Raw genomic sequence first — 62,797 nt, 5'->3', positions numbered from 1 at the left:
TTTTATGTAGCTGTCATCTTTAATTATAATTCTTATAATTAATAACTATAAAAGGTGAATACCTTAGATCGTTCTTTTATTGTTTCTCAATTGTTTATGGTATAAACAAAAACAAATGTTTAGTATTTTGAAATATAAATGGTAAGCTTGATAGTTTCTTGTTTTCTCATATTAATATAAGGAAGAAAGCGAAGGTTTGTGTAGCTGTGTTATGTCATTGTGGAGTAGAGCCAATTCTTAGTCCAATTCTATGAACCGTAAAAGGTTGTCGTACTCGCATCACATGAAAACTTTACAAAGATTATCCAATCCCTTTTCTTTTATGGAATCAAGAAAATCTTTTCCAATTTACCAAAAAGATAAAGACCTTTTCATCTTCTAGAAAATTAAGATCAAATATGAGAGTGACCAACAAAACTTACTTTTTTTTCATCCATAGTTTCAAAACATTGCATTATTAATCATTCCAATAAAATATATTAAATATTTTTCAATAAAAAATGAATTTGAGAAGAATTGAAGGTAAATTTTTGTTATTTATTTGAGTGCATTTCGAGGTAAGTGAGAGTAAATTTGGAAGTAAAGTTTGTGACAATTAGTGTAAGATTTAATTAATATGACAGATTAAAAAATTTACTTCCAAATTCACTAATGATGTTTTGATCCTAAACTCAGTTAAAAAACAATTGATGAAAACGTGAACATCGCTTAAAGTATTTATATCAATTTTTTAACTTTATCTTAGGATTAATTATACATTTACATAAGTTTAATGATTTTATAATAAAATAGTAAACAAAAAATACCAACAAGCTATGACTTATACTAAATTGATTATTAATCAATATATTTGTTTTGGGATACAGTATCAAGGTCAATATTTGATGTCCAAAAAGTAGTCCAAGTAATATTAAAGATGTTAAAATCAATCTAATATTTAACAGTTTAGATATATTAATGATATATTAAATACAATCATTTATCTTTTTACTTTAAACTTATATTTATAAATTTCAAAATATATATTTAATTAGAAATAATCTAATTTGTGATAATAAAAATTTCTCTTTATGTATTTGAGCATTAGAGTTAATCCTAATAATTTGACTAGTAGGTCAAACTCCATTTATTTGTGACTCATCAGATAGTTATGTGGTACAGTATTAATAATAATTAATTTAGAAAATATTCAAAATTCAAAGTACACGAACTGATCGAACCTCTGAAACCATCGCTTTCTTGAAGCAATCGAAATGTTTTGAATTTTAGAATCTGTCTGCAAGTAAGATATTTAATATGAATGCTACGTACATATCTTTACTTGAATTTCATCTTGTGGAGGTTGAAAGGAAATCTTAAAAATGGAAAAAGACCTCACATAAAATACCATTTATTGTATTTTTTTTTTTTTGCTTAAAGAAGAATAGAAGGAATCATGAAAAACTATTTGGGAATTAACAAGTGGAGTGGTCACACCCACTTGCAGTGACAGATACATTTGAATTAGGACATCGTAAATCATAAATACAATGCAAGTTGAACTTCATAACTGTGAAGTGGTGTGTTACGATAAGAATAAGATAATCAAAACTCCAACAGAAGCAACTCTTCAAAGATCTAAGAGAAAACTTTAGAGGGCTCCATACTTAACTTTCTCAGTCAACTCAGACCTTCTTTTTCATCTTTATTTTGTCTTCCATGCAATCATTATTAATAATTTAATTATAAATTTTTATTGATTAAAAATAAAAAAGTTAAACAGATTTATAAATTTATTATTTTAAAATTTTAAATTAAAAATAGTATCAATCTTTTTTTTATATGAAAGTTGAATTGGTGTTTGATTCATATTCTGTTTTTAATATAATATTCGAATTCATCACTGATTTCACATCATAATTTTTAATTAGAATTAAATTGTAAAAAGATGATGGTAGTGCAACATTGAATGATTGACTGAATCTTAAATTGCACTTGATTAGTGTTATGAATGGGACGTGATGCTTTATTTTGGCATGGGTCATCACTTGCTAGTGGTGTTTGCCGTTTGGTTTAATGTGATTATAATAATTATAATAATAATATATAAAGAAAATGTTGATGATGAGCATGGAAAGCAAATTAAGTAGCCCCATTGATGTGTGTAGAAGAAAGGCATATCTGAAAAAGAGGAATGGCAGCGAAAGAGAGGTTGGTGATGCCTTGTCAAATGATAAGTGATCTTTGGATTTGATTACCTCATAAACCTTTGCGAGGACAAGTAGGCCACAAATATCTCAACTCGAAAGTCTTTCTGGAGCATTCTTAACTTCTCAATCAGAATATTTTCGAACAAAACACACGAGTGAAAAGTCCAGGTTTTAAATAGTGAATTGGGGTGTCAATAGCTGGGCCCAAATACGAAATACGGACATTCCGCCCAAATGCCCCAAAGGAAACTCAAGCCAGTGGAAGAAGTAACATGTCACCCCAAAATATAAGATAAAGAGATGGTAAAAACGAACAGGTTAAATTATTCACGATGTCTCTATTTGGGTGATAATATGAAATTCATCATTTTTTTCGTCTTAATTGAATTTTTATTTTGTAAAAATTACAACAATTACACCATTGTCGTTAAATTGGTTCAAACAGTGTTATAATTAAGTTGACGTGGTATGGTTATCTGGCATAAGGAATTATTTTTTATGAATCTCTAATTGCTTCAATCTCTAACAAAAGAGAAAAATTTAGTTATGTCTCTTCCTAGAGAGTGTTCGTTATTCTTAAAGTAAGAGAGGATTGAAGATGACCTATATTCGTCTTACTCATATATTGGTGATTGAATTTGTTCGTCTTGCGCGAAGAAGATGAACTGATGCTAGCTACGATTTTGGACTTTCTTTATTTTATGGGTTTGTGATTAGGTTCTCTACAGGTTCCCATGGCTGCGATTTGGTTGACGTTGTGGTGGAGAATGGAGGACGAAAAAATTTCTTGTGGTGACTCTTGTAGCGTTTAGGACTCGCGAAGACTGCTGGCTTTATTTTCGTATAGGTTGCCATGGAGATGATCGAGGAGGAATGAACTTAGTTCTACATTAAGGTTTCATGGTGGACTTGTGATTGTAGTTGATGCTCGCACAAATTTGTGACTTGAACGAATTGGGTTTTGAGTGGATCTATTTCTGGATTTTTCTCTTTCTTTCCTCAGTAAGTTGATGAAGATAGAGAATAAACAGTAACATGAAAATGAACCGAACAAGGTGGTGGTTGGCAATCCCTAATTGCTCACTACTTACCTATAAATTGTTGGTATTATATTACCCGATTCACATATATTTATTACTTATAACAAATTAAAATTAAAATTTAATTTATATTTTATTAAGTTAAATTTAATTAAAATTAAATTTTAACTTATAGTTAATTTAATTTATATTATATTTTGTATTTTTTGTGATTTTATTTTTAAAAATTATAAAATATCATTTTCTAAATATTTACATATATTCTAGTATTTTTTATATAGTATATGAAGAAAGACGAGTAACACGAATACATGTTTGTTGTTGTTTTGAATTGGATAATCAAGCAAATCTAGAGTTAAAACATAAGTACTTCATGTGTGTGTATATATATATATATATATATATATATATATATATATATATATATATATATATATATATATATATATATATATTTAAAATAAATAGAAATAAAGGCAGTTTATGCATTCATATTTTTAAAACTTAACTTATATAAATCACGGAAACAAATAAATAAGACAAAGTTCATGGAATCAAATGCGAAAGTATAATAGTTCATATTTAAACTGAAACTACAAATTCAGTTGAAATAATAGAGTCTATGCATGTAAGAATAAGGTTTAGTCCATAATTAGGCAACCGGGTTGGAAAAAATTAAGGCTTTCTTAAATGTGATTTAATTTCACTTAATAAATACATTCCAATTCACTAACAACACTTTTTATTAATTTATTTATTATAATTATTCATCAGGTTAACAATTTAAATTTTCAAATAATATAATATTTAAATAATTCAGATGCTTATTTGTTAAGTTATATAAATTAACACAATATTTATAATAATATTTTGTAAAATAGATGAATATTTTGAATATGTTGATATGTAAATAAAAATTGAACCAATTAATTTTGTGCTTTAATAAATATATAAAATAAACATAAATAAGAAAATATTTTTAATGAGTCAACTAAGAATATAATGCTTAAAATAAGAAGAAAAAAATGAGAAAAGTGAAGGATACGTAAAGTAGTAGGAAGTAGAGTGTGGTAGTTGCAGTGCAGGTTCGAAGTAGCTTCATTCTGTGTCGTGGGAAAATAATGGCTTAAACTTTACTCTGATGTCTGATTGGATCCCATACAACGACCCCTCAGTCACGGACAAACCCTCTCACTTCACCAAAATATTCACTCTTTTATATTATTATTATCATCGTTAGTCAGATAACCAGTCACTTTTCCTCCAAACCAAACAACAAAAACGTATATTTCCATACATCACACGTTCAAAGTCAAATAATAAAAAACTCATTTAAAATTCATAATGGAATAAAATGAATATAAATTAATTGCTTTGAATATATTTTTTCTTCTAAAATTAAGTGCTTCAAACTAAACTAAAGTAAACAAACATTAAATATATAAATGTTATTAAGGTATTTATTATTTTATAAAAATCTTAATTATTTAAATATGAGACTTACTAACTTATGTAATCGTATACCAGATTTTAGTTGACTTCGCTCGATAACACATAAAGACTCTGGTAGAAAGAGATGGAATGACATGCACCTTACCAAACTTATATGCATAACCAAACAAATCATTTTTCTAAAAAATAATAAAAGAAGAATTTACTCTAATGGATATTTCAATCGTATGAACGCATATAATTATCTGTTATGAGCTCAGATGTGTTCTCTGATTGAAAATATATGAAAAATGAGTAATAAAACTTAAAAGAAGAAAAGAAAATATAGAAAAAACCACGTCATAATTAATTTGTTCTTATAGAATATAAATTTAAAATCCAAAGCTCTTAATTTCTATCAATTAGACATTTTAATATTCTATTTCTTACACTGTTTAAATTTTGTAATGCACATTTTACACTGTCTGCATGACTTAAAAAAAAAGTAATCTCTTAATGACATCAAATAAGCCGTTTTCGAATTCTGTTTATAAACTAAATTGTAATAATTTAGTTTTTTTTTTAAGTAATACAATGTCACAATTCAAATGATTCATTATTAATTTAAAGTATAATTGCAAATTTATGCATTCAAATTCTAATTACATAAAAAATCAATAATTTATTATGTATAATTTCCAAATTAAAATTATAGTCTAATTCAGGTTGAGTATCTTTATACACACATGACCAATTTTATTCGTAAAGGTAAAATGTTTTGATGCTATGGGTTACATTAAGTTGCGTCATCAATTTGTTTTAAAAAATAAAAAATAAAAAATATAAAAAAATGTCTCACAATTTTATTATATATATAAATTAATTGATGAAAAAAGTATGCAAAGTAATACCAGAAAATAGTTAATTTAATTGGACCGAAGAGAGAAAATGTGATGATAATCTGGAACAGAAAAAAAAAGTGTTTTATCCCACACCTTCAACATTTCATGTGTAGCTTCAAAAATTCATTTTTAACCTTCTAACATCTCAACCTGTTCTCCAACTTTTAAAAAAAATTACTTTTTAACTTTAATAAAAATATTTTTATTTTGTTCTCTTTCTTATTAAAGGAATTTTAATAAATATCTTTTTATCTCCTTCTCTTTCTTACTCAAATCACTTTGCACCACCTTAATAATAATTTAATTTAATTTAAAAATTAAATATTATTAAATATAATTTTATATTTTAATAATTATTAAAATATGATTTATATTATAATAATAGTTATATTAAAAAATAAAAATAAAATAATTAAAATAAAAATAAGGATTAAATATGTTTTTGATCCCCTAACTTTTAGCGAAAATTGGAATTAGTTTATCTTCAAAACTTTGGCCTAATTTAGTCCTCAAACTTTAGAAATGTGTCAATTTAGTCCTTTTAACTAAATTTTGTTATCAGTGAACATTAAAGCAAAAATGTGTCAAATGGTGTAAACAACTCAAATGCTATCATGAAACGCACTTGAAACCTCAAATAAACCTAACAAAATTTGGTTAAAAGAACTAAATTTACACATTTCTAAAGTTTGAGGACTAAATTAGTCCAAAGTTTTGAAGAGGGACTAATTCCAATTTTTGCTGAAAGTTAAGGACCAAAAACATATTTAAACCCTAAAAATAATAATAAAAATAAAAAATAAAAAAAATGAAATAATAATAATACAAAATTTTATTTGATATGTTAAAATATATTAAAATATTAAAATAAATTAAAAAATTATTAAATTTTAAATAGAAACAAAAAATTTAAATATGCTAACGGTTTTGTTTCTTATTTAAAATTTAATAAATATTTAATTTAATTAAAAATAATAATATTATTTATTATATTTTTATAATTTAATAATTATTAAAATATAATTTATATTTTTATAATAATTTTATTAAAAAATAAAAAATAACTAAAATAAAAGTAATAATAATGAAAATAAAAATAGTGTTTAAAATTAATGTATTTAAATATATTATATTACATTAAAATATTAAATTAAATTAAATAATTATTAAAATTTAAATAAAAAACAAAATTAAAATTTGTTAATTGTCAGAACCTGAAAATGAATTAGAAAGTTAATAGGGTATTAAGTTAATGAAACTAGAAATTGTTCCTTTAAAAGCACATTTCAGACACATCCTCGTTCATTAACCCAACCTCATTCTCTCTCTAAAACTCAGTTCTTCCCCTTCTCTCTACCACACCTCTATCTTCTCTCTTCCATTTCTCCTTTTTGAGCCATTTGATTTCCGATCAGGTGGTGCTCAAGCGTCCACGGAGCAAAGGACTCTGTTTTGACTGATCAGTTTCTTCATTATGACGGGTAAGTTGTTTTTACGTTTTTCCGCTGTTTTAGCCCTAGCACATGAAAACTTTTCTGGTTGCATGTGTCTTGTGCTTTCATCTTTTTCATCTTTCCACTCCATTCTAGCTCTAAGAGCTGTTCCTATCACCAATGTGGTGTTCTGTAGGGTTTTGTTGAGTTCTCACAACTCAAGGTATTGTTGAGGCAAGTCTTTGAGCTGAGCTGTGAAATCTTGAGGTAAGGGGAGCTAGAAATACTTCTTTATAATTAGTTGCATGTATGTGTATATACTGAGTTATGTATTATTTCTGCTGCTTGGTTTGCATGTTAAGTTTTGAGTAGATGGAATGATATGTATTGCATGTGCTGAAGTGTTGAATCTGTGAATCTGTGAGGTGACGTTAATAAACTGTATTGGATGCATTTGACTACTGGAATGGCTCATGTTAGAAGTATTTCGAGTAGAAGGTTGTTGTAACCTGGTTTTGGCAGAAGCATAGTGAAATATTAGTGTTTTGAAACTGTTGAAAGGAAGTGAGATAGTGATTTTGAGCTTTGGATGTCTATAGTGTATTTGGGCTATTGGGGCAGTTTCAGCAAGTGTATTGTGACTTGTTTGAGTCACTCAAGTGGTCCAAATAGGTGCAAAATGTTCAAATTGGGTTTGGGATCCTCAAGTGGTGATAATTGATGTTGAGGAGTAAAAGTTGAGTTGTAATCACCTTAAAATTGTATTAGGAGGGTTTAGGAACATCTAGACAAGTTTAATTAGGTGTAAAACACGAATTAGGGGTGTTAGAAATTGGGGAAAAGGCCTGGAAATGGTAAGGGGGTGTGTGAGTGCATAATTCTGTAGAATTTGCGTTCTGCAGATGATGCAGAGTCGCTATGCGAATTGTCTCACATAGCGAGTCCCTGTAGAGGGTGCTCTCTGTTTGAGTGATTCGTTGTGCGATCTGGTGCGTTGTGCGAATGACTGGAAGGTTCTGCTCTCTGTCTTGAGATTCGCCTTGTGAATCCTGTCGCTGTGCGACTGATGGTTGCCTGGGAAAATGTTAGTTTAATTCAAATAGCGAATTTGGGGCGCTATGCGAGGGTTTAAGGTCTGATAATGTGTAATAGAATTTTCAGTTTAGCATAGCGCAAAGACTTGGTGCGCTATGCGAATGGAGTTTAGCACAGCGCATAGGCTTAGTGCGCTGAGCGAATGTGAGTGAGTAAAACCCACTGTTTTTGTTATTCGCACAGCGAGTTTGGTGCGCTGAGCGACTTGCCCATAACTTGTTTTTATTTTTTTTATTCCTGTTTTATGATAACCTTGAACTATGTTTTGATTATTATAATGGTTTAAAAGTATCTATGATATTTCATGATCAGTGAGGTTATATGTTTGGATTCACTATAATAATATTATGGTATTGGTTGTTCATGTCTTGAGTTAAGTTTCAAAGTGACAGGATGGTTGATGGACATAATTCCATGGATCTCAAAGGGAGGTTACATGGTGTTGCCATATGTTATTGGACGTAATTCCATGATCTTCAAGGAGAAGATTCATGGTGGTGCCCTTAGTGTTTAGAATGATTTGCATGGTAGCTCAGTCTTGGGGGTTTTCCTGACGCTTCAATGGTCTTTCATTCTCAAGTAGAGAGGATTGATCCATGTGGTGAGGAGTAGCAGGAGGTCCTAGTCTTGGGTGCTTCCAGTATGGCCCAAGGTGAGTGATAATAGACTAACCTCGTGAGTGTGGTAGGGTGAAACCCATTGGCAATGGCTTTGCAAAGCAGTAAAGGCCACCATAAGTGCATAACTCGCCATAGCTCAACAATCATTCTAAGTTCGGACGAGTCAAGTTCAAGTGCAACAAGTTATGTTTGTGTAGTCTAGTATATCTGTCTTTAATTGCGTATTGTGTGTGATTGTTATAACATGATTTTTGTATACCTAGCTCACCCTTGCTTTTGTGTTTGTGTTTTGCTTAGGTATACTTTTCTTTTGCAATGATCATCCACTTGGGTGTGAGCAGAAGTGGATGAGGTGCCTCTAGAGGAGGCTTTGGAGGGAGATGATGCTGAAGCTTAGTTGTTTAGGAGTTTTTTAATTAAGTACTATCATTTTGAAATACTCTAAGGTGTTTAGTTTTAAATCATGGCTTATTTTGGATGACTGTAATCTTAATAACTTGTCTTCAAGTCTACTCTGACTGTTCTCTTATATTAAAATGTGGACCTACTATGTTACATATTTATATATAATCTGGGATGTTACATTAATTGGATATAAATCCGATAATATATTATATTGAAATGATATTCGATTAAAAATGTACTTAAAATTTTGATTTTGATTTAATTTTAATAATTATTTAATTTAATTTAATATTTTGATATATTTTAATATATTCAAATATATTAAATGTGATTTAAATATTATTTTTATTTTCATTATTATTATTATATTTTAAAATATAAAAGTATAATAAATAATATTATAATTTTCATTTAAATTAAATATTTATTAAATTTTAAATAAAAAATAAAACCGTTAGCATATTTTTTTTTCAATTTAAAATTTAATAATTATTTAATTTATTTTAATATTTTAATATATCAAATAGAATTTTATATTATTATTATTTTATTTTATATTTTTATTTTAATTATTTTATTTTTTTAATTTTTTAAATATAATTATTATTATAATATAAATTATATTTTAATAATTATTAAAATATAAAATTATATTAAATAATATTTAAATTTTAAATTAAGTTAAATTATTATTAAGATGGTCTAGAAAAAAAATCAAAATACATTTATTAATGTTGAAAAGTAAAATTTTAAAAAAAATTAAGGTTTAATGTCTCAATAGGTTCCTATTTTTGTTCAGAATTTGAAATAGGTCCCTTTATTTTTTGGCGTCTCAATTGGGTCCTTATTTTTGTTAATTTGATGCAAATAAATCATTTCTGTCAATTTCATCAAACGGTGTTAATGAATATGTGACGTGGCTTGATAAAACCGTGTAAGGCCACGTCACACATTCATTAACGCCGTTTGATAAAATTGACGGAAATGATTTATTTGCATCAAATTAACAAAAATAAGGACCCAATTGAGACGTCAAAAAATAAAGGGACTTATTCCAAATTCTGAACAGAAATAGGAACCTATTAAGATATTAAACCAAAAATTAAAATATTAAAATGTTAGAAAGGTAAAAATGGAATTTTTAAATACGCTACAGACGAAACACTCCAGAAAAAATGAAGGAGTATAAGAACTTCCTTAATTTTACTTGGTGGCCGTACGGTGGAATCAGTTGAAGCGGTGGATTTTGACGTATCTACTGCACTTATTCATCTCAAAACAGTTTCCTCAGTTGGGATATGCAACGTGTTAAATGGGTTCTCGCGACAGCTTCGGTGAAAGATTCCCAGCACTAAATAATTTAGAACAGAGCTTAATTTGTTTTATTAAAGCACAGTACAATTGTTTGTGTCTGTATTGTGAGGAAATCAAATAACACAAGTTATGAGTGACTTTCCCTTTTCATCCTATATATAGCAGCATTCCACCACTTTCAACTCATTTCCTATCTCCTTCTCTCCATAAACTTTCTTCAATCCCTTCAACCTCTCCCTTTTCCCTCTACACAGGTTTGTTCCTCAATTCCCCCATCATTTATGTTTATCTTTCCAAATTTACCATCCACGCTTAGGGTTTAAACTTTCAATACAACTTTTGCCTTTTGCCTTTTGCCGTGACTTCTCTATGCACCAGTTCTCTCATTCTCTTCCTATCATTCCTTTTTCTTTTACTGTCACCCATTATATGTAAACCTATTTTATGCTTTGCCTCAATTTGATACTCTTCAACTCAACACGAAACCTATTTTACTGTCACCCATTCTAATTTATTTTTTCCCCTTTTCTTTTTGGGAAAGCTGGGTATCAGATCTTTTTTAAACCTAAATACTCCTATTTTTTTTTTAAGTTTTATCTTTCAGTAGTGCCAACTATAATGAGTTAAGTGTTTTCATTATGCTTCTATTAATTAATCGCATTCTAGTACCCTTCATGTGCTAGCATGTGTTGTATCTCGTTCTTTTCCCCCGACTCTCCGCCGTGTTTTTCAGCCTGGTTTGTTATTTCTTGAAAAGAGGAAATTTCGTCAATTTCACTTTTCTTCTTCCTTCTTTCTCACATTACCCTTGCTTCACATGAACTGTTTTTTGTTTATAGACTGGTTTGTTATTCCTTGAAAAGAGGAAATTTCGTAAATTTCATTTTTCTCTTCTTTCTTGGTTCTCACATTACCTTTGCTTCACATGAACTCTTTTTTGTTTATAAAGTGGTTGCTGATGTTTTGGACTTATTTTTCGTAACCGTTTTCCTTTTGCCCTCCGAATCCACGTTGTGTGCAGAATGGGAAGTGCTGGAAAAACTGACTATGGTGAGTACACTTATGAGAGTCTTGAGAGAGAGCCTTACTGGCCCTCAGAGAAGCTTAAGATTTCCATCACTGGGGCTGGGGGTTTTATTGCATCACACATAGCTCGGCGCCTCAAGACGGAGGGGCATTATGTTATTGCTTCTGACTGGAAGAAAAATGAGCACATGACTGAGGACATGTTCTGTGATGAATTCCATCTTGTTGATCTCAGGGTCATGGATAACTGCCTGAAGGTTACTGAGGGGGTTGATCATGTTTTCAATCTTGCTGCAGATATGGGTGGGATGGGATTTATTCAGTCTAATCACTCTGTCATTATGTACAACAACACCATGATTAGTTTCAACATGATTGAGGCTGCCAGGATTAACGGCATTAAGAGGTCAGTCATCATGCTTATCATTTCAGTTATACGTTTTCGGACTAAACATTTATGATGTGGTGTTTGTTTTAATTATATGACGATGTGCTTTACGCTATTCAAAAAATATTTTCCAGGTTTTTTTATGCCTCTAGTGCTTGTATCTACCCAGAGTTTAAACAGTTGGAAACCAATGTGAGCTTGAAGGAGTCTGATGCATGGCCAGCTGAGGTTTGTTGGTGATTTTGCAGTTGCTCAATTTATGTTGGTTCTTGATTTTCACACTGGGATTGGGAGTAATGTGTTTACTTTTATGACTGTTTTAGCCACAAGATGCGTATGGACTGGAGAAGCTTGCAACTGAAGAGTTATGCAAGCACTATAACAAGGATTTTGGAATTGAGTGCCGTATTGGGAGGTTCCATAACATCTATGGCCCTTTTGGAACTTGGAAAGGCATGCTTTTTCTCTGAATTTAAGGCCTTTATATTTTTTGTCTTTACCAAATGGGTAATTTGGTAGAAAATTTTATATTTTGGTATCCTTTTGGATTTACTAAGTTTGTGTTGTGGTCTGTTCCTGTGTCTTATGATAGGTGGAAGGGAGAAGGCTCCTGCTGCTTTTTGTCGGAAGGTAATTACTTCCACTGATAGATTTGAGATGTGGGGAGATGGATTGCAAACACGATCATTTACCTTCATTGATGAGTGTGTTGAAGGTGTGCTAAGGTATGTCTTGGCTGATTTTTTTGACTTATAGCTAAATTATCGTGTTCTTTTTGTTGTCTGTCTGTTTAATATTAAAATTCTGAATTTTTTGTTTTCTGATAATGAAAACAGAGTCAGTAGAGTAACTTTTTGTGAAGTTATTTTGAGGACTTGTCAATTTGTTGCTGCATGTTTTGTGCTCCGTGATGTGTGTCCACTTAGCACCATGCGAGCTTGCTAGTGCTTAATTTTTCATGTTTTGACATGGATTTGAAAGGCAACATGGATCACAGACATTGATCCAAACACACAATTAGTAGTTTTCTTTGCAAAATCTATTTATTTAAAATTGGGTTTTTCTGGAAGAAAACTAATCATTAGCTCATTCAAAACTTTTGGATTAAATGGCCACAATATCGATTTCCGCATTTACATGATTTAGAAATTGTCTTATTCGGTTGAACAGGGGAAGGTCAATATGGTATTTATGAGTATATCAAGAAATTATGGAGATGTTTCACCTTTTTCTTCATAATCTTTGATAAAAATTGTCATTGGGATTTATTCTTGTGTTTAGATTGACAAAATCTGACTTCCGTGAGCCGGTAAATATTGGAAGTGATGAGATGGTTAGCATGAATGAGATGGCCGAGATTATTCTTGGCTTTGAGAACAAGAATATTCCTATTCATCACATTCCTGGTCCCGAGGGTGTTCGAGGTCGTAATTCAGACAACACACTGATAAAAGAAAAGCTTGGCTGGGCTCCAACTATGAAGTTGAAGGTATTAATATCATTAATTAATAGGAAATTATCTTCTCATTTCCATTCTATAATTCAATGCATGTTCATATTAAGTTATATGCAACAATAGTAGATTCAGTCAATTGCACCGTGCTTAGTTTATTCTTCTAATTGATGGAATCTTTAGCTTTTCTCAATGAAAACCTTTGTATTTTACACCATCCTTTCCTACTTTTTGATAATTTTAAACAACCAAATGATTCTATGATACTTACAGTATCTGAATTCTGATATTGTAGGATGGGCTGAGGATCACATACTTCTGGATTAAGGAGCAGATTGAGAAGGAGAAGGCTCAAGGTACTGATATATCAGTGTATGGGTCGTCCAAAGTGGTGCAGACTCAGGCCCCAGTTCAACTAGGTTCACTTCGGGCTGCAGATGGCAAAGAATGAAGTGGTCAACACAAGGCTGTAGTGACCACCTAAATGTTTCAAGTGAAGAGCTGCATTATATATATATATAGTATGTGTTTATGTTTAATTAGGGCTAAGGATTTCTTATGTCTCTGCAGGTTGTTTTACGTGTATTTTATGTAGTTCTCATAAGGCACTTCCTGGTTGCTTAAGGTGGTTTACTACACTGGAAGCTCTAAATTATTTGTTTGATGTCTGAATGATTGATTTATAAGCAAATAAAATTTTGTTGTGTAAATGGTAGATTTTACTAAGAGTGGAGCATTCTTTTAGCAAAAGAGTTGCTAAGTTTTATTGTGGTAAACTCACATCAGATGTGAGTGGAGCCCATTCATAAAAAAAAACAAAAACAAAAGATCTAAATGGAGCCCTTAAACAATCGTTTCAATTGTCTTTTGAAGAGAACGATAGAACGAGGCTCTGTTTGTGGTCATATCCTGATAGACATGACAGCGTGTTTCCGCTTTTAACCTGCTACGCAATTTCACGTGTGTATTTTTAATACATGTGTGTCCAAGAAGGATAAAGCAACTATTTATAACTTTTTCGTAACGACCCTCGTACGAAAATTAAAAAAAAAAATCCTTTTCTCTTTCTACCAACTAAATATGAAAATCCTTTCTCTTCTTCCATCAAGATTGAATTCAAGTGGTTCAACATTCTTTAAAATTGATGTTTAATTTCAAAGTAGATTTTAACTTTCTTTGTTAAGGTTCAACATTATGAACTTACGTATTTGAAAGAGACGATGAAGTAAAGGTGCTAAGCTAGTTATTGATTAGTTCAAACCTAAATACCTAATCATCCATTGCCTCAGCAATCTTAAATATGCATCGGATAAAAAAAATAAAATAAAACAGAAAATACTCAAAGGATTCACCATCAAATGATGTTGAATTCTTGGAATGGACTGAATTCAATGAGTCTGAAATCATATACCATCATATATTTATACAAAAACATCAATTTCAATAAAAAAATTCAAAAGCAATGAATTTGTGGGTATTTTTCAGTTCATCTTACTTATCTCTTGACTCGACCGACATAAGTGTTATCTTTTTGCTCTTTGCTTAAAAACATCAAAACCTTCAAAATAATGGAGAAATTGAAGATGGTGTAAGAAAATGGAAGAAAAAGAAGAAAAGAACTTCGTTCTCTTTAGTTCGGCTTTTCGGATAAAACTATAATGGTTTTTTATTATATCTACTTCTTTAGTCACATCTAAACCCACAAGTCAAACTAAACATCACTCTAAACTATTTAAACCTTTTAGTGTCTACCCTTCTCTTTTAATCCATATATCATTATACACTAAATAACAAATTAAACATAAAATTTAGTTTACGAATACATTAATCACCCACACACAAAAACTCTCAGTCCTTACAATTAATGCAATACTTTTGTAAACTATAGATTAGTATTATTTATTGTATTCATTAAATATAATTTATGAATAAATTTAAGAATATGACTAAATATCAATCAGGCAAAGTTTTAACCTTTTGTTTTTGTTTTTCTTTTTCCAAGCATATAGCGATAATTGTCTTCCGAAACAAATTCAGGGATTTTTTTTAATAATTGCAGAGGTTTGAATTATATAATCAGGGACATGATTTAGTGGTGATGTATTCAGAAATTTGTTTCTTCTGTTGTGTGATTTCTTATATATTGAAAGAAGTAGTTAAACGTACCTAAGAGAAATATTGTATTGTATGTGGAAAATGGTCCTACTCAATTATGTGGTTTGGTAAAATAATGTTTTTTTTAAAGTACAAAATAATTCAAACACTGTATTTTCAAAGTAAATACATGAAAATTAAAAATAATATGTTGAAAATATTCCATTTTTTTTCCAAAGTATGTTTAAAATATTGCATTAACCAAAACTTGATACTCTCCATTTTCAACAAGAGACAGACCATATGCACTTGGAACATGAACATGTCCATTTACCCCAAAAAGAAACACACACAATCTAAATATAGCTTGAGATGGAATGTGAAAGATCATGTCACTAACTTTCAACTAAACAAAGATCATAAATTAATACCACCAACGTGTTGGGCCGGCTGAAATTCACTAAATAAAATCATTCGAATAAATTTCTCAATTTTTTAAGAAATCATATTTAAATTCTATTTTATAGACTATAATTGAATTGATTTATTTATTTTATTTCAAATTATGAATCTGAAAATTTTTCATTAAAACACAAAATTTCTTTCGGTAGATCATGGTTGTTTGTGGTGAGTATTTTGAGAGAGAATCATCTGGACGCATGAAACATAAACCTAATCAACATACATAAAAAAAATTGAAATAACTTTTTGAACCAAAATCTTAAAATAACGAATTTAAAAACTTTAGTGAATATTGCCTCGGTTGTTTTAGCTTTATGACAGTGGTTACAGAACCGAGATATATTCAATCGAGATAAAAAGTTGAGATTTTTTGTCTCGGTTCAAAAAATCCGAAGCTGTAAAGCAAAAAAAAAGGTCTGTTGCCTCGGTTGGATCTAGAACCGAGGTAATAGACTCTTTTTTGCCTCGGTTTTTACCAGAACCATTGTCTAAAATATTTTTTTTTAAAAGAATGATCGTTTCTGTAACCATTTCAGATTCGCACACAAACATTGTCCAGAAACATTGCATACAAACACATACATAAATAGATCTGCACACAAAACACTGTCCAGAAAATGTTGTTTTCTATTTATCGAGAAAACAAAAAACGTGAAACGTCCAGAAAACACTACACACAAAACGTTGTCCTACAAACAACCAAACAAAAACATGAAAACCTTAAAACGGATCTAACCTTGAAGGTGAGTTTGGGGTTGAAACGAAACGAAATGAACATCCCAAAGCTTTTATTCGAAGAATACCTGTGCACAAAATCAATCGGTCAAATTGAAATAAAATCATTTATAAGCACTTAATCAACAAAAAATGAAAGAAAAATTAGAAGAAATGTTGAAGATTGTGGTCGCGAAATCGAAGACGAGACAGAGAACGACGCAAAAGATGACTTATGTCTAAAAATGCTTATGTTCACAAAATTTAAACATAAACGCATGCTATTACCTTTGTTTGTTTTTTTAACCGAGCCTCTATCGCTTCGGTTCTATAAAGAATCGCTGCCTAAAGTATATCAAAAAAGACAAAAAAAATTCAGTTATTTTATGCCTCTGTTCTCTAAACAACCGAGGTCGTAGACCCCTTTAGTCATTAGTTCTTTTTGAACTGAGACATATACGTTTGCGATAATTAGCAAAATGCCACCGCATCATTTTATGCTTCGGTTGCGATAAAACCGATTTCAAATGGATGAGTTCAAATCCTTGTTTTTTACTAGTGATCATCTTCATGATGTTTTTTCTTCGTTTACTTTAGGTTGAATTTGAATTATCCAATAGTTACATTTTGGGCTTAATACCTCTTTTGGTCCTTCGAAAGAGAGTTCGTGTTCAAAATGGTCCTACATTTTTTAAAAAGTAACAAATGATCCCAACTTTTGAAAAAACGGGTCAAGTTAATCCTTTTTTCTAAGGGCGTAAAAAATTAAACGGTGCAGCTGCCTCTCTGGACAAAACTTAATGACATGTCCAATTTATCTTATTGCGTGGCAGTGAGGTTAAAATTGTGACAAAAAAAATAGATTGGATGTTGTTAAGGCTTCCATTCAAAGGAGTTTTGAGACGATTCAGATTCAGGAGTAAACATCTCTCCACTCAATCTACTTCTTTGTCAAGTCAGATTCTCTGTTCTACATTCCAAATAAAAATCCCTCATGCATTTCTGAGCTATTCATTTCTGTAATATTAATTTCATTTCTTTAAAAGATTATTAATTATTAATCTATGTCTGGAGTTACTTTTCACAAGATCTTCAATCATCCTCCAAATTTTATACCACAAATCTGTCAAAAAATTTCATTTATTTGAGAAGTGGAGGAGTTCAATTTTCGTGTGAGAAAAAAAGTGGTCAAGAAACAACCCGTCTCTACGAAGAAACAACCCACCTCTGTCGTGACCACTATGCCGCGAAGAGGTCGTGTCTGCGCTTCCTTGCGAAACAACCCAAAACAGAGAAGAAGAAGAAGAAGAGGGTTTTCCTTGCGCCATGAAGGGCTTCGCGATTCCGCCACAGTACTTGCCAAATCGTGCCACCGCAAGCCACCACGACCTTCTTCGACACGATCTCCTCACGCAGTCCCTCGCAAACACACTGCCAGCCACCACAGAAGACAAAAACGCCGCCTGTGTCGTGCTCTTGCATATCTGTTGTCTTCGCCGCCACATGGCTTCTGCCTTTGGTCGAGACAAGGATAACTCTCAGAGTAGAGTTGTCCGCAAGAAAGAAGAACTCAAGGTTGGGTTGTTAGCGTGAAAGAAACAAAAGAAAATTGGGAAGAAGAAGACAAGTTCTTGATTAGGTTTCTGATAGGGAACAACTTTTAGAAATTTAATTAGAGTTAAAGTGATTTTAATTAAATTACCTATTAAGATTAGATGTAATTAGAAATTTCTATTTACAGTGGTTAATGAAACCCTAGCTCTTCATAAATTTTTTAATTATAAATTAAAAGGAATCTTCGCCCAATTCAACATTTTTTAGTAATTATTTAATTTTTTAATAATTATTTATTTTCCTTTAAAGGATTATTTAATTTTTTATATTTCACCTCATTACCCTGACAATGCCACGCAATCATTAAAAATGGACACCTCATCATATTTTGTTCAGGGGGACACCTGCAACGTTAAAATTTTGACGCCATTAGCAAAAAGGAATAACTTGACCCGTTTTTTCAAAAGTTGGGATCGTTTTTACTTTTTTAAAAGGGTATGACCATTTTGAACACAATCCGTGGAGCAAAATAGGTCTTAAGCCTTAATTTTGCGTATTGTAATTTGCTTTGGTTTTTTTTAGCATACACTGTGAATCTTTGGAGCTTCAGGAATCTAGTTTCCCCAAAACATCCTTTATAGAATTAGTTGTTCTACTTTATATCTCTTTTTTAAAACCCTATCTTTCCTACATGCTCGATATTTCACGTAATTGTAATAGAACCGTTGAGATTTCCATTCTATTTCCATTTATGTGCAATTTCTATGCCTGAACAGACAGACTGATGAGTGACGGCAGCTACACGCTAGACAGCTAGAATAGGAAGTGTGAACCAAAACCATACAATTTTTCATGAACACAACCCCTTCTCAAAAAAGTCATAAAGAAAGACTTTTTTGAGATTCTGAGACAAAGACAATTCCCACACCGTGCTGAACTCCTACAACAGTTTCAATCTTAAGGGTCATCTGTTTCTGTGAGTTTTTCAGACAATTTCTGCATACTTGAATAGTTTTAATTACTTTGAAATATATGGATTTTTCTGGCAGAAATTTTCTGTCTGCTTAAAACATTTTCTTTATTTTTCAATAACTGTGTCAGCAATTATAAGAGTTTAATGTAATTATTGGGATCATATTTTGTGCAGTACACCTAAGTCCTCCAACGGGCCACTTTTGCTAACCCTATTTCCTTCTTCCGTACAATATAATTTTATTTTCATAAATTAGTTGGTGTGGGGCTTTTCCTTGGGCGGTTGGTGCATTCATATCTAAAGTTCACTTTTAAATTTTGTACTTGGGCTTATATACTTGGACGGTTGATAAATATGAATATGAATGAGGATTTTGGTATTCCATTACTCTATCTTTGTTCTTCGTCTCCTTTCTCTATCTAAATTTTGTGCTTGGGTGGATCTGCTGCAGCTCATCAACATGAAGGAAGTGCTGAGTGAAAATCTGATTGGCGATTTTCTAGAAGCCTTCTGTCTTTTTGACAGAGATGGAGATGGTGTGTATCCTTCTTCTGAATTGAACTAATTCATCTGGTGTTTCATAATTTTCTGTCTGATGTTTGCATGCTTTGTCCTTCAATTTGTTATCTTTTTTACGTCTTTTTTCTATACTGATTTTTAATGTAACGTGTATTTCATTTATAATATATATTGGAAAAAAAGGGTGCATAACCATGGAAGAACTAGGTAGTGCAATTAGGGCACTGAATCAAAATAATCCCAGGAAGGAGGAGCTGGAAATGATGGTGAATGAAGTGGACATGGATGGGAACGGAATGATAGAATTTGAGCAGTTCTTGAATGTCATGGCCAGGAAAATGAAGGTGCGTGTAGTCGAAGAACTTGAATTTAATTTGTTCATAAATGAGAGTAATGGTGAAACCGGACGCTAATTATGCATGTGTTGGATGGATGGATGGATCGAGAAGCAAAGTGAATCAGAAGATGAATTGAAAGAAGCTTTCAGACTGTTTGACCAGGATCAAGATGGTTACATATCACCCACAGAGGTTCACTTAACTCCTTAAGGAAGCATGCATCTTAATTATAATTAATTTGTTTGACCACATACGATCCAGTAATTAATAACCATGTATAAATATGATTAATGTTTATGTACAGTTGTTGTCTGTGATGAGAAATATTGGAGAGAAGATCACAGAAAAAGAGCTGGTGGAGATGATCAGAGTGGCTGATTTGGATGGTGATGGTCGAGTTAACTATGAAGAATTCGTGAGGATGATGGCTTTTTAATTGTTATTTTTCGTACTACATAACAAATGATCAATAAATGCAACATTTTGTTTTTCATGAAACAATGCAAATGACATTCTTGTTTGTTATTTGTAAATTCATAGGAAATAAGTGAAATGAAAATTGGTAATAAAAGTCAGATGCTATGATACATTTTTTGTGAAATTTTCCTGTGGTCCCTTATCTTATTTTTGCATTTTAACTTGTACATTGTGAAATCATTCAGTGAAAAAAAAGTTATGAAATCATTATATTGGTCAAGATATTAGCAATATGTATAACGTATAAATAGCATCGGTATTCTACAACTAAAACTTAAGTACACTATAATAAAAGTTATTCATTTTAATTAAAAAAATCATATACGATGTTAAAAAATCTTTAATACGTCACCGGTATAAATTTGGTCAATTACTTCTCCACATTAAGGTCTCATACTATCATAAATACTATGTAAAATATACATAATGATATTTTATAAATATTTTAAACTCCTTTATGTTAGACACAAGGACATAATGATAATTTCTAAGTATTTTAAACTCATTTATGTTAGACATAAGGACAATGATATTTTTATAAATATTTTAAACTCATTTATATTGGACATTAGGACTTTTTGAAGTTCACATCAAACGTGTAAAAAATTGATGTAAAAGTCGATTTTTTCTTCCTAGAATTTGGGCGCATGTTTCTCTTTCTTTTCTCGTATTCTTATTCGGTTGCGGCACAACTGGGGTTTGTGGTGCTTTTGGTGGACATCTTTGTAATCTGAATTCATTCTTGTATCCGGTTTATGATGGTGAACATTTATCCCTAATTCCATTTAGAATATTTGTAAGTCAAATGTTGAAGTAGATACTTTATATCTCAACTTTATTAATATTGTATAATACTGTAATGTTTTTACTAAATTTGCTTCATCTTCTAATTATTCTTTAATTTCAATCATGAAAAAGAGTCTATAACGTTATTATGTTCATGTTACAAGTAATAAATTTTAACCTTAACAATATACGGTAATATTTTTGTAAATATTTTATTTAAATTGATATCAGTGGTAAATATTAATATTTAATTTAACATAATTTAACAATTATAAAAAAAACTCACTTTAAGATTTGAATATTTATTTATATTAAAACAAAATAATAAATATATATATATATATAAGTGCATATCTCTCTTAAAAAGAGACAATGTCTATGTCAAAATAACAGAGTTAAAAGATTCTATTTGTTGTTCAGAATATCCATCCACTCTTATGATATGTTTACTTTGGATTTGAGGAAAAAAGAGTGACTAGATTTGATATTTAAAAATAAAATTTATAAAAGTTAGTGTATATTTTGATCGATATAACACATAAATTTTTTAAAATTATTTTGAAATATTAAAATTAAAAAAATTAAAAAATTAAAACAAAATATTATTTAGAAGTATCATTATTATTTATAGAAGACACTAATATTTTTGAACTAATACTTTTATTTTTCAGTTGAACATTGGAAATGATTAAACAAGGATAATTTTGTAAAATGTTATTTCTTCCCTCGCAAATTTCCTCCCATATAAGTTCGATGAGATATTGAACTTATCCCGCAAATCAATCTTTTATTCAATCTGAAATCCTTACAAGTGAACACAATAAATTCCTGAAAATCCATCTTTTAACATCTCTTTGAACAGTAAATGGTGTGAAACGAAGACAGCATTAAAGCTTCGATAATCTTGGGAGAATTCCCGTCAATGGTATATTTGTTCCTCTACTCCACAATATACATTGTACTTGTCAGTTATAATTGTGTGCCTCCACCCACGTGAGTATAAGCTACCAGAAGACGAAACAGATATTGTATGCCGCCAACCACAAGCAACCATGACCATGTTGTAGTAAAGCTACCAATTTTATTATGATTCAGATTTAAAGCAAGATCGAAGTGCATTGCCTCCAATCCTTCAATGGCTTCCACCGTCTTAAATGATATTGTTAAATTTATTTCAATGGTTAAACAATGACTTCTACAAACAAATTCCTTATAATTCTTTTGCTCTAATTAAAAGATAACTTACCTTTAAGAACTTTAAGAAATCAACAGTAATTGAATTCAACATGCTATAACTGAAAAAAAAAAATTCTCTTACATTTGAGACATGGGATAATTTTTATTCTCATCCGCACATCTTCTTTTCTCCTTCAGAGAATCTTCTATTCGCGTAAGTCATCTTCTTCTCCTCATGGATTTACCTTTTCACAAGTGTTTTTCTATATCTGTAAGTTGATTTTCTCCCAAGTCATTTTCAATTTTGTTTTTCATTTGAAGTTTCAAATTCTGATAAACCCTAATTTCAATTACTTTCTGATGTGTTTTTTTTATTCGTAAGTTGATTTTCTGCATTCCATTCTTCAATCTCAAGTTCCTCACATAGGTAATTTTTTAAATTTGCGCAAAGAGAAAGGGTAAGATAAAGTAATTGATTTGTTTTTTTATAGGTAATTTTGTTTTATCTGCTCAATTCTTAAATCAATGATAGTTTTCTTTTCCATCTAGTTATCGCGGTTCCAGACGGATTAAAGGCATGGGTTCCGTGGCCTCCTCTAAGAAAAACAACGAATGCAGTGAGAGATTAAGTGAGGCTCAAGTAAGTTTCACTGCCTCTATTTTGCCAAATTTGTCTTTTATTGTGATTCTTACAGAGTCAATTTTCTTGGAGTTTGGTTTATTGAGTGTGGAGTGATTGACTTTTAATTTAAATATATTCTATATCTGAAATTCTTTCTAAAATTTTCACTCTGCATGAACTGAGTGACATTTGAAGAAATGCAACTTAAATTTTATTGCACAATGCATGAATAAAACCACTTCACTTGAAGAAAATATCCTTTCTAGATCAGTTTTGCTTCTGAAATTTTGCAAACTCTTGTCTGGTGCACTTGTACATTGCCAATTTTGGTTGTTTATAGTACATACGTGTAACTATGCAGGACGTGCCCCAGCTGAAAAGTTCTAAACAGAAGAAAATTGATTTGGTGAAGCATGAAAAGTTTGCCAGATTTGAAAGTGAATCAACTAAGATTGATACTGAAACAAAGGGTATACTAGTTTTATTTTACACTTGGATAAGAATGTGTTTTTTTTTATCTTGTTTTAATGTATTGACTGTTGTGCTATCTGTTAAAACATTTGTTAATAATTGTAACATTTGGAAATCTTCCAAAGCACCCTGATGAAAACTGTAGTCTTAATGGTGGTACCCTATTAGTAACCTTTCTGAGATTACTTCTGGCGAGTTTTCTGGCATAATTAGGATAAGAGTGTTGCCTGATTCTGACCCTAAGTAAGAGGTAATCCTCAATACGTTCAGCTCTTGTTATCCTGTCTCTGGGGATGCAGCATTCACAAATCCGTTCTGTGTAAAGTATAAATAGGAAAAGAAAGGGTGGGAGGAGTTGTTAATGGCTAGCTCACCCTCTTCACCAAAGATTCAGGAGCAGATTTTGTGTTTGGTGTTTCTATGATCATCATTACAATTGGGGTACTTCCTTTATGGAATTGCGGTGCTTGCAAAGATTGATCCAGCTTTGGGAAGGAAGTACAAGCCTCAAGCCTATTCATTTGTGGCAGATTTCAGGAACTTGGGAAGAAGATCAGACTCTAATTACATGCGTTTGAGGTGCTTTGATCTGTATAAACTGCACTCTTGGGCAGGAGGGTTAACTGAATTTGCAGATGGAAGAAATCAGGAGAGTACTAGTGAAGCTGTGAATGCATATTATTCTGCAGCATTGATGGGTCTAGCATATGGTGACACTCAACTTATTGCCACTGGATCAACACTTGCAGCATTGGAAATTCATTCAGCTCAAATGTTGTGGCATTTGGGAGAGGGACATAAACTGTACGAGGAAGATTATACAAAAGAGAACAAGGTGGTAAGTGTTGTGTGGGCTAACGAGATAGTGGACTACTCAGTGGAGAGAGTGCAGGCTTGTATTCATGTTTTACCACTGTCTCCTATTACCGAGGCCTTGTTGTCAGATGTTGGTTATGTGAAGGAACTTGTAGTGAATCCAATGACCCACATACTCATCTTTAATTATTTGCTTTGGATTTTTCTTCTTTTCTGAAACAGCATTTGTACTGTTTTAACTCTTCTACAGCCAAGAGAAAATAGTCCAGAACAAGATGCTAACAAGACTTTGAACAGCCACAGTGCATCCCTGATTACCTATTCTGATTGTGAGGAAGAGGATCTCATTCCAATGAATAATATTGTGAATAAACGTACGTAAGATAGTCAATAATAAGATGAGTTATATTGAGTTTAAAGCAAGGTTTTTGTGCACTCATACTTCACTGTAAATTGTTTTTTTTTATCCATGGATTGTATGCAGCTCAAGAGATGAGACAGCTAACGCCATCAGCTTATAACTGCTTCATCAAGTAATGATTCAATGAACAAAGTTGTATAGCACTCATAGTTCAAACTTTGAATTCTAATGAGAGTACTAGTTTAATGCAGAGAAGAGATTAACAGGCTAAAGGCTGAGAGCCCTGACATGGCTCACAAAGAAGCTTTTAGTACAGCTGCAAAAATGTAAGGTCTAATTTCTTAGTTCAACTCGTTTGCAAATTTGGTAGTATTATAAAGTTGGTGAACCATGGATATTGGTTAAAGAACGGTGCTTTTCTTAAGCATTACCTTGAAAATATTTGTCATTTTCACTGGGCCAATTTTCCCCCAACTCAGTGCAAAGGAGATGATCAAGAGAAATGCCAGACATATCAACTTGTGGATCTTGACTCCCAAGTGGACCCTCCTAATGTTGAGGTAAAAACATAACCAACTTCTTCATTTAAAACAAATGCTTCTCTCATATCTGAAACAAATTGCTTTAGCTGATTAAAAGTAGTTATTAGGAGGAGATTCTTTGGTAGGACACTGTATCCATCTTTAGAAGTTGCATGTCCCTTTCCTTCATATCACAGGAACAATAGAAGTAGGCTCCATTAATTCAATAGCAAAGACTTATTCTTATGTTGGTCGCCAATTGGTGTGACATTGATACATTGAACCGTTTATGAGAATTTTTGGTAGATTCTCTATAAATTATGATCGGTACAAGATGTTGATTAACATGGTATTCTAAATGTATACAGAATGCATTAAAACTTTAGCTAAATGGAGTTATTCCAAATGACAAGGAGAAACTTGACGAAAAGGAACTAAATGGCAATAACACTGAAGTACATAAGACGACACTGTAACTTTAACACAATTACAATGGAGTGATTCTTGTAATGTAATGTCTGTAGCTAGTCAATTGCTGACACTGTCCATGATATGTGTTACTTTTCTAGAGTAAAAGCAGATGCAGTTCACTTCACACGCATCTTTAAGCCTATTTAATATTTCACCATTCTGTGAAATTTTCTGGTCAATGAAGAAGAAAGGTCAAGGTTTTGTGTCTTAACATTAAGGTTGCCTCTAAATCATTTTCCAAATGAAGAAAAGATGCTCTTTCTTGGTAATGAAAATGAATGAAGTAGGATTAAGAGCTCACAATTTGAGACTTTGAGAAGTGCTTAAATTGATAGTTTTATATGAAATTAGTCATCTGGACCACAAATGTGTTTTTGTTTTTTGTTCAGGTAAATGTTCATTTGTTGAAGAGTTGTTTGAAAAGACCATTAACAGTCTTTTTTAAATTATTCATTTTATTAAAAAGACCTTGTTTAAATACATAGCTGTTTATAATTTTTTTTAATAAAGGTAGTATATTTAAACATTTTATTATTCCTGTACATAAATTTTACGGACGCTCTCCTTCTTAACTTAATAACATTCACCTAATATTGGATTTATCCTTTGTCTTTTATTTGAGCCACCCAGTTGGCTTAAATAAAAACCTGGAGAATATGATCGGTACAGTCATTGATTGTTATGGACAATTATAACCCTCACTAATATTAGAATAATTTTTTTTTTAAAAAAATAATGATTTTTCTAGCGGTTATAACTCTCATTAAACATTACATGAATTTTTAAAAAAATTAATTTAGAGGCAGTTAAAACAGTCACCAAATATTGACTAATTTTTTTTAAAAAAATTATGGTTTCCCTGACGATTGTAACCTGGTTAAATATTAGATAATTTTTTTTAAAAATAATTTAGATGTAGTTAAAACTAATTTTAGTAATTTTAATGACAATTATTTTGATAATTATATTAAATCGATGCTATGATGCTTTTGTGATGCCAAGTTCTATGTGAGTTAACTTAGCGGTTAAAATCGCCACTAACCAACAATTTATGACATGAAGAATGAATTCTTTTTAGTGAAATCACAAATTATAAAAAATGTTATTAATTAAAATGTAATTATTTAAGATATTTTAACTTTCCAAACAATTAAGTTCAATTAACATCTACATGGAAAATACAAATTTGAATCTAAATAAAAAAGTGTTATCAACATTAAATTATGCAACAGAAGTAAAAAGAATAATTTTTTTCGTCAATAATGTTTGATCTTATTTTTATAAAGTCAAGCTAGTTTTTTTGTGTTTTTTCCAACTACAACCTAATAATGTGGAATACTGGTTAATGGAGTAACTCATTATTATCCCTATAAATGTAAGAAGATTGATTACATAAATAATTAAAATAAATAAATAAATACATTTTAGTATCAATGATATTATAATTAAATTTTGTAATAAACAAAGTTTTAGAGAAGCAAGCTATGCTTTAAATTTATAATAAATACGTCATATTGAAATATACGATTATATATATAATGTTACGTGTACTATGTATAATGGATAGATACTACGCATTAACGAAAGTTACATCACAAAAATATATTAATTTATGAACATTTTCAGTATCTTATTATTGTTTAATTTAAAAAAAAATTGATATGGTTTAATAAATAGATTCATAAAATGTAGTTTTATATAAATTTATCAGAAATATAACATTAAGTAAATATATACTGGTATAATTTGATCCTTCTCATTATATTATAAAAAAAATACGAAACGTGGTATATAAATTCTATTTTAGAATAAAAAATTATTTTTTAATACAATAAAGTTAAGTTTTACTATTAATAATTTAAAAATATCTAAATTTCTGTGGAAAGAAGATAAAAGAAACAGAGGTTATTATTTTCAAAAATGTTCTTATTAAAGAAAAAAATAATATAAAAACAATATGATAAAAAAGTAACTCTAATTATAAACATTCTCATTCAAAATAATTATTTTAATTTATATATACCAAGGATTTTTAAAACTAGTTATTTTATCCTTTTAACCTTCACTGTTTTTTAGTTTTATTCTCATTTTTTCCGTTTTACTCCAGACATTTAATATTTAATTTCAGTACAGTATATTTTATCAACTGATACATTAAAAAGAATATTTTCTAATACTCTGTATTAACATACCAACGACTACATATAAGCCTCAATATTTAATAAAAATATCTATATATATGTTTGTATATATATATATATATATATATATGTTTGAATATATATCTATATATATGTATATATATATATATATCTATATATATATATGTATATGTATATATATATATATATGTATATATGTATATATGTATATATATATATATATATATATATATATATATATATATATATATATAGGTACATATATCTGTATATATATACATATATCTATATATATATATAAAAAAAAAATATATAAATATTGTCTTTATAATCTTCTAAGTAGTTTCAAAACCAAAAACATATACAAACTTCAAAATATAACATTTAAAACAAAAAGAAAGTATCTCAAAACAAACATATATACATATAAAATATTACATTGTTACATACCTTTATCAATTTCATTGATGTCCATCACTTTTTTTACAACATCATCTATTCAAATATATTATATGATCATAGCAAGAGTATACTATGCTATAGACCCAAAAAAGAGTAAAATAATGTAATTATAATTAAATTCTTCACTCTAAACCCAATCATCAAATATCCTACAAATCATCAAATCATCAATCAAATGTTCACACTACATGTTTATAATAATTTTTTGACTTGACTTTTAAAAGACATATGTGTATTAAATAGACTTAGAGGTCATACAAATGTCATCACTCACCTCTGCCTCATAGGGGATATATATATTAATTCCCTTTCAACTATCGCAAATAGACATATTAATTCCTCTACATGAGTAAGATTCTAGTAGAGTCAAGGTAATTCCTTTAAAGAATCAACAATCAATACACGAACTCATTGATTAGTGAGTGCCTAGTGATACCAGGGTGGCGCCCAACGCTCTGAACCATTAGATTACATTGTCCTATAGTTTCTACGAGTGGCTTCTAGGGGTTCTACGGTATTGTTTGATGTTGTATGAGAGTTTTAACTCTCAATTTGGCTTAAATAAATCATTCATCTTGACTATATATGCAACTTTAGTTCATTCTTAGTTTAAAATATCATATTTTAGTTCAAAATAACCATCAAATCTAAATCAAATTTGATAGTTCTGGCTAAATTAAATAAGCTCAACTAACAAAATATCAATTTAAAATATAATTAACAGTTCACAACAATGACATACAATTCAAATCAATCATCTTATACTCAATTCATCAATTCAAAACAAAGAAATCATTAAAATTAACTAGCTTCCATTACTAGCAGAAACTCCACATAAACCAAAATTATCAAAAAAACTCTAACTACACATAGAAAACTCATTAATTATTTGAGTACATTCTCATGACCACAAAAATTAGTAGAGAATCAAATAAAGCTACATAAAACTAAATCTAACATCCTCAAAGGTCACATGCAACAAAATTTATAATTGATTAAAACAAAAAACAAAAAGATAACTTACTGTATAAAAAAATATATCGAATAGATTTGTTACTTTTATCTTCAAGAATCCTAAAATAGGTTTGGATCTTCAAGGAGACGAGAAGAAAAATTATGATCTTATAAAGAAAGTAGATGAAGTTTAAAGAAAAAAGTTTACATCTATAAAAATCTATAAAATGAAACTATTTAAATGAAATTTTATTTACAGTTTAAATTTTTAATAATATTACTATTATTATTTATAAAATAATTTTCTAATCTTAACCGATGTTATTAGACTTCACAATAGTATTGAAAAGAGAAGCAATTGATAAAATTGAATTGATAAAATTGAATCAATAACTCAGAAAAGTATAATGAAACTTAAATTTAGAAAATGAAAATGTAAATGCATTTAAGAATCAAAATTACCTTACTTTGGTACGGATTTTATTTTGCTAATAAAATAAGTTAGAATATGTTGTTATAAAGATTACAATTAAATTAATGAATTTCATATAAATAATGGCTATGATTACTTCCCTTTTTTGTTCTCTTGTAATTTAACATTATCGCAAACACTTTAATTAATTTATATGAAAGGATAAATTTTCTCTAATCGATATAATAAAGTCTTGGCCCACCTCACCGGTGAGAGGGATAGGGAAATAATGAGACCAAGATTTTTCCTTCACGTGGAAGAAATTCAAGTTAGCCAACAAGACCAAAGAAAGTATTTTCTTTTACTTTATTTTTTTTCTTTGTAAAATCGTCATATATTCCCATAATTTTGGTCCACATATACATATACATACATATATATATATATATATATATATATATATATATATATTATAAAGTATAATTAATTACAGATCAGTTATATTTGAACAAATTTCTCAATGGCATATAAAAAAAGGTAAATAAAAGATGATAATTAAAGTTCTTATTTAAATCCAATTTAATTCATTTTCTTAATTATTCATAATAGATTTGAACCAATTTTTCCATAAATAAATTTAATATAGTCAACATTTTAACTTTAAAAAAGTTTAAACAACGGAGGCAAACTTCTTATGAATTAATGTAAAAAGCACGATATGCAACTTCTCCCCAAAAACTGAAAGTAGGTGCTCTTCGATTTCAGCAATGAAAGTGTTTAGCAATCAAATTAACTTAACTTACATATCATCTATGCACATGTTCAATATCTCTGTATAAGAATCTATAAATTGGGAATTTAAAAGTGTTATGTAATAGATATAGAGATATATACGGATCTTCTCGGAGATGTTCGTTGTGTCTTTTTATTTGATACTCTCAAGTACCCACAGCGTATCTGTCAATTGCTGTTTATTTTAAGATTTTCTAATTTTTCAGTAACTTTTGTTCTTTTGAAATAGGAAAAATGACACTGAGGTGAGAAAATAGAGAATTCGAAATGACATGATTCCCAAACAAATCTTCACCCAGTTTTAGATGATTTTCATCAAATACTTTTTTTTTTTACAGAGAAAAATATATGTAAATGAAAATATGAAGTGAAACTATATATATAAGATACCAACCCTCTCATTCAAGTCTTAGTTAGCCAAGTTCATTCCATTTATATATCGGTAAGAACTGAATCACAAGGTTGACTTTGGTTGATCTGTTAATAGAAAGCGCATGCAGCATAATGATTTTCACCATATCATCAACCAGAGAGAAAAGCAACGCAATGAATTCAATTAGCACCTTGATTCTGTAAGCACAAGCATCCATGATTATGAAACAAGGATCTGAATTGATTGATGGACTGAAACTGACATAGATTTACCTTGAGAGGGGGTTGAGGAAGAGAAAAACAATTAATCCAAAATGTTTAACTGTGCCATCTATATTCAGTTCTTGTAGATCTGGAAGTTAAGAACTCCCAATCATAACCAGGCGAATACATACACAACATAATATATATATATACAATTTACAAGTACTGAAATAAAAAACCCAACATAACTGCATATGCAAGTGAGAAAATGAACAAAAAAACAGGTTTAAACAATTAAAATAAAAACTGTCCCCAACACAAGGTAGGAGAAAGCACCGAAACGCCTCACTGTCACTTGAATCCCGAACACATGCCACCATCCTCTCTTGTTTCTTTTTTGCAAGAATCAAGCCGATTCAAATACAATCTTCAGATTTAGCCAACACAAGAACATCAATTCAGCCATCCAGAAAACATGTGCACCTATACATATACTTAGGTGAAAAACTAGAAGGCAGAAAAAGCAACAATGAAGTGTGTATACACATATATGTATATGCATGTATTGAAGATGCAAGGAAGGAAGGATGAATCGAAGAAACCTTTTCTAGGGTTGTAGGAAAGCAGCGGATGAAGATAGGAAGAGGAGGAGACGAGAAAGCGAATTAGGGTTTGTATATGCTTCCATTCAACAGGTGAAGCAGCCACATGATCTGTTCTTACCATTAAAGAAGGTAAACTCAGATCATGCTGGCAGCTTCAACTGCTGCAGGTGCACGATAAGAGGGTCTAAAAATATAAAATCCTCGGGGGCCTCCATAGACTGTAGGAGCTGATAGTCTTCGTCTATACTTATTCTGAGGGAGGCTATGTGCATGTATGTATATATATACAGACATCTTGTGACGTTCTTCGTCGTCTCTCCAAGGTTGAGGATTGCGTACAGATAAGAGCGATGGGAAGATGGCAAACGTATAGCTAGCAAAAGCATAATAAAAGTATGTGGTTCCTTTTTAATTTTTTGTCTCCCTCTTTTGTACGTTTTTTATTAGGCTACATTTTGGACCATCTCCGGTTCTAAGTAGCTAGTTTTGCTGTTTCCAGTGTCATCTTTTTTGTCTCATATGACCAAGATAGATCACTGTCTTTCTTTCTTTTTTCTTAATTTGTATTTTTCTGTTAGTCTATGCATTTTTCTCCTTTTCTTTCTCTTATTAGCGGGGCCTGGGATTTATTTAACGACTTACAGTACATATATGCTTGAAAGCCTATAGTTTTGAAATTTTGATACCATCGTGTATGGTGAATTAAAGGCTTTTGAGAGTAAGATGGAAAGGTTATTGGGGATGAAAGGGATGTAGATGTTGAAGAGAAGTGTCCAATAATCACGGGGTGTGAATTGGAGTTGAATTAAGGGAGGGGAAGCGAAAGCAGAAAGCATTAGAAGATGATGAGAAAAGTAAAAGAAGAGAAAGATGTGTGGATGTGGTCCAATGGTTGAAAGGAATTTAATAATATCACGCTCACGCCACCACATGCAGACACTCTAGCGAGAGTTTCCATATATCTCAACGGGCTTTTAAAACTTTTGTTGGATGAAGCTTTCGTGCTTTTTCTTTGCCTCTCTTTTTCTCATATTGTCTGTGTTGTATGTAAGGTAGGCATCAGTTAGAATGAACCAAATAGAGTATGGGAACAATGAGTATATAGGGGACCATTGTTTTCAATTTGCACGGTTGCGATTCATTCCTCTAACCTAAGCTTCACACAATCACACAAAACCAACATTTTCAAAACTTTTCTCTTTCCATTCCATAAAGTGCTCTACATCATTTAACTCGATGTTTCTCATTAATAGCCTTTAGCTCCCTACTCGATACAATTATTTCTCTTCTCTTCTTTCCTTTCTCCAAAACCTAATTCTTTAATTCATCTTTTGCAACCCACATCTACATAATTGCAACTTCCTTGCATTTCTATTGCTGCCTTTCTCTTCTTTACGAAAAAGGGACGTTTTAGCTTTTGCCTTAACCTTTCTACCTAAACTTCCACTCAACCCTCAACTTAATTTCTAAATTAAACATCATCTTTCTATGTCTTTCACAAAAATCATGATAAATTAGGTGAGCTAAACATTTGGACATGTTTTGACTTCTCGGCTTCTTTTTTCTTTCTTCCTAGATTCATGTGGACAGATAATTCTCTTGGAATCAAAGCAATCCGATTCCATACACACACGCACACACACTTTTTCTTCATTTTTCTAACAAGAAGAATTTGTTTTTACTTTGACAAAGATTGGGTTTAATTTGTTGGCAGAGTGTTATTAAAGTTTAGCGGTTTGGTATGATTAATTGGTCCGATTATTAATTTTTGTGAACCCAAGAAAAGGAGTTTGCAGACTAGAATCCGGTTTTTTACTTGTCCCAGATATATGATGAATCGGTCTCCATAAAGTGGTAATTATCAGAGTTATTGGAATGGTACTGAACCCAATGTTGTGCACATGCTGCTACAATTAAAAATAAAAAAAGCTCTCGGGGTTACAATTACAATTACTGTATAAGGATAAAATCAATTTAGAATATATAAGTAGTGTAAATTTCATTTTATAAATTAATTTTGTGAAGTTAGATTTAAAATTTATCTCTTAACATGATATTAAAGTTTGGTTAGAGTTTATTCTAGTATAATTGTTGTTTGTTAAATATATTGTTTCACCAATTACGAATCATTATTGGATCATCATTAATATTTAGTCTCACGTTAAAAATGAATATCTTTTCTTACAAATTAGTTTTATAAGATTGAGTTAGACTTATGATTGTCTCAATAAGTATTTTTAATTCAATCCATAATTTTTATTTTTGAATTTTATGATTAAACGATCTTTGTTTATTTTTATATATAATATTGAAATTTGTTATTTTTTATTCCTTTTATCTAGAGTTAATGATTAGACGGAGGCATGATGGAAAGAGTGATTAAACAATTGGACCGAAACCAGTAGTCACCCCCAACACCAAATTGTCCCGCCAACGAAGATAAAGCATTTTGAACTGAGACAAAGAAACAGAGTAATGTGCTACCCAGTGTCTACTGCGACCACTCTACACCCTATGGTAGTTGCATTACATATCTTTTAAGGTTTTCCATCTTTACCATTTTATTATTTCATATCATTTTTCATTTACTTTTTGCTCTTCGCTTTTTAGCTCTAAATATTCAACACACTACGTAAAGGATTTTTATCTTTTCGTTAATCAAAATTCTCATCTATATTTTTAATCCCTAAATATTTATAATTCAGATTAGGTGGTCAGATAAATAAATTCAACATTATTTTCTTCTCTTTTCGTACCTCTATCCAGTATCTGATGCTGTACTTATGCCTTAAGTGAATCAATGTCCCAAAGCAATCAAAATTATTATTATTTTATTATTTTAGTCTTACATAAGGCTATTTGTTTCTGTCCTTATTTAGGCTACATTCTATAAGGGACATTTTCGGAAACTTTGGGCGGAGAAAGTAGATTTCTTTTTTCAGACTTAAGAAAGTTGAAACCTATTGTATAAACTCTTATTTTGAGTTTTTGATTTAAATTAACATTTTCTTTAGTTTTCGTTTTATGATTTATGAAAAGAAAGATACTTTTTCTTTATAAATTATGGTTTGAAAGAGCATTGAAAGAACGGGGGAGAAATTTATGCAAAATAGTTGGTGAGATTATAAATGTACACTCTTATGCATTGAGAAAACTGTTGGCTTGAAATTATAGCAAACCATTTATGATGTTTGAGATGAAAGGGGGCCTTAAATTGCTGAACATCTGCTGACATGCTATCGTTTCGGCACTTACATTTTTCCACTTGTGACATTCTTGGTTGTTGCTTGAAATGAACACAAATGAATGCGTATTTATTAACTAAGATACCTAGAATTCAAAACTGACAATAAAATCAACACTTTTTCTTGACAATAATACTTGTACGTTAAATCAAACGAATGAAAGTAAGTTCAGAAGAATACAAAAATTTATAGGTTCTTGCCCATGTAGAGAAACTGGCAATAGAAACATAACTTAAAAGATGAACAATAATTAATAACAGAACCTAAGTACCTTATCAGGGTCATATCACCCTCACTAATAATATATATAAAACAACAGTCATAGTTAAAATAGAAAAGAAGGTTAAAACAAAGAACTCAGTCATGCCCATCACATTCTTGCACATCAGTTTCAATTCCAATCAGTGATAGTATGAAAACAATAATATATAGTGCTTGTCGTTGATACTTGATATATGTATATATATCTTTTCTAAGAAATTGAAAAGTTAAGAAGATGAATCAAAACGTTTCTTGAATTTTTTGTTGATTAGTAATTTTGATGGTTGGTTAATTGAATTAGTGAGTATTGATGGGAAAATTAATAGAGTATTGGTTAATTGTGAGGCAGTGAAGGAGTTGGGAAAAGATGAAGTTGAGGTTGGAAGAAAGTTGAGTGAAAGAATGGCGGCATAGGGAAAAGGTGATGTGGTAAGGGTAGGCTGCGCCGGCATGGAGTGGAATATATTAACCACTATTATCCGCCTCGTATCGATGCATGAGTGCTTATTGAGGAAAGTGCAGGTGGTACAATGAGTCAAACGTTGGTGATAGATTCGTCATTTTAAGGTTTTATTTGGTGTTGAATGAGGTTGGTGTTGGTGTTGGTTTGGTTTGGTTTGGTTTGTGAGTGAATAAATAGATGGGAGAGATTAAAAAGGTGGTTGTGGTGAGAAAAGTTAAGGGTATTTTACACATGAGAGTGTCGGAAGGTAGCGCAGACACAATTAGGGGGGGCCATCTTCTACAATTACTGCTCTGCAGATGCAGTGGTCCTTTCCTCTCCAGAAATTCAAGATCAACAATCTTCTTTTCTTTACACTTTCCTTATATTTTGGATCTTTAACAACTTCTCCCATTGTGTGGTTCCCATCCCTCATCTGCAACTATATCTATATAATATAATATAATATAATGTTCTCTGAAATCAAATTATATACATTGTTGTGAAAGGTAGTATAGTACCAAATTATACCTTATGACATGTCGACTGAACTTTTAACCAATGCATGAATTTCTTATTGAAGACCATGTTGTGAAGGAACAACAAAAATAACAAACATTGAGAACAATATTGAAAATCATTCACGTATTCATTTTAATTAGGTCAGGATCGGTATGATCTTTGATCATCACGACATCCATTAATATCATCAAGATTACGATTCACTTTTAACTTAGACTAATTTCATCAATCTTTCACTTTAATCAACTCTCTCAATCTTTCCGACTTGTTTGACTTTCAGTTTGGTTAACTCTAAATCCAACAAATATAAATGAGTTCACTTTAAATTTTCAAAATCTAAAAAATATTAAATATAAATTCAATTTAGTGATAAAATTAAAAAATTTTAAAAAACATTAATTTAGATTTAGGACATTCAGCCGAAAGAAATATAAATTTGAATTATTATATATTATATCTCAAAATTTGTATTTTTTTTTTCGTCTTCCTTTACTTTGTATTATTGTTTTTAGTTTGATGAATAAGTCAATTTTGTTTTAATTTGACATTTATGCTTTGAAGATTGTTGGTTTGAAGAATAAATTTGAGAGAAAGAAATTAGAAAATGAAATTATTTGGATTGAAAGAAAAATTAGAAAAATGGGTGGGAATTTATAAATAATTTGATAATATATATATATATATATATATATATATATATATATATATATATATATATATATATATATATATATATATATATATATATATATACACTAATGCAATATAAGAAATAACTTTTAGAAATAAAAATAAAAATAAATTAATTTTAAATTAAAATTTTTAATATAAAATATTAATAAAATATCACATTTAAGTAATAAATTAATTTCACAATTATAAGTAGATACATTTATAAAAATATTTTTTTATTAATCATCCTAATTTCTATCTTATTTTATTGGTTATTATTTTAATTTAATATTTTTTTTATCCTAAATACCTTTATAATATTTAATGTTTTAATTTAATATTTATTATAAACAATAACCAACATATCAAACTACCAAGATAGGTTGGGATGAAGAAAGAATCTTATTGAACTACGCTTTTTAATATGTCTAGTAGACTAGATAGAAACAAATACATTTGTAAAAATATTATATTGTTATTATTTCCAAATATGAAGATAAGTTTACTATTCATGTTAATTCTATAAATACAACTAGTATTTCTCAAAATAACACTTAATTCATAATAAACACTAACTCTAACTTATAAGATCTTAACTCACTTAATAATTTCAGTGAAGAAACGACATAACCACCTTTAAAATCTCACCCTCTACCCAAAGTCTAGGTTAAATTTCCAAATAAGAACAATGGTAAAAAGAAATTATATTTATACGAAATCAACATACTTTAATTTAATGGTTAATATTCGTTTTTCATTAATTTATTTGTTGATATTGTGTTTTATTATTCCAAATTAGTCTTGAATGATAAGGCTAGTTCAAGTTAACTTGGAATCTTACTTATCATTACACATTTTTTTAATCTTAAACAATAAGACTTAATCATGGTAAATTTCCTATCAATCATTATATAATTAAGCATATTATTTTTTTAGAATAGGTTCAAATCCTACGTATAACTACGTAGTCCATCCATCTTTGAAGGATAAAAATTGTTCAAGGTAAATCAAAATTTTACATATTATTATACAGTCCCTTAATTTTGAGCATAAAACTTATTCAAGATAAATGAGACTCTTATCCATCATTACATATATGTTTGATAAAAAATGAACAAAAAATTATTAGATAAGTAGATAAGTGCTATTCTTTGTACTTTAACTAGAATATAAATTCGTTACTGAAATTTCATACACTTCAAATTTAGATTTTACACATTAGTTGGGAGATTTTTAATCGTTTAATCACGGATTGGTGGGTTAAACGGGTTGACTCACTTAATTATAAGTTTTTTTTAAATAAAAAATTATAATTTTTTTTTATTTCAAATCTAAATAAATTTCACTCTAAAATAATGTTAAACTCTAAAGACAATTCAAAATTAAGAAAAGATATCATACAATGTAAGCGTAATCCAAAAACAAGCACACGAACAAATAAGTTTTTAATATTAATAATTTTTATATCACTTGTCCATCTATAATATTAGAGTCTATTATAATTTTTATATCACTTGTCCATCTATAATTTTTATATCAAGTGTTTAGTACAATAAAATCAACGACTTAAGAAAGAATTGAAAATCGTCCTTAAAAACAAATTCAAATTTTTAATAAAAAAGTATATCATTTTGGCATCTAAGTAGTTGGAATTTCACCAAATAGTTTAGTAAATGTCCTGATAACTTGAGTAAACTTACAAAGTATGTGAATTGTTCAAAGAATGCATGTTTTTGGACTTACATCTTTGCCTGATATTTCAACAATCTACTGAAATACAGGAGTTGACACAATGAGAATACAAAACATTACTATTTTAATCATTTCTTTATATTAGTTCATACTATTAAAATCAATTAACAAAAACTTTTGAAGTTTCGGCTCAACAAACCGACACTTAAATATTGAATTATGAAGGTTAAAAAATATAGTTACAAGCAACACAATCGATATACTGTATTGAAATAGATAACCTGGCATCTCTTAAACCAGCTTAGTGCAGTTTCTAAGCTATTCTGATTTTGCCAATAGTGACTACAACTTTGGCGACAAAAAATTTATTAAAAATACTGATTGAGAACTTATATTGCAAAAGTGAATCACAGGCGAGGATATAGTCACAAATATTGATAATTGGCCGTACGAGCCACCTACTGTTCAGAACTCTTCCGTTATTCTGATATAGAGAATAATGGTGTACAAGGGTGAACAGAAAACACAGGCAAGTTCCTGTTAGGTGCATATAAGGGTGATGATTTAAATGACTGATTAGGATGCCACCTTCAACGCAGCTTAGCTCCTTCCAGATCCAGTCGTTGAAGGAAATTCTAACCTCGACGAAGTTTACATGTTTCAAAGACAACAAATAATCATGCAGCTTGAAATGTTTGCTTCCAAACACAAATTGTCACAATCATATGGATATAGTTTGCATCAGTTTTATTTGAAATGAGTTAGACATTAGAAGTCATAAACCATCATCATTCACGAAGCTAACATAACATTTCCAATCAAAATTTCTAATGGAGGATTGGGAGAAAACTCGAATCTCCTCGATGATTAATGATCCTCAATCTTCTTCAAACCCTTCATGTCCGTTGTTTCAACGCTGCATTGACAGTAAAATATCAGAAAATAATGCATCAATATTTCTAAATAGCCAGAATGCATGCCCTTGCGAAGCAGATAAGGTTGCAAACTAGAAAATTAGCATAAATGAGCCGGTTTAAATATGTAGTTTTTCAATTCCACCCCCCGTTTTTACTTTCCCCTAGGAAAAAAAGGAATAATCCACATTCAAGTCAATTAAGTGTCGATTCCAAAATCACAAATGCTTCTAACACAGCATGACAGAAAATAATGTTAGATAAAAACTTGCAACTAAAAGTAAATGAATATCTGGAACCAGTAGAGTTTTTATTGTTGCTTCAGCTAGAAACCAATTAACAATGATGATGCTATATAACAGCTGGATGAAAAATGACTAAGAGAAATCACAACCAAATTAGGGGAAGAAGCAAATAAAACAATTAGTAAGGAATTTGATAGTTCTGCACTAATAGCTGAAGAAACTAAAAGCTGTAGATGAGAAAGGATGAGTAATCGAACTTGATAGATGGATGGTTTATAACTTACGTTGAACCATGCAGCACAATCTTCTGAACTTTTGTGATCTCTGAACCTGTTTGGTTGTCCTCAATAAAAATTGTCAAGCTGATCAAGTAATTAATATAAATTAGCGGACAATTTCCATCAAATAGATTATATTTAAACAAGAGGCACGTCTCAAAACGAAGGAATCCAGAAAAATAGCATACCTACGAACATTTTGGAATTTGACATACTTTAGAAGTACTGGTTTCCCCTGTCAGAGACAATGGAATAATCTTTACGTTAATTATGCATACACGTGTGGGAAAAGAAAGCTTCAAATTGCTTTAGGGCTAACATCATGAACTTGGAAAGAGTTACATAATAGCTACCTTAAGGTTTTCTTCCGACAAATTTGCCACGTCACTTGGTGGAAAATCATTGACATTACTGCCGTTAACAAACAATCAGCAATTAATTGAATCACATGACAAATGTGCTATGACACAAAGAGATTTGCCAAAAAAACTATACCTAAATCCCATATGCTCCTTGTTAGAAAATAACTTCACCGTCTTGGGGCCTAAAAGACGAAAACCCAATTATAACCAAGACAAGGTTAAAAAAAAAGTACAGTAGCAATCAGTGAAGATCATATATACAAGCTAAATAATAATCAATAGCATCTCTCAATTCAGAAAATAGACTACAAGTTCCCTAACAGGAAAGATATGTAGGGGCATCTTATTGAGCAATATTTACATCTCAGCTAACATGAATTGACTAAATCTAATTTATCAAGCAATGGCCACTATGAGAGGAAAGCATATTACAGGGTCTTGAGAAAAAGTTTTAGTGTCCATGTCTTCAATTGAATGAGTGACATAGTTTGAAGTTTATGAACATGTTACCTTCATCTTCAGGACCTTTGATAACAATGGAGTAGAGTTTAATAACTTGTGTGAAAGGAATATAGAGCAAAAGCTGTTCATCTGCATCACTCTCCAGATGCAAACCCTCATCTTCTCTATAACCCTGTTTATTAACAAACACAGTAAGATAAGACAGGCAAGCCAAGAACCCTTATTTTCACTAACAAGGACCCTTTTGAAAAAGCAGAAAACTTGCATACGATAAAGAGAAAAAGAAATAAATTGAAAATAATAGAGAATGGAGGAAGAGGAATAGGGGGAGAAAGAGAAGAAAGGAAACCTAACGAACCTGTTTGATAGCATTGGAGAGAGAGTGGGTGGAGCTTTGATTGAGACATTCAACCCCAGACCAGTCTATGAAATCTAAGAGATCAACCTAATTAAGAAGAAAAAGAAAACAGATGAAAAGATCAGAACGTGGTTCCCTATGAACGAATCGAAAAGGATGGCGATTGAGTTTGAATCTTACTTGACCCTTTGGAATAGCGCTGGCTGATTCCCCAGACATTGTCGATACGGTTTTTGCGAGAGAAAGAAAGAGAAAGAGAGGGAGAGGGAGAGAGAAAGAGAGAGGAATCAAATATCAATGGCCTAAAACAAACCCAGCTTCGAATAAGGAACTTCCTAGTTTGTAATCATAAATTAATATTAATCATGTTTGATACATAATAAAAAGGAAGAAAGAAATAAATATTAAAAGTTATTCGTGGATAATAAGAAACAACAAGTAAAAATATATTTTCTTCCCTAATTAGGCGTAGCCATCTCTAAATAAAAAGTTTTAAAATTTTCTTCTATAAATAAATATATTTTGATTTTAATTAATAAACATAAAATTCCGTTACGCTTCCATATCATTTTGTCATTAAATAACAAAAAAAATATAAATAAATAAACACCATTTTTATGATCTTTTTAATCGAATTAAATTAAATTAAATTCATTAAACGAAAACTACGTGCGTACACTATAATGGCAAATTGTGTATCCAAATTCCAAAGTTTGGTCTATCTAAAAGAAATAAAATCGTATAAACAGAGAATTACTCTCGTTTATGCAATTAGTTTTCCGCTATTTAAATTACTAAATACCAGTAAAAACACAGGGCATGTGTTTATCCTTTTTGTTGTAAATGATTAATTCAGTTAAAAAATAATTAAATTTAAATAAAAATTATTTTAATTTAAAAATTATTAAATTTAAATTAACTGTAATTTAAAAAATAAAAAAGTGAAATACTTATTTTAGTTTAAAAAATTAATTACTTAAAAAATAAAATTGAAGAAAAATTCTATACATAAAAAGTAACTCCTTTAATAGGATGATATAAATAAATATAATAATTTTATTATTTATTATTCAAACCCGCAGATTTTGTTAAGATTAGTACGTATAAGTTTAAGGAAGTTTCGTGCTGAAAAAAGGATTTGTTTTTTTTTTCAGTTTTAAATTATAACGCGCTTAATATTTTTTGAGAGTTAAAAATTATTTCATTCATTAAATAAAAAATAAATTAATGGATTATTAGAAGTTCTTTTTCTGGATAAAAACGACGACGTTGAACTGACTCACTCCTTACAGGATTTTAAATAAAAAAGCTTAGAAGAGAAATATTCTTTTAGCTTAATTTAAATTTGTATTCCTACATGTTAGAAACTTATCAATTTTGACATCTAATTTTATTTTTTTTTGCATAATTTGGTTATTTAGTTGTAAATTATTCATAATTTCGTGTTTAAATTCATAACATAATTATAAATTTTAATTATTTTTGTAACTTAATTAATTTCATTACCATGGAAAATTTGATCAGCAGTAAAATGTATTGAAAACGGCAAAATGATGGAGGGGTTAATGACTGTTGCAAAACAAGAATATTTAATTTATAATAACACTGCAGAAATAGTATTAACTACATAAAATCCACAGACAATGAAGTTTAAGTAGTTTACAGAAGCTCTAAAGTTCAAATATTTTCACTCCCTTTATTGTACAAAAAGACAAATGTACATGCTGTCTACGTATGTATGTGGATACAGTATATCATACAGTATAGCAACAATAGTCATCACCACCCAATGAGTGATGAAGAACAATGAAATCAATTATGGGCCAAAATAATTTTCTGTATCATTTGGGTCTTAGCTCAACATCACCATACCCGTCGACATCAACAACATAATCATCCAATCCAACCTTCCTTTGAACAATGAACCTGAGCTATCTGAAACAAATACCAAAACAAACACAACTTCAATGTTTTTTTCTTTTCCATTTTAAATAAAAGAAATAGGTCTAATCTCACCTTCATTGCCAGTTGAATCTGCAACTTTTATTCCAAGCTTCGAACAATCAGATCCAAGAGTACCTTCAAAATAGAAGCATAAAACAAGAATGTCGTCCTTAATCAATGCTATAACATTCTGCGACCATTGTAGAAAAGAAAAGGTTTTGAATCCTTACATTCACTGTAACAAGGAAAAACAGAGATGTTGAGAAGATTGAAGTAATTGGGGCTGCATTCACATGCGTGTGTATGTGTCCTGTTCTGGACGCATTTTCCTTCCCCACAGTACGCCCAATAGCAAGCTATCATTTTTTTTTAACATTAGAGAAGTAGAGAAAGAATATAACTATGTTTTTTATTTTCATTTTCGTTTTTTGTCTCAAAGTTTGATGGTGTCAGATGCCTGTATTTAAGAAATGGATAATGATACTTTGAGAACATTTTAATATCATAATGATACTTTGACAACATTTTAATATCATTTACGTGTTATTATGTAATTAGTTTAAAATTATTTCACAATCAATAATAATAATCACAAACATCAATATGAATTAATTAGAGAATGACGTGTAGATGGTGTTAAAATATTATTAAAAAAATACTGTAGAATATATTATCCTTAAGAGATACATACATAAATTCCTCTTCGTCCAAAAAAACAGTTAGTGTCAACAAGAAAACTGTATTAATATGTTTCTTTAAATATAAGACCAAATAAATCAAAATTTGAGATATGGATAAAAAACAAAATAAACAAAAACATAATTAATCATATTATATTTCATTCATGACATGAATTTTTCTGAACTGGTAATTAAAATGTAACGTTTACAAGTCATTATTAATGAAGGAGCAGTGTCTCTTACGATCGAAAGCTGATAAGTTGTGTGGAAAACTCTTCTCTGGAACTGGTGGTGGTGCTGGTTGACAACCATAGTTCAAGCTACCTGGAGAAGATTCAACCGATTTTCATTAAACTAGTTTTTAAGCGTTATTTATATAATAACAAAAATTTGTAATTTTTTTAACACATGGATTCATCAAAACTGAGGATGGCAGGTTTAAATTACTCAAAGTAACAGAGAAAGACATTACATTGGGGAATGACACATGGAAGAAAGCTAGTGGCAAATTTATCATCATCTTCATCTTGAGTTCTCGTCCAGCCAGATTCGCATTCACAAATGAAGTTTAATGGGTAACTTGTGTTCACAACGCAGCTTCCTTTCCCACATTCCACTTCTTCACAAACCTTATCTGCAATATTTCATATCCGTATGTCACAGTTAAAGTCATAACACACTAATTTGCCACCACTTTGTAGCCTTGCAGTTTTCATGCATTAGATGAATGGATAAAACAGAATAAGATAAGTTTTTCATTTTGTGGAAGAGAGAGATGAGTTATGCACCAAGGAAAGAATCAGTAATATTATTGTCCCCTTTGGCTGCCAAGGGAAACAGCAGAAAAAGAAACATAGCCATGATGCCCAATAATCTGCAGGAACCCATTTGTTTTGGTATATCACAAAAGCAATAACAGAGAGAGAAGAAGAATCGCAGGTTTGAAGGTGTATGATGGAAGAAGGATTTGGGTTTGGTCTTTATAAATACAGTAAGAACTAAGAAGCCATATTTGTAACATTAATATTATAAGAGTTACTGTCTTTCTCACATTCGTATGCTTCACACGGCCAAGACTTTTGGGCTAGAAATTTGTGGCAGAAACCTCTCTCGAGTTCCATTCACTACACAGAACAATAAAGTAATCATTTTTTTCCCCAGATTTCTTCTTCCACTATCCGTTTTTGAAGAAATTTTAAGTGTTTTTTCCTCTAGAAGAGTGGAAAGTAAGCAAAGGAAGCTTCTTTTTCTACTAAAAAATGACGTATCAATCCTTGTACTTCTATATTATAGTCTATAGTATACGTATTTAAGAAATATTTAACGTCAAAGTTTGGACAAGTGTTACATTCTTACCAGAAGAATTGTTCTTATTCACATAGGAATTTTAGAAGTTTTCACCATTCAATAATATACAGTGCGTTCCTTTTATGCCATTTTTTTTTACAATTTTAACTTTTATGTCACTTTTCTTACATAAATATGTTCATGGAAAATAATAGTTTTGATTTGAATATTATTTAAAAATAATTGATTTCTTTTACCAACCCATATTTCAAATTTGTGTCGTGTTGTAAAAAGATCTCAAAATTGATTAGAAATGATAAGAGTAATGGGGAAGAAAGTCCAATGACATATTTAGTTATTAATTTTGATTCCACGTTGAACATTAACTTCTAGATGCTGAGTTGAAGATAAATACAAGGATTGACCAACCACTACAAAAATCAGTTACGGTCACTCCAGGGCATGTAGGCAATAATACTTTAATACTCATCAAACTGTAGTAAAATATTTATAACGAAATACCTTATATAACAAATAAGTGACAAATTGGTTCATTAAATATTAAATAAATTTTGTTAAAATTATAGCAAAAAAAAAACTTAAACCTTAATGTAATGACCTTAATAGCCCACCAACAATCATAAAATTAATATATTTTCTTATTCCTTCACTCTAAAATATCATGCAACGGAAATAAATCAAAAGCTAAATACAATTATAAATTGCAATTATATATGAAAGTTTGCAATTATACATGAAAGTGTACTAAATAAAGAAAGAAAATTGCAATTTACAAAACACCCCAAATAATAATAGCGCTTTATACAACTACCTTTAAAAAAATGTGATTTACTTTAGACATAGTCATGGTCCTTATAATTTTTATATGGATTAAATTAATTTTCAAATTGAGAAAAAATATGAATTCATTAAATTTACTATAAGAAATCATGCTTTTATAGTTAGAAAGAACTAAATTCTCATATATCTAAAGACCAAATTATCAGTTTGAAAAAATTAAGAACTTTAGATCAAGTTTAACCGAAAGAAAAAATAAAAAGTAAAAATTCTAATACAATTTATGTCAAACATTTACCATAATCCAAAAGGCTTTTGAAGTTAAAAACAAAGCAAGCACAAAATAACATTAAATGAAAAATAGTGATGAATTATAAATTGGAATAAAAAAACTAGAAGATTTTAAAATATAATATTAAACTTGTAAGTAAATATGAAATTAATATCCCTCGTCACCATAGCAATGAATTATAATGCAGCAAGTTAATGAATATTATTAATACTACTTCGCATGAATTTATTTATTCCAGTATATATACTTTTACCTTATTATTTATTCATCAGTGATTTTTTGTATACAAATAAAGACAAAAAGGTGTATGAATTATTTTCTAAACTTTCATCAATCACAAATTTAATAAGTTTGTTTACTTTAATAATAACAACTTAAAGATCATATAAAAATTAGAAATTAGTTTTTAAATGATTTTCTATATAAAATATTTTAGATCAAACTTACATATACATTAAACCCATGAATTACCATCGCATAAAATAAAACAAAGGAATATATTGCCATTTTCTTAGGTTGTACTAATTTCATACATATTTGCTTTTATAATCTAAATAACATGCTTTTGCATCTCTCTTTTTTTAAGATCGTAACAACTCAATCAAAATAAAATTATCTCATACAATAAAACACTTCATCTAAGTATTTAACAACTATTCAGATTCAAACTGCTAATTAAACTAGAAAATTCTCTCTTGTGAATTTTATTTATTTAATTCTGATAATATAAATATCAATAAATAAATTTTCAGGGATAACTTCTATAGCGCATAGCAATCTCTAGTTTATTTTTCTACTTAGAATTGTGTATAAAATAGTAACAATAGTGTATGAAGAATTTATGAATACAGTAGGATATAAACAATTACCTCTATATGTCAGTACATTTGCGTGTAAAAGTTTGATTAAAGGTTCCGGAAGAATCCTATGATGACAGCGCCACATGGCCCAGAAGGCTTCTAGGCCATATCTTATCTGTCGAATATGCACCAGTTCAGACTGAACAGTGCGCACACGCTCATGTATACTTCCAAAGACCACCCTATTCCTCTTAGAGAGGGCAACCTTAAGATTCTCTGATGAAGAACAAACAGGACAGCCAACATGTGTTCTTGGAGATAGTTTTGACAACATTCGCACATCCTTCATGATCATTCCACATGCCATGGAATGAAAAAGATGATTTTCTTCTGTATTCATTCTGTTGAAAAGACAAATATTGGATGGTGATTAGAATTGCACCTTATCAAAGTAGTACAGTCTCTAGTATTCCGGAATTACAAAAGCACGGTCCAATCGCATTTCAATTCTGGATGACCCCACCCGACCATTATTCCACACCATCTACGCATGCAATAAATTCTTCTCAAAACTGCATTTAATAACCAGGGACAATCAAGGATCCAACCAAAGCATTATAATTATCAGATAGGTCCTTCCATGGTTGCTTAACATGTAAAACTTTATTAGCTACATGGCATTTGCTCAAATTGAAATATAATAATAGGAAACAATTCAACACTACAGGAACACCAAAGATTTGGTAATAAGTGAACCCTTCCATTAACCGCAAAGTTTTTATATCATAAGGAGGACCAAAACCTAGGAGGAAATTTAGCATGATCCATCCAAGGTTCTGCAATAAGCAGAACATCCAGTTTATGCTCAGCACGTTTCTAGTGTTGGAATTTGCTAGAACGCTAGCATTCCAATACAATAACTGAAACTTCGTCAAAGGAGTTATTTCGTAACCCCCTCGAAGGATCTTGCTGCTAGCGTAAAGCTTTTCTCTTCTCTGCTTCAATTTTGTCTTCTGCCATTTGGATAAATCCTTCTGAAAGGATGAGTTATCGGGTCGACCCTTATAATCACTTTTGAAGAATTACACTGCAAGTTACCACCATCTTCCTCAACCATGTCAACCCCAAAACCTAAACCTCATTCATATCATTTAGTATACATGCATAAGAGAATTTTCTGCTATGTTAGTTACATCACGATTATCATCCAGAATTATTTCCGGGTCCTAGAAAACTTCAGCATTAAACTTACAAACTAGAGTATCTATCATCAAGACAGCTTGAAAACTGGAGGAGTTTCTAAAACGTTAGGAAGAATTCTGCTCGCTCTCAGAAATTCCTTGAGAAAGAAAGACTGCTTTTTTGAAATACTTAAAAACCACAGGTGTGTCTACTTTGCGATTATCGGTGACAACCACAGTAGAGCTGTTGATTTTAGTATAAGTGGCGAAATGTCATTCTCCACATGAAAAACAAGGTTATTATCATTGTCAACCCTACTATCAACCCCTCGTTATCTTTCTCGAACTTCTAGATAACATGGGTCTTCTTTACAGAATGCTGACGACCACTTCGTTCCTGCAAAACATGACGACAAGAAGAAACAGTGTCCAATAATTTGGCATTTATCGCAAAATTCAGGGAATCTCTCTTACACAAGTGAAACAAAGAAGGCCTAATCTTCCCCTTCAACCAGTATTTGATATGGTAAATCATGCTTCATTATCAAGATCCTCAAGAGCCCTTGCAAACATTCCGCAAGAACGACGTCCCGTGAAGCCATCCAATGATAAAGGTACTCCTACACCACGTGCTATGGTGAGAAAACTTTTGGTCTCCAATCTTGAGAAAGGCCAAAAATTCTTACCCGGCACCATTCATAAGATTGCCTTACATAAGAAGGTTGAAATCCGCTGTCCAAGTAACAAGCCGCTAGGATCCCGGATTAAGCTAACCACCAGCTAGCACACGGCTTAAGTCTTCTAAAGTTGAAAATAAAATATTCAAAAAGGCCTTTCCAAAGGAAACTGCACTCCACCGACGAAAAAACCCGCTTCCGAAGTTTTTCAACACAAGAGCAAAGATCTTACTTGATGAGACAGCTTTATCACTCTTCCAGATAGCACGATTAGAATTATTGGAGTCAAGACGACTCCATGGGATGACGAAGTTGGCCATGAATCATAAATTGATTCTTTCAGATGTTTTCTTGAATGTTGAACAAACTGATTAACAGCCGCATTGTTACGATTTTATAACCATTCTCGTATACTAGTCCCACGTTAGGACACGGTTTGAACAGTGAATACGCGCAAAAGGGATCATGTTACAGACATCAGTGAGAAGTCAACTTCTCAGATAAATAATGAATAACAAGACATGAATCGATATCAATACCCAAATATTAGAAGCCGAAACTATAAAATTCAGACAAAATGGCAGAAGCAGCAAATATCGTCTTTAAACAGTCATTTCAACTAAGGTCTGTCCGGACGACAACCAAAACAAGAAAGGAAAAAGCCGCAATCAATGTAAAATTTGGGTGTTGAATGCTTGTATACTAAAATAATAAAACATCATATAAAAGAAAGTGCTGGCCGTCTTCTAGTACCTGAACTAGATAGAGGCAATGTAACATCTCTAGTCCATAATATGGCAATTGCATGTATGAATTCAAGGTATGCCGGTCTCAATCTCAGATGCTGAAAGCGAAAAGAAAAAGTTGCCCTAATATCAGTCTGTTTTCATAAATGGGAGTATGATTCGTCGATTTCCTACTAAATGCTTCTTTGCATTTACACTTATTAGGCAGTACAAATACAGAACACCCAGTACCACTAGGAAACTAATTAAATAGTAACACCAGCAAAATGTTTTTGGTATTGTTAACCAATTAGCCCCCACCCCACAATGAAAACGAAATTTCGGTGCCATTAGGACTAAAGATAAATTTCAAAGTATACCACTTCCTTGATTACATAACTAGGGTCTCTACTCAAGTGCCAATACCTTCTGCTCCCCATTTAACTGATGCATAGTTATTCCAGGAAAGAAAAATTAACGAACAATTACAAGAATGGAAAGGGTTTTGAGACACCAACCTTCGCCAACTTTCCTGCCAAAGAAATATCTATCATCTGCTTCATGGATCAGATCGAAAATTTGAGTTATCATTATTCAGTGGAATGAAAAAGAAAAGGGTAAATGAAAAAAAAAATGAGATACGTTAAGAAAATCAGCTGGCTAAATTCTCTCATGTGAGAAGAAACACTGAACTCTAAAAATGACTACGGTAAACATTATAGCAGTTTACATGGATTCTTCTGGGTTGAAAGTATTCTCTTTGAAGCTCTTACTCAACCAGATAGCTGTTTCCCTTGGGGAAACCTTTCCAGGCCCAAATGGTTTCAATAGAACCCCAAGTTCATCATATCTCGCCTGCTGTAGCAATCTTGCACTAAATTCAAGCAACCCTTCTAAAGCTTCAGCCCTTTGTTGGAATGATGACGGGTCAAATTGTCTACGGCGCAAGTCAGAAGATGTGTGGCTTGAAGCACCTGCCGTTGCATTTTGATCAGAGGAACCACTTTTATCCTCATCAATTTCCTTTAAAACGCTCTGCTTGATTCCCTGCCAAGACTCAGTACAGTCGGGACTGTTTGAGGCCATATCATGTACCTCTACCGTGCATTTGTCTATCACAGTGGAATGGTTGCCGCTGGATGGGAGGCCAGAGGAACATTGAACAAAGGATGATGTTCTATTGATGGGAAACAAAGAATCCACATATGAAGTTAATGGGAATTCAGCCATCTTATCAATTCGTGGAGAATTGACTGAGATATCAGGTGAAGACACGTGACTAATCATAGTGGCATTGGGCCCGGAAGGAGGCTGTCGAATACCACCTCTTTTTGGCAATGGAAATGATGCTCTACGGTTAGTATTAGCAGATTTTGTTGTACTGTGTGAAGGAGGCATCTGCAACCAAACTTTAGCAAGTCAGACAGGTAATTTATGTTTTTGGTGAATTTACCTTGATGCTTGACCAGATATAAAGATGCTCTCTCCTTCTTGTATATTACAATCCACTCGAATATATATATATATATATATATATATATACATATGTATGTATGTATATATACATATGTATGTATATATGTATGTATGTATATATACATATGTATGTATATATGTATGTATCATATTACAAAATTCTCCCCAATAGTAAAATGATGTTAATTTTGTAATAATACCTGTCAAAGAAAAAATATTAAAAATTACTAAAACCATAAATAATTTTTCTGGTAACTTTTGCTCTCCTGTTTTTTAATCAATTATAAAAGGTACGACATTTACTTTACAGGTAAATTAGGTGTAAAAGTAGAGCATATATTAAACCCGTACCTTAGATCTTATAAAATAAAATTAAAAAATAAATAAAAGCTAATGACAAGAAGGGAGATTTCTAAACCGAGTAAATAAGAGTTTTTTTGTAATATTTCAAACTAGGAGAAAGGTCATTCTCGATTGACTACTTGTTAGTGTAGTTCAATACAACTACCCCATTCTTTAGAAAACTATCTGGTCCAGGAGTTGTCAACTGTCTAACTAAATATTTAATGAAAGGTTTAATAGCCAATTTAGTCCCTACTTTGGTTGAAAAATCTCAATTTAGTCCCTCGTTATAAAAGTGTTTTACATTAGTCCTAACTTTTAAAATAGTGGGTCAGATTGGTCCCTTTCGTTAAATATAAGTTAACGAAATTAATGGATGATGATGTGACACAGCTTAAAGCTGATGTGTTAGATTGGTCTCTCGTTAGCTTTAAGTTGTGTCACATCATCATCCATTAATTTTGTTAACTTATATTTAACATAAAGGACCAATCTGACCCACTATTTTAAAAGTTAGGACTAATTCAAAACACTTTTATAACGAGGGACTAAATTGAGATTTTTCAACCAAAGTGAGGACTAAATTGGCTATTAAACCTTAATGAAACCACAAAGATGACATGCTTGACTCTTTTTATAACTAAACCATGTGACAAACATTCTTATACCCCCAACCCAAAGAAAAAGAAGCCAAAGTCATGTGAAAACATAATGGATTTACAACTTTCCTTACCTCTTTATGATTCTTTGAGGATTTCATTGTTTTCTTGTTGGTGCCAGAGACTTTTGAGGAAGTGAATCTTGGAGTCTTAGCAATGCTAGAAGTTCTGGAAACAGCAGGCTTCCGGATTGATTTCAATTCATGGCTATCTCCAACACGTAGTTCTGCTAATCTTTGATTCAAATGGTCAGGAGTACAATCTATTTCAAGAGTAGAGCACAAAGAATCTTGATCAGCTCCAGATACACTAGGGTTCAGAGTCCGATCATTACTGAAAGAATGTCGCTTATCCCTATACAGAGAAACAGGGTCATCTTCTGGCACCAAAAATCTAGTTTTCTTCAAGTAATTGGATTCTGGCCAATGAACTGGCAATGTGTTTCGCCTGGGGCTATTGATTTTGAGATGGACCTTAAGAACGTAAGATTGAAGATGTGGATGTCCAAGCAGCTCTGTAGCCTACCACCACAAGTACACCTCAAATAAGAAATAGGTCCATGTGACAGGTCAGATTTGAATTTCAGATGGGTAGGGCACATAGAAAGATAGCTGCCCACAAGGCCTCAACCCAGTTGATATCATGGTGAATAGAAGCAGATGCCAGACAAGGACATATATGGAGACAAAGGATTAATGAGCTCGACAAGACGTTATGCAAAATGAATAAAATTGGCCACCACTAACAATAATCATTACTACCATGTAGACGGCAGTGGCACCAGTCATCAGGTAAATTATGGTTTCTAAAAGAAATTTTTTGAATTTTTAGCTTTTAATTTAAAATTTTCTACACCTGTTTATAAAATTCTTGAAATAGGTTTTATTATTTTGTTGTACAGCTTTTATAAAAGTTGTTTATGGATGTACCTTGCTTTAGGTTAAGGAACATGGGTTGTAGCCTTCTCTTTTAAGATATACATGTACTCAGCTGATGTATACATACATACATCTATATAATATGTATATATACTAAAAGATGAGTACAATATATACATATATATCAGCTGAGATGAAACTCACTGATTTTTGGCCATCTCTAAATTCAAGTTAGTATGAAAATTTATTTTAAGAAGATTATATCTACCATGTTACTCGTTGGACCACTATCAGACAGCCCAGTCCATAAATATTTAGTCTCGCACTCAATTTTGTAGAGGAGTTAAACATAAAATCCATTTTCTAAGACAAGCAAACCAATCTAGCTGATGGAGTTCTAGAGGATAAAAGGGTGATATTCATGGCAGCCACACATTAATATCAATTTTCAATTCATATCTTCAGGAAAGCAGACACCATTAATATGCCCAAAAAACCATGTTGGTTATAACAGTGTAGAAATACTAGTATGCAAATTTTAGTATAATTTTCATTTTCAAAAATATTGCCCTTCATAACTCAATACTTTGCCTATCGTATTCCTCTGCCTTTAATTGATGCAATGTAGTACTACGAAGATTTCTCCAGTACCAAACAGGGTTTGTTCATATAAAAGAATGAAAGGCCAAAGTGAAAATCGCATCAAAATTTGAAGTAAAATCTATCATCAACCCAACTATCTCCAACCAAGCAAGCTAAAAGTGATGATTCCTTCAGCTAATCCACTCCTGACAATCCATTTCGGTGCTAGATGTGGCAGCCATAAGTTTCAATGAATCATTCTAGGTCAGAGGATTGCAATATCTATTCAATCACAATGGAAATAAAATACCGCGCTAGATGTAGCATTCATAAATTTCAATGAAGTATAGGTCAGAGGATGATATTACATACACTTGGCCTAAGCTCTGGATTCTTGCGCAGCATACTTTTAACAAGACCTCGACTGCCAAAAGCAATAAATATACTTGATCAATCATCAATCGCATAGTCCATGATATTAATAATTGATCACATAAACTAACAAAAAAAAAACTTACTATAAATTATCTTAGGCTAAACCACACCTCATGTATGGAAAACTTTAGGCACTTGGTTTGTCAAGTGTTAAATTTTATGGCGTAAAACATGACATTGCAGTTTGAAAAATGGAAAAATTAATAATTAACTTTATGAAGGAAAACTATATGCTTACAACGAACTAGAATATTTTGTAGGCAGTGGAGCCACTATTGATTTATTAATCTTGTTAATCAATGCCTGTATATCCTGCTCAAAGAAATTGAAAGATAATTAGGTAATTCCAAAAACAAAGTTGACAGAAAATATATGAAAACAAAAAATATGCAGTGAATCTGATTCTATATACAGGTATTATGCAGCTAAATAAGTGTTGGTGATGATATATTGTAAAATCGAAGTTATGAAAAATAATATAATAACAATTTCAAAACATAATAAATTGGGATATAAAGATAATGTAAATTAACAAGATTGTAGTCTACTGATCAGTCCACGTAACACTAAATGTCCAAATATGGCGGTTTGATGATAGCCAAATTATTGACAAATATTTGTCGAATCTTATACTTATCATTCAACAGCAGACATGAATGTATTTAATACATTGCATAAAGAAAAAAAAACACAGAAAAAAAAAAGACTTTTTAGAGAGAAACTTACAAATGCTTTGAATGCAGGCTTATGCGCTGTCATTTCATATATACAGCATCCTGGATTATCCGATTTCAGAGATTATACAATAAACCCATAACAGAAAAAGTACAAAGAATAAAACAATAATAATAGTACTTACCCAAGGACCAAATATCTGATTTAGAACCATAAGGTATATCAGCAAGGAGCTCAGGGCACATGTAGCTAGGAGTTCCCACAACCTGCATTACAAGACAACCACTGGTTGATTATTGTAAGTGTTAAATTTACAATAACCAAATCCAATTAAAAGGTTGTACATGTCTTACAGAGGAAGCGAGATCATCAGACGTCAACATTTTGGCAAGTCCAAAATCACCTGCATGATCCTCGATAACTAATGAACAAAACTTCAATCATCTAAGCCTTACTTAAAGGAAATGTAGAATAACTTACCGAGCCGTATGTCACGATCTTTTGTCAAGAAGATATTTGAACACTGATGGAATCATGTGATTTTCTCATTAGTATATACCTTAGTATAAATCAGATTGAAATAACTTTTATGATATTGTACTACTATATACAAAGAGAAATTAGTCACTAACCTTGACATCACGGTGAAGAATGTGGTTCATGTGCAAGTACTCAAGAGCCATAAGAAGTTGAACGAGCCACTTACAAAGTTTCTGCAAACAAATTGTCGTTTTTAAATTTTAAATGCAAAAATTAATATGACCCTTATTCTAATCCAAATGGAAGGAATATAAATTTCTGATTGGAGAAAAAAATAACCTCCTCAGGAAACAGGACACCATTAGCTTTCTTTATAGCTTCCGCCCTGCATTACATCAACAGCATGTTTTGAAAAACATTCATGCTCCAATTTACCAATAGTTAAGAATAGAACTATGAATTGTATGCTAGAAGTTACACAAACGAGACTTACATATCTCCTCCCTCGCAATAACCTATAATGATGCAGACATAGCAACCCTGAGAAGGAAGGAGCCAAAATAGTTAAAAACATATAACAAACTCGGAGTTTTATGCTGCATTCACCAAGAGATTTCCTAGCAATCCTACAATACAAGCTTATTTTATGCAAGCAGCACGTAGAAACCATTGTTCTAATTAACTGAAGAGAGGTAAAACTAAGAAGCAAAATACCTTTTCTACCCACGAATCTTTGTACTCCACAATGAATTGGTTTCTTAATTTAGAGATGAGCTCCATCTATACAGACCAAAAGACATAAATGTTAGTTATGCAATTAGAACAATGCAATCCACACATATTCTCACGTCAACATTTGAGGGTTGCTGCTACTTTGACGGTTGAGGCCTGAAACTTGTCTTAAGGCCCATTAGCAAATGACACTTCTATAGAACTAGAAACCAAAAATTGCAACATGCAAAGGGAAATATTTTAGAAAAAGTCACAAGATAAGTATTGTGCATTCTATTTAAACTGCTACTTGAAGCACCAACCTCCAGATGTGCAGATCTGCGAGAGCGCTCGGTTTGACGTGCAAGGCGAATCTTCTTCAACACATATCTATATAATCAAAAGACATAAGTGCAAAAGCATTGCCAATAATGACTTATGGAACAGCAAACGTTGTTGTTTAAACATGTAAGTGCACAACTGAAAAGAAACAGACGAGAAAAATAAAGAGGTCAGGTAGGTTAGTTTCTCACTTTTTCTTTTCATGCTTATGTCTCACAAGAAGCGCAGAACCAAAAGCGCCTTTTCCAATTTGCTCAAGTATTTCATACTGCTCCATGTCATCAATTAAGAGAATTCCCACCCCTGGGTACATTCCAAGTCAAACACATTGAATCCTTACAGAAAGGTTAGATGACAAAATAATGGAGGGCAGGTAAATTATTAAACCATATTTGGAAGTTACAAAGACAATTATTGTACTGGACTGTGTGTCTGAGAAGGGAAACTACACTAGCAGCGAAGTTACTCAAGAATTGCATATGCTTACAAGTTAACCTTTTCCCTTTATCCCTTCTCAAGGTAGAATAGGAAAAGTACAACGCAATACAACGGTGATTATTGCGCAAAAAAGAAACGAACAAATGTAATCGATAATCAAAAGAAAACAAATAAAGCAAATAAAGTAGTCAAAAACCGGGTCCAGCAATGCTCGTTAATTACAGGAACAATAAGATCACGCGGTTAAAGAGAAATAAATATAACCCAGGATCACACTGAGTTGAGTACCAAAGTTGAACAATCAGGGAGTTAATTACTTGACAAATAGGCTTCACCATAAAAATTATTCACGTAAAGAGTTACTGCGGTTCTATTCAGTGGCGAGAAACCTAGAGAAATAGAAACTGTGCATAACGTGTGTCGAAAATGTTTCGTTCATTCAACCAGCTTCGCTACTCGAAGCAGTAACAACAACTAAGATCACTACGCATAATTAATGATTTGCTTGTTTACCTACATTTCACGAAAGAACAAGTCTCTAGAATAATTAAGCAGTACCAGAAACAGTAAGCCGAAAAGACCACGAATCAGAGGTAACGAAGTGGAATGCAGAAGGAAAAAATAGCATCGAAGTGGATGTGAACAGTGCAAACGAAGAAAACGGAGAGAAATCTAAAGTGGAAGCAGGAAGGTAAAAATTAAGAAGAGGAGTGAAGAGAGAGCAGGGAGAAAAGTTGAATCAGGTAGATAAATGAGAGGAAAAGGCAAAATGCACCTGAGCCGAGTTAGTCGGTGGTTGCGAGAAGCAAGGTGAAGCTAAACGGATCGAAGGGATCGAAAATGTAGAAGTAAGAAGAGTCAGAATGCGAAGTTGAACATTGGCATGCGAGGCAGAAAACGACACCGTTGTTCCGGAAGAAGAAGCAATAGACGAAGTTGCAGAAGAAGCTCTTTCGCCATTCTGGTTCAGAGAGAGAAAAATACAAATCCAGAGAGAGATTGCATTGCAGTGTTATTATTTATTAAACAACTTGGTGGAGAGAGAGAGAGAGAGAGATATGAGGCTAAAACCAGTGTCTCGTGAGGGTGAGATTTTTACTTTGATTGATGCAGGAGAGAGAAGAGAGTAATGGGAGTGATTGAAGGAGGGAAGTTAAAACTACACTGATATTATTATTTATTTTATTTTATTATTATTATTATTATTATTATTATTATTTCCCTGATAAACAAAATTATTAGGAGGCTCTTGTTTCCCGTTTTGTGAAAAGGAGCAGAGACAGAGCGAAAAGTGAAGGACTGGAAGGTGGGTTGTCTGTTGTCTCACACCCTGCTCAATAGTAATCTCTTCACACCCTCCTTTATTGGGTTTTGTTTCGCATGTAATCCCATTTAAACAAAAATAAAAATAAATTTATAAAAGTCTTCAAATGCATTCAATATAATAAAAATTATATAGTTGTCTCTTAAAAGGATTCAGCTCCTACCAACACTGATGCACGTTCTTAAATAAAAAGAAAATGCACGTTAGAGAGAAATACAAAGGACCTATAATTAACAAACTAAGAAACTATCGTTATCTCGGATTAAGATATTTAATGAAACGATTCGAGTAAGGAAAGAAAGAGTGGTCTCACACTAACACGTGATACTTGGTATCCAAACTTTATTGCATTTGTTTTTTCCTCTTACTTTTAATTACTCTATCTATCATATTATTTTACTCCGACTTACTTCTGTGGTTTTCAGAATATTATTACCCCATGGAATTTCATATGCTAACAACATCAGTTAATGTGGCAGCTCTCATACTTTTAAAATAGCGTATTCAAGTGTATAAGATGGTGTCAGACAGCCTACCTCACGTCTTCTCTTCAGATTTTTTTCATAGAATCGTTTTTCGGTGTTCGTAGATTATTTTCTCTCCTATTTTTTAGGTTAAATAGTCACTTTAAAATTAAATTTGTATTAAATTCCATTTTATCTTTCTTCTATTATAAAGGTAATCTACTAGTTTGCACTTTAAGATGAACTATAATAATTCATACGACAATTTCAAATTAACTTTGCCCCTAGGAGATAGCCTAGCGGTCAACTATTAGTTAGATAAAATTAATACACAATAATGAAGTTGGGCCAAATGGTCATTCAACACAATAATTATCTTAGAGTATTTCTTGTTTCACCTCACCAATCTCTCTCTGCACCTGACTAGTCTCACCTTGCACTTTCCTATTTTTCTATTATTCCAATTGTGTCTCTGTGAGAATCACATAATCATAGAAAATCTTTTGACTGATTTTATCCATTCAACAGTTAAAAGCAAGTATTCACCCTTACTTCTCTGCCGCATTTCACGTTCTGAAATCCTACACCATTTTCTTCTCTTTTCTCGCATGCAGTGCTCCTCCCCTCCTCCCTCATTTTACTTGTTGTCACGCACAGACCTCTCTTTAGTGGTCGTGGTCGTGGTATCGTGGTAAGCGCTTGCAGTGGTGTTTCTTCTTAGCTTGGACGTCCAGGTTGGTTGTTCTTTCCTTAAGCTTTGTATGATAGAAAGATTGTATGTGATAATATTCGTTTGTATGTATTGTTTGTATGGATTGTTTGTGTGTAGTATTTATATGTGTTGTTTGCATGTCTGGGATGCATTTCTGGACTAGATGGGACGAAAGTTGATGTCTTAACCGCACTAGTTGAGAGCACACCGACGTTGGAAGAGGGGTTGCAGAGCTCTTCGCACTTGGAAGTGCGGTTGAGAGCTCGCCGCAGTTTGAAATGCAGTCTAACCACAGTTGGAAGTGCGGTTCATATAGTGTCGCAGTTGAAAATGCGGCTGTCGCACTTGGAAATGTGGTTTCACTGTTGCCGCAACTTGAACTACAATCAAGTGCATTGATTTTCCTTCTTTTGATTTGCTTTATTATATTTAATTATTTTTTGAATCTGATTTGTTTTTTATAGGCTTAATACCATTGTTGGTCCCTATTTTTGTTAACTTTGTTCAAAGTGAGACTCATTTTTTTAGAATGTTCAATGGAGTCCTTTATATTATGTTCACTTTAGTGCTTTTGGCTAACGACGTTTAGATCGTTAACGGCTAAATGTCCAGATGAGCAATCAGTAAATGACATGCCAGTTATTGGCTGACGTGGACACTTTAAGACATAGTGAGGTGGATTTATAATTTTTGAAAGTTATTTTGTGATATTAGGGTTTTTTATTTTTTGATATTTTTTTATAATGGGGATTTTCTCTTCTCAACATCCGAAAAGCCATTTTTGGGGTGACAATGGTTCTATGGCTTGAGCAACGGCCTCTTGGCGGCAAGGACGATGGCATTGTGGATGCGCTCTTCTTCCTCCCTTCATAGCATACTAGTTCGCACTACAATAAACCCTTCTTCTCCCTTTATTTTCTATTTTGGTTCGTTTCACAGGAGAAATTTGTGACCCTGTTCTTGATATAGTTCGCGTCATAAGGGAGAGAGCTTCATCCCTCTTCTCTTTGGTCTTGTCGAGGGTTTGTATGAAAGGGATACGCGTTTAGGCGAGGCAAAGGCGTGACAAAAGCGTGCAAAGGCACGACAGAGGCGACGAGAGCGTGACGGAGGGTTTGAGTTGTACATCAAAATTTGGGGGGTTTTGTTATGATTATCTTATTTCTTCTGCGAGTTGAGATGTAGGGTTTCGTTGAATTGAATTTTGGGTTTTCCTGTTCTTCGATTAAGGTTGATGGTTGTGTTATTTGTCTCTTAAATCGTGAGTCCTATTTTGTTATCTCATTCTTGGTTATTCTTTGATTGCGCGGGTGGCGTCCATGGAGGGCCCGTGAATGTCGTCATGGGGTCAGGGTTGGTCTGACCGTAAAGACCCATTGTTGGGCAGTCTTAAAAGAGATTAATAATAAAGCAAGAGAATTAAAAATAAAAGCCATAATATCAAAAAATAACTTTAAAGTGTCTACGTCAGCCAATAAATGACATGTCATTGACTGATTGCTCAGCATGACATTTAGTCGTTAACTATTTAAACGTTGTTTGTTAAAATGACTAAATTGAACATAAATTACGATATAAAGGACTACATTGAACATTTTAAAAAACAAGTCTCACTTCGAACAAAGTTAACAAAAATGAGGACTTATATTAAGCCTTTTTTATATTTTTTTATTAGTTTATTTAAATATTAAATATTTTGCCGTTAATATTTTGTAATTTGTATTTTACTTTTATATTTGATATTTATTTAAATTTTATTTTTAATGTAATTAATTTTTCTTAATTTCAAAATTTAAATTTGTTTGTTAATTTTTGTAATCTATAATTATTTATTGATATTTTATTTTTAAATATGAATTATTATTTAATTATTTGTTGTATTTTTTTTTAGTTTTTGATTAGTTTGTTAATTTAAATTTAATTTGTTGTGTTTTGTGGTTTTTTTAAACTTTTTTATTGATTCGTTAACATTTTTCTAATTTTTAACTTTTATTATAATACAATAGTACAAAATTAAGGGTTGGTGGTGGTTGAAAAATCATTAAACCATCGTTACACTTTTTTTAGATTTTATTAAACGAATGGCATAACGGTAAGAGTCATGAAAAATATTCACCTAAATAATAGTAGTAATTTTCTGTTAGTATTATTAGTAATAATAAAGTTTATGGATAGAAAATATGATTAATTAGTAGTAATAGAGTTTATGATTTTTTTTAGAGATATGGGTTCATAATTTTTTTAGAATATATTTATTAATATTAAAAAAGTTATTGAAAAAAATTAATATTAATAGTTAAATTTTAAAAAAAAGGTTAAATAAAAATAATAATTAAATTGAAAAAAAATCATTTAAAAGATAAAATTGCTAAAATACTTATTTTAATTTAAGAAATCTTTAATGGTAAAATTAAAAATCTTTATGTGTGTGTGTTATATTTATTGTTATTTAAAATAGTTTGATTATTATATTATGTTATGGCTACTATCGAATGGTTATAACAGTTATAAGTATAGCATGCTCGATTATATATCCTTCAAATAATTGTCTCGTAATAAGGTGAAAATTGTAATTTCACGTTTCTTCGCATGTTTTTTTCTTTCATTCCTTGGTATATTTGTGGATGAGCTGAAATATCTTTCTCTCTCAAATAAGTTCTCTTCTTTCTTCTAAATTACTTAATACAAAATGGAGAGTATTTGTTTTTCTTTTTCTACAAGGACAATATCCCCTAAAAATTTGTTTAATAAATTTTAATAACTTCCTATACTATAAATAAGTAAAGAATAGAAGAAAATATTATCTAAAATTATAGGTTTAGCAGCTTGTCTCCATGGTTGAGTATGTATTTTTTTGTTTTGGAGTACTAGTAACATGTGGGGTGAGCATTGGTACCTGATTTGTTTTGAATATCTTAGGGCTAGGTGGTTAGAGGTGGCCTTGGTTGAGCTAGGTTTAAAAGGACGGCCTAGTTGGCCTTGGCATGCTTCCTTGGGGTTGCTTGGATAGAGCAAGCTTTTGTGTTATTCTTTTGTTCATTGATTAGAGTTTTTATATAGAGTTGGATTATGTTGATTTTTCCTTCGTGTATAGGGGTTAAGTTGTTTGTGTTTTTGCATTGGACGAGTGGAATGGTGCCTTCTGAAGGTCGGGCTTCTTTGATAAAGTCGAGCTTGATATTTACCCCTTCAGGAGTTAGATTATCCTCATTTTTTGGTGTGCCTTGCTGAACTCGGGTGTTGCAAGGCTGGGGTTGTCTTTGCATTCGGGTGTTGAAAGATTGAGCTTGGAATTTGTAGACAGTGGCAAGATCCTAACAATGTTTTGATTACTCTTTTCTGTTTGAAAAGAGCCTCCTTGTTGGTGAGAGGGGAAGATCCATTTATAAGAACTTTTCGACACTCAAGTTAGTAAGAGAGTTATGATCTATTATATGGGAATAACTATCGAGTATCAAGTGTGAAGTGAATATAACTTGAGGGTTAGTGTTATATTTATAGGATCAACATGATCTGTAAGCCTATATCCCTATTAGAATAATACATATGTGAGACAATAATGACAGTTTAATAAATAACAACAAAAAGAGTAAATAACAACTAATATATCAAAATACTGACATGTAATAGTGTCAACACTCAATTTTGTCCGGATTTGTAAAAATTGTGTTTTTAGTGTTTCTTTTATTATTTTTCTTTTATTTTACCTTTTGGTTTTATTCTATTTTATTATATTTTTAGATCTTTGCTTTTAATTCAATTTCTATTTTATTTCTTATTTTCAATTTGTTTTAATAGAATTAATTAATTAAAAAAAATTAATTAATA

At 31.0% G+C, this 62,797-nt stretch overlaps 6 protein-coding genes and 1 long non-coding RNA gene across 16 annotated transcripts; 3 read left to right on the top strand and 4 right to left on the bottom strand.

The window, feature by feature from the left end:
• Nucleotides 1–10,523: 10,523 nt before the first annotated feature.
• Nucleotides 10,524–14,006, top strand: LOC124845500 (GDP-mannose 3,5-epimerase 2). The gene is made up of 7 exons (XM_047322600.2): nt 10,524–10,683; nt 11,451–11,861; nt 11,978–12,071; nt 12,167–12,296; nt 12,436–12,568; nt 13,125–13,332; nt 13,592–14,006. Exons 2-7 carry the CDS (start codon nt 11,452–11,454, stop codon nt 13,745–13,747), a joined length of 1,131 nt encoding a protein of 376 aa, XP_047178556.1. The 5' UTR covers nt 10,524–10,683; nt 11,451; the 3' UTR covers nt 13,748–14,006.
• A 4,927-nt stretch (nt 14,007–18,933) lies between these two features.
• On the top strand, nt 18,934–20,537 carry LOC148194560 (calmodulin-like). 2 transcript variants are annotated; one of them, XM_088096248.1, is made up of 5 exons: nt 18,934–19,096; nt 19,545–19,629; nt 19,796–19,956; nt 20,062–20,142; nt 20,255–20,537. In XM_088096248.1, exons 2-5 carry the CDS (start codon nt 19,554–19,556, stop codon nt 20,384–20,386), a joined length of 450 nt encoding a protein of 149 aa, XP_087952374.1. In that variant the 5' UTR covers nt 18,934–19,096; nt 19,545–19,553; the 3' UTR covers nt 20,387–20,537. The 2 variants fall into 2 exon arrangements, with proteins under 2 accessions (XP_087952374.1, XP_087952373.1); XM_088096247.1 differs by lacking the exon at nt 18,934–19,096 and having other exon boundaries at nt 19,153–19,629.
• Nucleotides 20,538–22,188: 1,651 nt separating this feature from the next.
• Nucleotides 22,189–25,775, top strand: LOC124824240 (axial regulator YABBY 4-like). 8 transcript variants are annotated; one of them, XR_015781529.1, is made up of 8 exons: nt 22,189–22,660; nt 22,772–22,816; nt 22,939–23,029; nt 23,373–24,672; nt 24,783–24,831; nt 24,911–24,985; nt 25,139–25,219; nt 25,549–25,775. XR_015781529.1 is itself a non-coding variant. In XM_088096171.1 (7 exons), exons 2-7 carry the CDS (start codon nt 23,425–23,427, stop codon nt 25,556–25,558), a joined length of 396 nt encoding a protein of 131 aa, XP_087952297.1. In that variant the 5' UTR covers nt 22,189–23,029; nt 23,373–23,424; the 3' UTR covers nt 25,559–25,775. The 8 variants fall into 8 exon arrangements, 1 of the variants encoding a protein (XP_087952297.1); XR_015781528.1 differs by having other exon boundaries at nt 22,772–22,847; XR_015781530.1 differs by lacking the exon at nt 22,772–22,816 and having other exon boundaries at nt 22,189–22,603.
• Nucleotides 25,776–31,109: 5,334 nt separating this feature from the next.
• Nucleotides 31,110–32,526, bottom strand: LOC148194559 (uncharacterized). The gene is made up of 2 exons (XR_015781547.1): nt 31,612–32,526; nt 31,110–31,492 (listed from the first exon to the last, which is right to left on the bottom strand). It is a non-coding gene; the product is annotated as an uncharacterized LOC148194559 (long non-coding RNA).
• A 6,344-nt stretch (nt 32,527–38,870) lies between these two features.
• On the bottom strand, nt 38,871–41,405 carry LOC124824241 (PITH domain protein (DUF1000)). Its single transcript, XM_047296650.2, has 8 exons — nt 41,248–41,405; nt 41,068–41,154; nt 40,758–40,881; nt 40,381–40,429; nt 40,239–40,296; nt 40,074–40,120; nt 39,892–39,969; nt 38,871–39,364 (listed from the first exon to the last, which is right to left on the bottom strand). Exons 1-8 carry the CDS (start codon nt 41,284–41,286, stop codon nt 39,316–39,318), a joined length of 531 nt encoding a protein of 176 aa, XP_047152606.2. The 5' UTR covers nt 41,287–41,405; the 3' UTR covers nt 38,871–39,315.
• Nucleotides 41,406–42,633: 1,228 nt separating this feature from the next.
• On the bottom strand, nt 42,634–44,866 carry LOC124824239 (uncharacterized). Of its 2 annotated transcripts, none has more exons than XM_088095741.1 (6): nt 44,743–44,866; nt 44,164–44,325; nt 43,935–44,015; nt 43,242–43,367; nt 43,084–43,146; nt 42,634–43,002 (listed from the first exon to the last, which is right to left on the bottom strand). In XM_088095741.1, the coding sequence occupies exons 1-6, from the start codon at nt 44,810–44,812 to the stop codon at nt 42,920–42,922; spliced, it is 585 nt and encodes a 194-aa protein (XP_087951867.1). In that variant the 5' UTR covers nt 44,813–44,866; the 3' UTR covers nt 42,634–42,919. The 2 variants fall into 2 exon arrangements, with proteins under 2 accessions (XP_087951867.1, XP_047152604.1); XM_047296648.2 differs by lacking the exon at nt 44,743–44,866 and adding an exon at nt 44,480–44,691.
• Nucleotides 44,867–49,863: 4,997 nt separating this feature from the next.
• On the bottom strand, nt 49,864–57,590 carry LOC124824242 (serine/threonine-protein kinase Nek2-like). Its single transcript, XM_047296652.2, has 15 exons — nt 57,245–57,590; nt 56,223–56,334; nt 56,013–56,079; nt 55,693–55,758; nt 55,472–55,518; nt 55,318–55,363; nt 55,131–55,211; nt 54,979–55,021; nt 54,852–54,901; nt 54,683–54,764; nt 54,550–54,599; nt 54,062–54,135; nt 53,761–53,812; nt 52,003–52,449; nt 49,864–50,849 (listed from the first exon to the last, which is right to left on the bottom strand). The coding sequence occupies exons 2-15, from the start codon at nt 56,306–56,308 to the stop codon at nt 50,178–50,180; spliced, it is 1,863 nt and encodes a 620-aa protein (XP_047152608.2). The 5' UTR covers nt 56,309–56,334; nt 57,245–57,590; the 3' UTR covers nt 49,864–50,177.
• Nucleotides 57,591–62,797: the final 5,207 nt, after the last annotated feature.

This window comes from Vigna umbellata, chromosome 8 (genome assembly GCF_029865625.1).
Source record: "Vigna umbellata cultivar VRB3 chromosome 8, Vumbellata_1.0, whole genome shotgun sequence".
Lineage (NCBI taxonomy): Eukaryota > Viridiplantae > Streptophyta > Magnoliopsida > Fabales > Fabaceae > Vigna > Vigna umbellata.
Note: the sequence above shows the minus strand (reverse complement) of the source record. Positions and strands in the feature narration are given on the sequence as shown.

Excerpts from the sequence above, each read along its gene's own strand:
- LOC124845500 (XM_047322600.2), top strand. The coding sequence starts at position 11,452 with ATGGGAAGTGCTGGAAAAACTGACTATGGTGAGTACACTTATGAGAGT. Across the intron at positions 12,072-12,166 it reads CTGATGCATGGCCAGCTGAG|CCACAAGATGCGTATGGACT; the intron begins GTTTGTTGGTGA and ends TGACTGTTTTAG. Across the intron at positions 12,569-13,124 it reads TGTGTTGAAGGTGTGCTAAG|ATTGACAAAATCTGACTTCC; the intron begins GTATGTCTTGGC and ends TCTTGTGTTTAG.
- LOC148194560 (XM_088096247.1), top strand. The coding sequence starts at position 19,458 with ATGAGGATTTTGGTATTCCATTACTCTATCTTTGTTCTTCGTCTCCTT. Across the intron at positions 19,957-20,061 it reads TCATGGCCAGGAAAATGAAG|CAAAGTGAATCAGAAGATGA; the intron begins GTGCGTGTAGTC and ends TGGATCGAGAAG. Across the intron at positions 20,143-20,254 it reads GTTACATATCACCCACAGAG|TTGTTGTCTGTGATGAGAAA; the intron begins GTTCACTTAACT and ends GTTTATGTACAG.
- LOC124824240 (XM_088096171.1), top strand. The coding sequence starts at position 23,425 with ATGAAAAGTTTGCCAGATTTGAAAGTGAATCAACTAAGATTGATACTG. Across the intron at positions 24,832-24,910 it reads GCTTATAACTGCTTCATCAA|AGAAGAGATTAACAGGCTAA; the intron begins GTAATGATTCAA and ends AGTTTAATGCAG. Across the intron at positions 24,986-25,138 it reads TTTAGTACAGCTGCAAAAAT|TGCAAAGGAGATGATCAAGA; the intron begins GTAAGGTCTAAT and ends CCCCCAACTCAG.
- LOC124824241 (XM_047296650.2), bottom strand. The coding sequence starts at position 41,286 with ATGTCTGGGGAATCAGCCAGCGCTATTCCAAAGGGTCAA. Across the intron at positions 40,430-40,757 it reads CAAAGGTCCTGAAGATGAAG|GCCCCAAGACGGTGAAGTTA; the intron begins GTAACATGTTCA and ends TTCGTCTTTTAG. Across the intron at positions 39,365-39,891 it reads ATTGTGCTGCATGGTTCAAC|CGTTGAAACAACGGACATGA; the intron begins GTAAGTTATAAA and ends CTGTCAATGCAG.
- LOC124824239 (XM_047296648.2), bottom strand. The coding sequence starts at position 44,579 with ATGGGTTCCTGCAGATTATTGGGCATCATGGCTATGTTTCTTTTTCTG. Across the intron at positions 43,147-43,241 it reads TTTTCCTTGTTACAGTGAAT|GTACTCTTGGATCTGATTGT; the intron begins GTAAGGATTCAA and ends TCTATTTTGAAG. Across the intron at positions 43,003-43,083 it reads AGATTCAACTGGCAATGAAG|ATAGCTCAGGTTCATTGTTC; the intron begins GTGAGATTAGAC and ends TATTTGTTTCAG.
- LOC124824242 (XM_047296652.2), bottom strand. The coding sequence starts at position 56,308 with ATGGAGCAGTATGAAATACTTGAGCAAATTGGAAAAGGCGCTTTTGGT. Across the intron at positions 52,450-53,760 it reads ATCCAGAGCTTAGGCCAAGT|GCTACAGAGCTGCTTGGACA; the intron begins GTATGTAATATC and ends TTGTGGTGGTAG. Across the intron at positions 50,850-52,002 it reads CCTCAAAGAATCATAAAGAG|ATGCCTCCTTCACACAGTAC; the intron begins GTAAGGAAAGTT and ends GTTTGGTTGCAG.